Source organism: Amia ocellicauda, chromosome 12 (genome assembly GCF_036373705.1).
Source record: "Amia ocellicauda isolate fAmiCal2 chromosome 12, fAmiCal2.hap1, whole genome shotgun sequence".
In the NCBI taxonomy this organism is placed as follows: domain Eukaryota; kingdom Metazoa; phylum Chordata; class Actinopteri; order Amiiformes; family Amiidae; genus Amia; species Amia ocellicauda.
Window position 1 is genome coordinate 28,562,136 of NC_089861.1, and position 72,089 is coordinate 28,634,224.

Sequence of the window (72,089 nt, forward strand, 5' to 3'; positions counted from 1 at the left end):
AAGAGCAAGTTTTAACTAGTATCTTACTGGAAAGCAATTTTACCCCAACACTGAATATACATGGATTGACTCATAGAGCTTTGTTATGCTCTATTTTACATTTGCTCATTGAATGTACTGTAAGTTCAATGAAGAAAAGTATTGATTAAGTTTTTATGTTTTGCATGTTTAAAACAATTGTCACTAAATCTTTCATTCAAACTGAAGTTACTGTGTACTGGTGTTCACTAATTTTGACTGATTTGCAAGATTGATTTATGTTGATTTAATATCAACTTGATTTAAGCCACAGGTGCCAAGTGTACATGAAGGCGCTCATGAAACATGTTTGGTGTTACAGTATAATAACATCTAATAGTGTGGTGAAATTATAATTTAATGTGCATAGTTCAGTGCAGCAAAGTGTGCATTTTAGATGAGAAGGTTTAGTTTACCAAGGTTGCGAGGTGCTGGAAAAGCTTTGACCGTGCACTTTGAAAGTACTTGAAAAGTGCTTGAATTTGACTTTTGAAAAGCTGTATGAACCCTGAAGATGAATGGCAAATGCTTTTTTAATCACTGTTTCTCTAACTAATCTGTCCACTTTTGAACCTTTTTTCTTTGGAATATGTTGAAGGAACACACACATGCTGGTCCCGGGGAGCAGGTTAGCCAAGTAGTGGGTAGCTACTTGTATAAGCAGCTTGCACAAATTTAGTACATATCCAAAGCAAAATATCACAGTACATAGAAGGATGGTTTGTTTACTTTATAAATAATATAGGAAGGTCACCGAATCAAATCGCGGAACACAGTTTTTGAAGTGCATGTAGGCTAGCCCAGTGTTTCTCAAACCTGTCCTGGAGTACCACCTACCCTGCTGGTTTTTGTTCCAACCAGCTCTTGATAAATTAATTGAAAGCTTAATTAAAGTAATTTGATTAAATTTGACTATTAAAATTGTGTAACTGATAAAAAGTCGGTTCCTTAATATTTCCCTCAAACAATTTTATACTTAACTTAAAACCCCTACTGTTAAAAATAATTAAAAGGCTCTAATTAGGAAATTATTTGTTCACTTAAGGGTTCAATTAAGTCATTGAGAGCATTCATTTAGAATGTTCACCTGAATGACAACAACTGTATGTGTGGTTTGCTTTGTTGCAGATGCACATTGGTCTGGAATATTATGATAAAACTGCTACTCCACTGCACAGTACTCCTTCAAGGTAACCAATATTCAACACTCTAGCTGTCAGATTTACTTTCACTGCTGGTCTAATAATAATTGATTAAATACTTGCTCACTAATCACCCTCCTTAATAATAAACACAATTCATAGGTCATGTGTCCTCTGGCTCCTTTCTCCCACCAGCCAATCAAGATCCCAGTGTTTTAATTAGGCTGATTAGGTGATTAACTGGATTCAGTAAATCATTCTCTCCAGATTATGTTACTAGTAGAGACACTTGTGATGTGTTTTTAATATTGGTGTAGCCACAAACTGTAAAAGACCTTAAAATAATGTGATATGTGTCTAATTGATCAAATAAATTGACTGATTAAGTAATTGAGAGCAACACCCAAAACAACACTGCACCCGTACAGAAACTGAGTCTGAGACCCCTAGCATAGAGAACTAATTTGTCACGCATTTATATCATGACACACTTCAGTTGTCTGATATTCTCATTTAAAAGTGCTTTTGATATTTAGTTCAGTTGTCTGATTCAGTGTTGCCCTGAATTACTCTCTTCTCTCTCCTCTCCTCTTAAAGTGTCTGCTGCAGTAGGGCTGCCCAGCTCCCCCGTGGTGGTGGTTCCAGGCAGTGACGTCACCCTCAGTTGCTCTTTCCACTATAGTGAAGCTGATGACCCTGGCAGAGTGGTGCTGACCTGGCAGCGAGGTCATGAGGTTGTGCACAGTTTCTATTACGGCACAGATCAGCTGAAGGAACAAAGCCCCGCCTACAGGGGGCGCACACAGGTGTTCCCAGAGCAGGTGGCCGTGGGTAACGCCTCTCTGAGGCTGAGAGACGTGCAGGGAAGTGACCAGGGCACCTACACCTGTGCTGTGGCCAATGAACAAGGAAGCAGCCAGAGAGACCTGCAGATCCTAGTGGCAGGTGAGTGTTACCGGCTCATGCCTTTATCCTAGGTGCCTTAAAAAAAAGATTGTTTAATCTGTTGTAATACTGGAGGACAGTAAGGCAGCACAAAGGCAGAATGACAGCATTGTCCTCTGGAGTGCACAAGTCCTCTACGTGCTGTACCAAGACAGATTGAACATGTTTATATACACTGGGTATGTGGGGGTAGCAGAAACAGCATCGTGTGATATCAGCCAAACTTGGGGTGTGTTACATGACTGGGCGGCTCTGAGTGAGTGTGCTCAGAAATGACTCCATTTAAACTCCTGAGCGCTCTGATGCTCCAGTGCCACTGTTAAAATGGGGATTCATAATTCTTTGCTTTGAGATAATTTGTGAGGTTACAGTTGGTGAAATGTGCCAACACTGTATCTTTGATATTGAATTCCTACAATCAGGAATGTTGACCATAGCTTGATAATGTTTTCCCAGCAGGCCTTCCCACATCGAAAACATTCAGTGGCACTCTGAGCAGCTCCCAGAGCAGAAATGAGGACTGCTAAACTGATTGTTTTACTGAGCCACTCTGCGCTGCTCTGTGAGTTAATGCACCCACTGATATCCCCCTACAGCGGAATACGAAGAGCCTTGTTTAGTGATCAGCATGTCTAAGCATCCTGGCCTCCTCATGCTGGAGTACTGTGCTCAGGGATACCCGCAGGCCACTGTGCTCTGGCTGAACCAATCTGGAGGTGACATCACGGAGCGCAGCCACACCAGCCAATGGGAGAGCAGGGGAGGGTTGCTGGAGCTGTGCAGCCGTCTGACAGTGGAACAACTGGCCAATCAGAGCTACACCTTCCAGCTGAGCAACCCTGTGGTCAATCAAACCGTCAGGAGGATTGTGGCCATAGCCAGCGGAGGTGAGAGACGCTCCTACTGCACTGCGGGGGGCATAGGAGAGGGTTAAGGTAGTTTAAATGCAGTACATATTTGTGTCATAGTGATATACCGACAGCACAAAAAACATGACACATGAGCAGGACCAGGTGAAGCACAGTGTTCTAGGGAAGTGGCTCCAAACACCAGATTTTCATCCTGCACCCCACCACATTATTCTCCAATACAAACTGTAAAAGTCCATCAGCATATTAAGAAAATAATACAGAGTGCTTCAGGTCTTCTATATTGATCTGGCCTTTTTATGGGCAATTACATTTCTTCCTTTGTTCGAGGGCATGCAAGTTTGTTTTACATGAGGTAAAATATATGTGGGCTGTGAAAATCGTATACGCGATACTCTGATACCACAAGCAGCCTGGTCTATTTCCAGTTGCAGTTCAGACCATTTTAAGCTTCTGAGTTTGGTTTCGGGTGAAAGATTTCCATATTTTTGATTGCAGTTGCTGTATTGGCCAACATCTCTGAAATAGTTTGACATGTGGAACAGATTGACCTGTAGTCCAGTCCATGACTGACAACATTCAACTCCAGAGTGGATCATAAAGGCCAGTCCATTATTTGTTTTGGTTGTTAGTCATTGTGAAGGTGTTCCTGCAGATGTCTGTCCAGAAGCTGGTGTAGGTGTGGATGGCCAGATCTTTTCCCCATTTCCCCATTAATGAAGTTATTTATTGCTGGTTTATTTCTATTCTTCCTTACCTGCAGCTGTCTGTGCATCTGAAGCAAGATCATATCTGTGTGATCTGCTGCTGCTGCTGCTGCTGCTGCTGCTGGCCGGCCTAATTCAGTGACCCACAGAATGGAGAAGGCAGAGTAATACAGAATAAAATGATAATTGTCTGTTGTTTTCTCCCCATTCACTTCCTCCTTCCTACTTCCTTCTACCCTGCCAATAATATCAATATAAATAAGATTAACTCAAAACACATCAACATAGGATTATTATAGGATGCATTATAACATGTAAAGCATTAGGAATCCAGCATTCATTCACTATTGATTACATTATAATGAATTAAGTTATTTATTTCTGTTTATTTATTTATTTATTCTCTAGAAATTTGTCGTTTGTCTTTTCAAGCACAGCAGCGTGGCATCTATCACACATTCAATTGGGGGGGGGGGGTGCCCTGAGTTACTAACGCTAACCTCCAACCTCAATTTAAATCTCTGTGTTGATGTTTGACATAGCAGAAGAAACTGATGATATCACCCATGATATAGTTATAGTAATAATCTTCATAATAGTAATAATCATCATCATCATCATAATTACAAGAAAATGCACAATCAGAAAGAAGTTCAATATTTGTTCTGGTCACTCAAATACCTTTTTGAAAACAAAAATGAAACAAACACAAAATAATTATGTAATGAAAAAAAAAAAAAAAACATTCAGTAAACATGCAGGTACTCTCCAAGGTAAATTTACCAAAAAAACAACAAAAAACATTCAGTTTATAATGAACCTAACAACTGAAATTAACAATGTATCAGTGGAAAAACCCCTCTGACTATTGCCAATATTGTGGCTTCTTGTACAACTGCCAATCAGCAAGGGGAGATTGGCCCTGGGTGGTGGTTTTATGGATGATTTTCCAATATGGACCTTGGTCAGACAGAAGATAATTAGGAGTTCCCCATGTAGTGAATATTTCCTTTGTTAAAACACGTGCAATAACAGCTGCCATGGCTTTGCGAAGAGGGAAGAACTCGACCCATCTGGATTAATAATCAACACATACAAGTGTACATTGGTTTGTGAATTTCGTGGGAAAGGGCCCATCAAATCCAACCCCATCATCTCACATGGTCTGTTGACAATGGTTTGTTGCAATTTGCCAGCAGGTTTTCTGCTTTCAGATTTGTGTTGTTGACACACTAGACAATCCTTGACATATTCATTCACATCTGACCACATCTTTGGCCAATATGCTACAGCTTGCAGCCGTGACCACTGAGAGGATTGTCGTGGTAAGCGTGAATGACCTGGATACGCAAAGAAAGAGGAATGTAGATCTGAGCTCAGATCTTGTATGAAACACATCCTACTCACACAATCGACACATCATACAAATTTCAACCCATTTGTGACCTCAACCTGGCAATCTACAACCCAGTTGCGCTGTTGAGATCTGCACAGGTAGTAGAGGCAAGTTGAATCAAGCATCACTGGTAAATTTAACAACAGCTGGATGGAAGAATTTAATTTCATATCTTGAAGCCATATCAACAAAGCCCATGCCTTTTGCAAAATGTGGATGGATTTTGATACTCAAATGTTGGCAAAACATTGGTCACTGGACCAAAAAGCATGTGCACTTAAAGTGCAATACAAGATGTGACGACCACTGGACAATATACCGTCGGCTTCTAAGGAATAACTTTAAATAATAATTTTAAAAATCTGGAGGTAAGATTTTTTTTTTAAATGTGTGCAATTGTAATACAATTATGCTTGACGAATTTTTATCACAATTATAATAAATACGATGTAATAATTACATATTTTTATGAAAGCATAATTAAAAAAACAGCAGCACAGAAATAGTAGAACCAAAAATGTCACTGATACGATAATTTATTACTGCAAATACAAACTATCTTAATTTAATATACATCCACGTAAATTACAAATAGTTCCTGTGCTGCCTAGCTGGTTCTGTGACGTTAACACAGATAGAACAAAATAAACTGTAGTCTTTATAAGCATTGAACGTACTTACAATTTGCAGACAAGGTACCTATTTAAGTTTGAATGAAAATAGGTTTCACTATATTATTATTAATTAATTAATTTATTTATTTATTAGCAGATGCCCTTGTCCAAGGTGACTTACACTTTATACATGATTAGCAGGAAACTGAAACCAAGTCCTGCATTAAAATGACTAAACGTGATACACCTTCTTTGACATTAACACATTATTGATATGTCTGATTTATGTCGGTTTGTAAAAAATGTAAGGGTATCAAGATCAGGCCCGACGCCACGAGGGGCAAAAGGGGGAATTTTGTGCCCTCTCATAATATATTTTGATCGCCAGCACCATCCACCTCCCGCTAACCGCACAAAATGCAAAGTATAACTATAAAAGATAATTAAACTCGCAAATTCTAATTACTATTTTAATTGTTTGAACTGTGGATACAAATAAACAATTCCAATCCCTCATCCATATTAGAATGTGTAGTACATTTTGTTTAACTTCTTGAACTCAGCTGCTTTTGTTTTTAATAAAGAAAAAAAAAACATTCCAAAAGTAATCTAAAAATATTCTGATTACGTTACTGGTTTGGAGTAATTTATTGGATTAGGTTCCAGAGTATTTTCAAAACCAGGTAATTAGTATTCTGTAACGGAATACTTTTTAAAAGTAACCCTCCCAACCCTGGCTAGTAGATATGTATTTTAAATTACACAACTTGACTCCCTTGATGTATTACTTACTACAGATTTGTAACTGCAAACAACATTTTTTGCCTTTGTATTTTTAATTTACTTAGCAGACGTCTTTAACCAGGGGAAGTTAAAGTTGAATCAAAATACTTATGGACGCATTTATTAAGCCAGTCCTTAATGTTTTAGGGGGAAACCCAGATCTGCTTAATTAATTAATTAATTAATTTAACTTGTAAATGGGCACACGTTAACTGAATCTTGTTCGCTTTCACACTGTTTTGTCTCTGCCGGGCTGTTATACAACAGACCTGCACACCATTCACAGGACAACAGCCTGAAACACCATCCAGTTTTTCATAGAATATAAAAAAAATCGTTTGCTACCGATACGATTATTATCCTTCAGTTTATTGTTAACTGAACGGCGAACCAGAGTTCCCGTCCCGGTCCCGGCCGCCGCCCAGCCCGAGGTCCCAGTTCCGGTCCCGGTCGCCACCGACAAGCTAGCACTTTTGCCCCCCATGGTCTGCGAACCAGCACCCACGCCAGCCTCGCCTGTCCTACCACGGATCTGCCCTCTGAGCCTTCCGCGGCTTCCACGCATTCCGCGGCTCCGCCCTCTTCAGGTCTTCTCGGCTCCGCCCTCCGAGCCTCCACCACCTCCTCCGCCTGATCCGGACCCTGCCTCTGTCCTGTGGTCGCCTCCCAGACCTCCGTGCTCCTTTGCTCCTTGTGCTCCTTGTGCTCCGTGCACTTTGTATTGCGCTTATATTTTGTAGGTCGCCCTGATTAAGCCCTGACCTGTTGAGGCATGGACTCCACTAGACCTCTGAAGGTGTGCAGTGGTATCTGGCACCAAGACGTTAGCAGCAGATCCTTTAAGTCCTGTAAGTTGCGAGGTGGGGCCTCCATGGATCAGACTTGTTTGTCCAGCACATCCCACAGATGCTCGATTAGATTGAGATCTGGGGAATTTGGTCAACACCTTGAACTCAAGTCAACACCTTGAACTCGTGATTCATCAGACCAGTCCACCTTCTTCCATTGCTCTGTGGTCCAGTTCTGATGCTCACGTGCCCATTGTAGGCACTTTCGGCAGTGGACAGGGGTCAGCATGGGCACCCTGACTGGTCTGCGGCTACGCAGCACATCAACTTTGAGGACAAAATGTTCACTTGCTGCCTAATATATCCCACCCATTGACAGGTGCCATGATATCGAGATTATCAGTGCCATTCATTTCACCTGTCAGTGGTCATAATGTTATGGCTGATCGGTGTATACTGTTTGTAAAGCAAAAATAATAGGACACAACTGACATTGAATTACGTTTCCCTGTTCTGTGTCAGTTGTCAACGACGCACCTTTCTTCAGGACAGATTCACTGGGTCACTTTGCTGTGAAGTTTCACCACACTACTCTCCTCCATCTTGTCTTCATTCATTGTGCATTCATCAATTTTTTTTTTTATGGCAACACGCAATGCACATGGAATTTATTTTCCATATCTTGTATAGGCACATTCATTCCAAAACAAGGGTGTCGCTGAAAAGCACAGCTCTGCACAGACTCAGACATGTGCGTTCTCGGAGTGTTTCTGTGGGACGCCACTAAGCCTTGCTTGCAGACATCTGTGCAGCTGAGAAGCTTCTGCAGGAGGCGAGCTGTGGCTGTGAGATAGAAAATTATGCAGAAATCAAGAGGGACGTGTTAAGCTGAATGAAAACTAATACTGCCCCCTTGTTAGCGGAGGCGAAGGTCAACTTTCATTACACAATGAAGCTGGTAACTTTCCCCACCCCCCGGACAACACTTCGGCGGCTTCCCTCTCCAGGACTGTACCATTTATTGGCTTGAGCACATGCCCCCCCCAAATTGTCTGTGCATGCCACTGATCGCTACGTAGAGTATCTCTACGTTGTACACCAATACCTGAGCTTTATGCACTTCAGCTAGCATGCTCTATATATCCTGTGCTTTAAGCTTTTAATTACACTTAAGCGTTTGGGCACTGAAGACACCAGGCTGTACAGGCCTTCGTTGCCTTATTTTGCGCCTCATAATGCGCCACATATTCTCAATCGGAGACAGGTCAGGACTGCAGGCGGGTTTACTCAATCATGCGCTTGTAATCTGGGCAGAATGTGGTTTGGCGTTGTCATCCTGGAAAATACAGGGACGTCCCTGGAAAAGACGATGTCTGGAGGGCAGCATATGTTGCTCCAAAATGTGTACATATCTTTCTGCATTAATGGTGCCCTCACAGATGTGCAAGTTACCCATGCCATGGGCACTGACACACCCCCATACCATGACGTTGACGCTCTCCACAAAGTAAACCGGCAGAGGAGATCAACAAAGTCTTAATAAAGAAAGTTCACCCTCTGCAATGTGTGGCTTCTTTTTTCTAATTATTCCCTTGTAAAGAATTAGAACTGGGTACTTAACCCTCCGTAGCATGCGCTGTCATCTCCAGCAATCCAATGTCCATCGTTTCCAAAGCTTCCTTTATAATTCATGCTTGGAGAAATCTTCGCCGTTCACTGTTTTCCAGTCTTCCACTCACTCTGCTGGTTGCTTCACTCCAGCTCGGTCGGTCGGTTGGTCGGTCAAATACTAAATAGAGGGACAGGAGCACAGGTAAAAGCGACCAATGAGAAAACGTACAGGTTAGTCCGTGTGGGAATGTGATCCGGCAGCTTGCGCTGGGCAACAAAGCAATTAATCAATTAACCCAAATAACAAATTAATCATAAAAATAGAAACAATAAGGAATTCAAAAGAACATACTTCATAAATAAGACCATCGTGAAAATGAACACAGTGCGCAAACAATAACCAAGTGAAAAAATATTTGTATAGTTGTTTAGAATGTTTGTTGTTTGGCAAGTTTTTGTCATGTTCTGACCATAAAGAATAGTTTAAAACCACAATTAACCATTTGGTTTCTTCAACTTTCACTCAGGAGCAAAAATCAGCCTTGAAAGAAATAATGATTTGACATTTATCGTGATAATTATCGATATCGACTGATATGAAATGTTTTATCGTGATAACATTTTTGGCCATATCGCCCAGCCCTAGTTCCACATGGGGGCAGTATCCTTTCAATCACCCTTTAAGGTGATTTTAAGTTTTACAAATCTTTATGTGACTCTATAGTGTATATGTAACAAACACACCAATCTTCCAGATTGATTCTATCATATAAGTAACTTTTAAACCTTAAATATTTGAACCTTATTAAATGACTGATGTGAAAACCCAGTATGTGTGTCCTTCAGTTTTTCAAGATGGTTCTGTCATAACTTCCTTGATAGCAGAAAAACTGCAAAACGACCAGATTTGTCAACCCCATGGCTACTCGATTAATTATCAAGACAGCTGAGTGTTAGCATTTCATGGTCTTATTCCTTGACCGTAATTATAGTTTCCATAGACCCCATGAAGAGTCAATTCATGTTTGAATGCAGATATTCTGTCAATTTTCTGGTGTATGTGTGTTCCTCTGACTAGCTCCTTAAGGCAAGCCTCGTTTAGAGTTTGGAATAACTGCAGCCTGTAGGCCAATCATCATCACCCTTGTCTCTTCTGAGGGCTTTCCACAGCCCACCCTGGTGTGGGGGAACATGACCGGAAGTGACATCACCAATCAGAGCTGCACCACTATGCTCCTGGACAGCCGGGGGTGCTACAAAGTGCAGAGTGTACTGTCAGTGACTCCGACTCACACACACAATCTCACTGTGCAGCTCATACTCGCCGTTCTCAACCAGAATCTCAGTCGCTCCATCATGCTTCACCCACAGGATGGTAAGTCTGAATGAGTTGAGGGGCTGGAATTAGACAGGGTGACCTGCGTGCTGAAGAGGACCTTCACTAACTGAGCAAGAAAACCGCATGAATAGGATAAACTGGCAGTTCAGCCACCTCCGGCATAAGCAAACAGATTAATAATAGCAGTTCTGAAGCCTAACATCTGGAGGTCATTTCATACTGGCCTATATTTCTATCTTAGGTTTTCAGTCCTATGGCAGCTCTGGGGTAAAGTCTACGCAGTATCTCACCCCTCCTGTCCTTTCTCCACATCTTTCGTCATCTCTGCCAGTCTCTCTCCTCCTTCTATCATGGCCACTGATATATATATATACATATACATATATATATATATATATATATATATACATATATATACATATACATATATATATATATATATATATATATATATATATATATACATATACATATATATATATATATATATATGTACATATATATATATATATATATACATATACATATACATATATATATATATATATATACATATACATATACCTATATATATATATATATATATATATATATATATAGCATCAATACCGTCTTCCTTCAAGCACTTCAATCATCCATCAGCTTCTCAAAATACACAAATCAGATAAGATCATGCAGAGGCCTCTATCTCTCTCACTTTCTCTCTCTCATATTTACTGATGATATACAATTTCTGATATGTTAAAATTAAGTATTGATTACACATGCTAGCCATGAATTGTATGCTCATTTTGCCTTTACCTTTTAAAGTGTACTTTGTAATAACCCTGTCATGGAATATAAAAGTGAAATCTAATTTTACTACCCATTGGATTTTTGTGAACTTTTTACACTGGTGCTCAGACCCAGGGGATTTTGTAGGGGATTTCTATGTCAGGTTATCACAATGTACTGTTTTATGCAATGCATTTGGCATGATGTTTTAGTATTCTGCTGGCTGGTGCTGGTATTTCTAAAAATAGGGGTTGCATGTTATTCAGATGCCTATTGAAAGCATTTCCTTGAGTGACAATCAAGCCACTGAGTGAGCTGTGCTCAATCCCAGAGGCTCCCATTTTGAAGACAGTTACTTCAGAGCTGGAGAGGATAGGAGACATATTACAGATCTCACTTTTTACAATTGTTTCCCTAGCTTATCTAAAAGTATTTTATTTTACAGGACAATATTTATCATTCTCATCCAACTAATATGTGTTCTGTTGCAAACTATTGTGTTGCGAGCCACTGGTGTGTGTGTGGATGGGTGGGGTGTCTCTAAAAAAATCTGTGTGGATCATGTTCAGTTCAAAAATTCAATAGTTTGACAAAAGGAACGCTTGGAATTTGAAATGAGGCAGGTTTTACATTGTATACAGTGCTTTGCAATAGTATTCAGACCCTTCCTATGGTGTCCTGAAAGTATCTGAAAGTATTTAAGTTGAAAAATTAAGCAGATTGTGTGGTAAATTCAGTCATTTAGAAACCATTGGAGAATTCCTCTGAAAACATTCAACCTCTTGAGTAAAAAAAAAAAATCCCTTGGTTGAGTTGCTTAATTGATTAATTACTCCCATGTGTTCCCAGTTTTCCAAAATTGGTGATTTATGGTGACCTATAAAATGAAATGGATTGGAGCGCCCCAGGACCTGGGTGGGTGACCACTGTATTATCTGATAACCTGGCTTGAGCGACATGATGGCGCTTCAACACCACATTACTGCAAAATTAGTCCTTTTGTATCAGGGGCTGTTCAATAAAAAACCTGGTTTGTTTTTATTTTGTTGTTTTATTTTTTATTTTACTTGACCAGGCTATATTATATTTAAATGTATTTTGTATTAGTGAAAAAAAACATGTCTCTGTACATGTATTTATATTTATTCATACCCTGATAAAGTGTAACACAAATATGACAACAGATTAAATGCAAATGCAGAACTGTTACTACTAACAACACTGCACTGCACATACAAAATCATATATTTCTACAAACAGTATGTTTTAAAAAAATCACTTTGATTCAATCAGTATTTTGTGCATCCTAGTGGTGTGATGAGACTAAGACCCCTCCTGTAGTCTTTAAATTCCGGCACTGACAAATGTTCTGAGAGACTGCACACACTTGCCTTTATTTTGTTAAATCATCCTGTTGTTACAATTTCTTAAAGGTATGAATAATTTGGAAGCCAGTTTATATTATACAAATGAAACCACATAATACATTTACATTAAAGCGTTTTAGGACTAGGTCATTAATAGGAGCGGTGAGTCAGGGTCAATGCAACAGGTTTTATTTTCTGGCAAAAAGAAAGTATTCAGCATTTTTTGTAGTATTTTCTGTTTTGTATTTGTAATTATTTTAGAACAATCTGCAGATTATATTTTTCACTTTGACATTATGGACATTTTCTGTGTTGATCAGTGGCAAAAACTCCTAATTAAATCCATTCTGATTTCATGTTGTAGCAGAATGAAATGTGGGGGGTGAATACTTGTGAGAGCCACTGTATCTTTGCTTCCCAACCACACATCACTATGGGACATATCCGGTGAAAAATCACAAATCAACCGACATTATGCAGGCAAACTAGACAAGTTTTTGGTGCTCGTCCATGAAATAGATCTATTTCACTGGAGCTCTGTAATTGAAACAGGTGAGGATTTTAATGATTTTAATCGATTTCGCCTGCTATAAATATGCGTCTTCATTGGAAATAAGCTGTTTCCGCCCCTAATGTAGGAGTTTCTAGGTGAATGTCCTTATTTATGTACAGGTGCAATAGCCTCAAAAGTATTTTTTCTTTCTTAGTGGAGCGCACATATGTTTAGTACAAGAACAAACAACAGCAAGTTTACCAGCTACACACTTTTATTTTAAGCGATCGAGTATATTGTGTCCGTCATACCTTCAAAAATTTGAAAAATACCGTGACACTGTAGTTTGGCCATATCACCCAGCCCTAAGCACCATTCAGCAGGGTCCCAACCACGCAGCCGACAGAGAAACACTGTATGGTATCGGCAGACCTTACTTTAATTAATTAATAAATACTGGCAATAATCAATTAATACGAGCTGTTATAGTTATGTATTATTGTCCTTGTCGTTAATAAATATAATAAATCAAATAAATATAATTTACACACATTCTAAACCATTGATTGTGATGTTATTGTGCTTAGGCTACCTCATATAGCCCATTGTATTAGATACATTATTATTATGTATTTCCTAGCAGATGTCCTTAACCAAAGTACAATAATACAGGACAGTTCAAAGCGTAATGCAATTTACAATTTCCAAAAGATGTGTATTACTAAAAATACAACTAAAACCAAACAGCGATAAGAATAGTCTTCCTCAAAGGACTGACTGAACTCGCAATTCAAAGCACAGCAATCAACGTAAGGTGCTCAGCGGAGGAGTCTGCAGGGAGCACCCGGATCAGTATGATATATTTCGTTGGCTCGCATTTTTTATATATATATATATATATATATATATATATATATATATATATATATTTGTATTTAGGTCTGTGTTGGCGGGGGCTGGGGGCGGGGCTTGAGTTGCGTCACGCACTGACGCTGTCAAGGACATGGACAAAGAAGACGAGGACCACATTTATCAGATTAGATTCGAGCAACATTGGTTGACCATGTTGTAAACCATGGGTTGACATTGAGAGAGGCTGGACAGAGAGTTCAGCCCAACCTCAGCAGATAGGATTGAGGGTCGAGAACGTCAAGGAGGAAGGGCCCCCATATTCCTAGTGGAACAAGAGAGAGCTATCGTAAACATGGATTTGGCCAATAATGTTATACGCCTCAGATAAATTCAAATAAACATCCTCAATGACAGTTTTCAATTAATGTCCATCAGGTCTCTGTATCAACACTGGGGTGAATCCTTAAAAAACATCACATACAAATGAAACAACTCTACCGAGTGCCATTTGAAAGTAATTCTGAGAGAGTAAAAGACCTGCGGCATGAATATGTGGAGGTAAGTAATGTACACTTCAGTATTGTGCACTGCACACAGAATCGTTTTACATGTAAATCTATAGTAGGCCTATACTGAACTACACAATGTTGTATTTTTCAGAGAGTTTTGCTAATGGATGCTGATGCACTCCCGTATGAATTTATATTCATAGATGAGGCTGGGTTTAACCTGAAAAAGTAAGAAGTAGAGGGAGAAACATCATTGGCCACAGAGCTATTTTGAATGTCCTGGGCCAACGTGGTGGTAACATCACAATGTGCGCTGCAATCACGCAGAATGGGGTCCTCCACCACCATGCCAACTGAGGTCCTTACAACATGGCCCACATACTCACATTTTTAGACAGACTACACAACATCATCACAGCAGAAGACCAAATGGATGCAGAGCAGATGAGATACATTGTCATCTAGGACAATGTATCTTTCCACCGATCTGCTCTGGTCCAAAACTGGTTTCATCAGCATCCACAATTTTCACTCCCATACATCACACCATATTCTCCCTTCCTTAACCCCATTGAGGAGATTTTTTCGGCATGGCAGTGGAACATTTACGATCTACAGCAGTATGTCAGAATACCCCTCATTCAAGTCAAGGAGGAGGCCTGGGACCAAATTGATGCAGGGTCTGTGCAAGGATGGATTCGCTATTCAAGAAGATTCTTCCCTTGCTGTCTTGCGAGAGAGTACATAGCCTGTGATGTGGACGCAGTGCTATGGCCAGATCCAGCTACGCGAGGAGATGCTACTTTTTTTAATTCATGCTTTTTTGTCTCCACAAATGTTTTTGCTCTGTTTATGTACTATATTCTATTTAGAATATGTTTTGTTCTGATTTTCAATGTAAAATGCAACCTTTGGAAAAGCATGGATGTATTGACTGATTTTACAATGTGGAGAGAAATACATATTTTTATCAGTGTGCAGTACTGGTCTTGTGTGTTGTGTTTGGTCAATATATTCATGTACTTTACTCTAACAATATCTCTGAAAAACCAAACCCAGAATATACCATTAGAAAAGTAGAAATGTTAAAGGTGTTTTAGATTGAGCACAGCAGTGTGAATCAGATTGTATGAACCTTGTGCCATACGGTGACAACATTGGGTTTTTATACATTATTGTATAGTTTTGAATGAATTGTTTCATTTTGCAAAAGATCCGAGATGTTCTGCTACTTATGTGTGTGATTTTGTGAAATGTGTGTAGTGTTTTGACAAAATGCGTCCTGTTTTCAAAATCGTGCTTAAGCAATCGTTAAAAACTCTAAATGAAAGGAAAAAATAGCGAAGCACTGTATGAGATAGCATAGCAGTTACGATTTACCCAAAATGTTCCTCAAGGAAAAAATATCCATGGATAACGGCGTGGGTGAAATGCTTTCAGAAGCAAAGATGTCCCCCCACACACACTTTCTCACATTTTTGTTTTCTAAAAATAACTACAAAGAGACATTAAACTCCAGCACCAGTCAGAGCAGAGAGAGGGAGAGGGCACCAGTTCAAGCACAATTGTCAGAGCATCAATATTCCTTTTCAGATGCTAAAGATAATATTCTAAAGAAAAGTTCATCATCCTGTGTTGTGTTATATTGTCATCCGGCCATTGGAACTTGTTTTTTAGATGCATCGCCTAAAAATATTATGTTCCATATGTAATGCAGGACTTTGTTTTATTTAATAGCAATTCTGCCCTCCCCTCCAGACTGTAAATCCAGACGCCATCCAGACTAGAACAATGCAAATGAGTATGTAGAAAGCATCCCAACAGCATACAAAATCCACATATATCAGGCACATATCTGTCTTTGAACTGTATCAAAATTGTCTCTTTCTTTTATTTTCCTTTTGCATCTATGCCCTTTCTTAGACAATGTTTGATTGTTCACCTTCCTGACAATGCAAAGCGTCATGCTACAGTAAGAACCACAACCTCTAGCTGCAATGCACCCTACTCTCGTTGAAATGTTGCCCTGCAGGATTTGGTAACCGACAGTTTTAAACTTTACTGAAAATGTTATAATAATGAGACGTGTTGCAGCAATAGTGTCTGCTGGATTCTTAAATGGACTGGTTCCAGGTGTGACAAAGGAGACGCAATGGATTCAGATTTTGAAAATTATAATTATCATCAAAATAGACGAATATTCACAAAAGGCACTTGAGAGTGTAAAGGAGGGTTTGTGTGGCGTTGTTGTCCTGTGTTGACGGTCTCATTATTATTAGGCTACATTTTCTAGTTCAGTACAGTACAGTAGTATTTCAACTGTAATATGAACAGTATAAGAAGGCTTTAGAAAGGCTGGAAGATGATCTCCAAGTTTAACGAGGGTGTTTATGCAGCTTTGTAATACAAAATGTGTTCCCCAACGCCCTATTGACATGGGCTCCCCCCCCCGTGTGTAATATCTAGTGCTGTATGAAGACTGAAATACACAAAACCCCCAGTGTGTGACTGATTATAGCACAGACGGAAATAAAGCCTCCTAGGCTGCACAACCTTATAGATCCGTCTCTTCGCTTCGTGCTTTAAAGCAACAAGGGGAAGACTAGTCCGTTACCCGACCAGCTGATGTGTTTTTATTTTCATTTTGAAAAACAAAGATATGGAAAGAAAAGACCCAAAAGACGAAATAATTGCCAAGTCTGGTACCAGTGTGACAGCGCCTCTGCTTTGTAAGTGTGAGGTGGTTTCAATATTATTGAATACGGTAGTTTCATGCGCCTTTTCTAACTTAATATTTTGTAATTTGTTTCCTATTAATCTCTTGTTGTTTTACATGTAACCTAATTTAGGCTTTAGTTGCATATTTGGATTTGCATTTTGCATGGGTTCATTTGTGTTTTTGTTCAAATTGCTTTGTTCAAATTGCATCCTGAACTGAATCAATCCGACTCGGTGTATTTTTCTAGGCATTCTCCCAGCAGGTACTTTATTTATTCCAATATTTCTGTGTTTAACAGAAGCTTCCATTGTTTCACTGCAACCCCCACCCCGTATTATCTTTATAGTTTAGCATTTAATGTGGAGTAGTCGTTAGGGCACTGGACTCTGCAGTGGAGGGTTGTGGGTTGCCTTGGTAAATGCACCTGCTAAATTAATTAAAAATAATAGGGCAAAACGTGTTGTCTGCAGTTACAAATATGTAGAAAGAGTAATAAGGGAGTACGTTTTGCCGTTAAAAATGTATATCTACTAGCACAAATTATGATAATAATAATACAAAATACCAAATCTGTATTGTTATTGTTGCACATAGAAATGTTTTCTTACGGTAACGTAATGTTTGAATATAATGTTGTCTACACGTTTATTATTATTATTATTATTATTATTATTATTATTATTATTATTATTATTATTATTATTAGTAGTAGTAGTAGTAGTAGTAGTAGTAGTAGTAGTATTTCTTGGCAGACGCCCTTATCCAGGGCGACTTACAACATAAGTGCCAAACAAAGTGGAAAAATACAGTTAAGTACAAGGCATCAAACATTACAAATTCAAATTAACTAAAGCAATTCAAAATAATACATTTTACAAATTCCAATTTACAATTTACACAAGTACAGTAAGTAAGTGGTGTCTAGATGTAGGGTCACAGTCAAGGGCTACGGGAAAGGGAGCAAGGAGGAAAACAAATCAAAAACACAAGGAGCATAATAAAACTGTGAAGTGCTGTCTAGCAGGGATAGAGGACTAATATTACAAGTGCTGTCGGAAGAGATGAGTCTTGATAAGCGCCGGAATGAGGTCAAGGACTCTGCTGTTTTGACTTCGGTGGGCAGGTCGTTCCACCACTTAGGGTTCAGGGAAGAGAAGGAGCGTCTCTGGAGGAAGGAGAGTGGAGAGGAGGCAGAGTTATGCCCCGTTTCCACTGGCGGAGCGTCCGGACGCGTCCGTGTTTATTCTGTGTTAATCTGTGTTTATTCTGTGTTAATCTGTGTTTATTCCGCGTCTCTCTTGCCCCGTTTCCACTGGCGGCCCCGGACGCTTAAACGGCTGTTTCCAGTGGCTGAGCGTCCGGACGCGCCGTGTTTAGAGCCGGTTAACTGGCTGCTGCTGGACGCGCCGTGACGTCCGTCCACTGAGGACAGGAGTCACTGTCAGAGGGAGTGAGTTTGACTGAGACACAGGAGGACATCAGAGACATTGTGTCGGAGGATATAATCTCAAGGGCCTGTGCGATCACGAAGAAATTACAAGTTTATTAGCAGCATGGAGTGCAATCCACGTACAGAGACAATGACTGATACAGTTAATATCCGAGTGCATTAAACACTGATTCACAGACCGGTGCAGCGCCTGACTAGTTACAATAAACTGAAGGATAATAATCGCATCGTAGCAGCCGATGGTATTAATATTGTATGAACAGCTGCCGGTGTTCAGGCTGTGTGTGTGAATGTGTGCAGGGCAATCCAGAGACAGTCAGTGTGAAGACAACACGATTCAGTTAACGTGTCCATTTACAAGATCAATTAATGAATAAAATAATACAGCAGATCTGGGTTTCCTCTAAAACATAAGCACTGGTTTAATAAATGCGTCCATAAACGCCATGACTGAGACGCGCACTTTAGTTCAATTAAACCGGCTATATTGTATCTGGATGATTAATCGTGAAACGTGTGTATTTTGTTTGGTTCAGGACGTCTGATAAGTACATTATAAATAATACGGCAAAAAGTATCGTTTGCAGTTACAAATCTGCAGAAAGACTAATAAGTTAAGGGAGTCACAGTGCCGTTTAAAATACATATATACCAGCACACATGATGACGATAATAATATCAATACATATTCGCTATGTAGTATTATTGTTGCGCATGGAAACGTATTCTTGTGTGAACATGCTTGTCTGAATATAATGTTGTCTACACGTTCAGCTCTTCCTAGTATCTCTAACAGAAACGTGTATTTATTACGCTGTTTCCAATCCTGTAAAGCACAGGGAATAAAACAGACACAAAGTCCTCTCCTGGTCAGGCTGTGAGGCTCTAGTGTTTCTGTCTCTGTTTTTAACACGAACACAAACCAAACCCGCAGTCGCTGCTGCTCCTCAGAGGGACGGATCTCAGCGGCCAGTTTGCAGAAACAGCTTTGGACTCCGGCAGACGGTGGATCCGAGGCATTAGACTCTGAGTGGAACAGTTCAGTCGTTTGGTTAATTATTACTCTTATTATGCAAAGCATTTTGAGAGATCGGTTGCATAAATGTCCCATAATCATGTTCCCAACAAACTTTACAAAATAATAATATATAATGTATGTTTCTCTAATAATTTTAAACATCCCTCTGAACATCAGCAGCTAGGCAGTTTCTGTGATCACGATTTTCGCTCGCAAGTCATCCCGGTTGAAGAGTATTCTCATTGTACACGCCTATGTATAGGAATCTGATATATTCCCGCTCATGATTATTTTATTTTGCCTGGTTTAGTGTTTCTTGTCTGACAAGAAATAGAGCAACACAAATACTTGGCTGAAAAAAAAGGCCGGTAACAGTCATGGTGGTGGGTTTGGAAAATGTAGTCAAAATATATGCAAAACCTTCAGAGGACATTACTTTGCTGCCTCCAGCCATTTGGATAATTCTTAGTCTGAATCATTATGCAAAGCACTTTTAGAGAATCATTCTCTTCCCATTACAGGTTGATAGTATTACCTGCAGGATGAACACTGCCTAATAATGATCTTGACTCACATCGTTGGACTTTTCCTACTTTTGAGAGGTAAGCAGCCATTGGCCATTTCCTCCAACCATATGTTATTCTCGTCTCCAAGTTGTGATGCAGTTAAGGTTCTTATGTGGTCAGGAATGCAAATAGATGTTCTTTCTCAAACTGCATGTCTTATCATAGCTATTGTGGGAGATGCAATGCTATTCTTTTCATTTGGCTAGCAAAAACTCGTGTTTTCCAAATGTAAACGTAATTTGTTTTTGATATACAGTAAAAAAAAACACTATTCTGTACTATTCTAGTTATTTGTGATACTGTAAGTCTGAGCCAGCATCCCTCCCATTGGCTTTGACTGCGCTGCATCTGGTGTTAAAGGGACATTGAAGAGGGAAGAAAGAACACTTGTATCCAGCAGAACAGCTTCTCTACTGAAACCACCCAAACCATATGTTTTCTTTTGAACACTGCCCAAGGGGGAGGGGTTTCAGCGAGCATCTGCTGAAACATATCAAGCACATTTGTTAATCAAAGCTGCCATTGACCCCTGGAGGGGGGGACAGGTTTTATTATCTTCTTAAATGAACTGACGGTGTGAAGCTGGGTGATTTATGCACAGACACAGCATTCAGCCTTGCAGCTGTATTCTTGAAGATGTTTCACCGAGGTAGGAGCAAGCCGAAAATCTAATTAACTGGTAGAAGCAGTGAGAGTCATGAGCTGTATCTTGCGACTGCACCACGTCCAGTTTGAGCCAAGTTCTCAAAGTTACTCGGCTGAATTTCCGAGAGATTGCCTTTTAAGAGAGAAGAGTGGCGAGCTGACAGAAGCTGCCTGTGACGATGGCGAGATCCCGTCTGTGTGGCAGCAGAACTGCAGCAGTCTGTGTAGGCGAGGAGGCGGAGCTCTGTGTGTAACTGGCCTATCACAGAACGATGTGGACAGACACAGCTGGCACTTGGTAGTATTACCCAATGAGGATTTTTCTTCACCAAGAGTACAGATTTTGACACATTTCACTCGGATGATACTCGTGCTCGTAAAAAGTACATTATCCGTACCGGATACTTGTTTCAGCCGAGTACTCACTCAACCCTAGTTACTACACCCTCTTAAGCATTATTTGGCAGTGTTACTGTTACACACAGCTCCTGTGCATGGAAGTTACACTGTATTGCTAAAATGTGCACATCGTTGAAAGCTTATTCTCTTGGCTACCAGCACGTTTAATTCTCAAACACGTCCGATTTACAGTTTCCGTGTTGCAGGCAAACGCACAGTCTGCTCTGTGGGGAGGGGGGTCTCATTCAAACAGTTGCAGATCATTCGATCAGATTTCTCTGCAAATAGGCTTAATCCAGTATATATTATTTGATATTTTCTTTCAAACACAGAGAAGTTCAGATCCAATTATGTAAAATTGTTGTGTATTAATATACTGTAAACAGATTTTGAGCTCTCTATGGGTGTGTGTTGCTTCTACCAAAATGTAGATGGTCTTGTTTTGATCAGTAGATTTTCTGGTTCCAGAATATGTCATAATTGTCAATATTTTCAGAGATTTTGTATTCCTACTCAGGCCGAGTATCCCCCCACCACCCCATTTCTTCGGGGGGGGGGGGGGGGGGGGGGGTAAATGTGGTGGGACAGTATAAAAACAACATTAGAAAGCTGAGAGTCTCAACTTTCATGGTATACCAAACACTTGGCAATATACATGGGATTAAAGGGAAGCACACGGATTTGGTGCCCTTTAAGGGGCTTAAGGGGTTCAATTTTGTTAAACTATCATTTCTTATTTATCTCCAATCGTTTTTGTTCTATGAGTACATTGAGACATTAAACTGTGTACATTTATTATTATTATTATTTTTATTTCTTGGAAGACGCCCTTATCAGGGGCAACTTACAACATAAGTGCAAAACAAAGTGCAAAAATACAGTTAAGTAAAGGCATCAAACATTACAAATTCAATTTACATAAAACATAGCAATTCAAAATATAATTCATTTTACAACTTCCAATTTACACAGGCAAGTACAGTACGTGAGGTCATACATCCTGGATAGTAAAAGCTATGTGCAGTCAAGATGTAGGGTCACAGTCAAGGACTACGGGAAAGGGAGCAAGGAGGAAAACAATCAAAAACGCAAGAAACATAATAAAACTCTGTGAAGTGCTATCTAACGAGGATTAAAAGGACTAATATTACAAGTACTGTTGGAAGAGATGTGTCTTGAGTAAGCGCTGGAAGGAGGTCAAGGACTCTGCTGTTTTGACTTCAGTGGGAAGGTCGTTCCACCATTTAGGGGCCAGGGATGAGAAGGAGTGGTTTTGGGGGAAGGAGAGTGGAGAGGAGGTAGAGTTAGTCTTCTGGCGCTGGAAGAGCGCAGTGGTCTGGAGGGGATGTATGGAGAGACGAGTGTCTGAAGATAGCTTGGTGCAGTGTGGTCGAGACAGCGGTAGGTGAGGGTCAATGTCTTGAACTCAATGCGTGCTGGTATCAGGAGCCAGTGGAGGGAGCGGAGCAGTTGAGTAGCGTGTGTGAATAAGGGCAGAGAGACACCAGACGAGCCGCAGAGTTCTGGATGAGCTGGAGCGGCAGGTAGTAGTTGCAGGCAGGCCGGCCAGGAGGGAGTTGCAGTAGTCCAGGCGGGAGAGGACCAGTGACTGAATGAGTAGCTGAGTCGAGTAGTCAGTGTGGAAGGGACGGATTGGGCATATGTTGCTCAGGAAGAATCTACAGGTGCGTGTCAGCATGGTGATGTGCTGGGTGTAGGAGAGCGCAGGATCGAGGGTGACTCCTAGATTTTTAGCAGAAGAAGAAGAAGAAAGTGTGGTGGATTCCAAGGGGATCGAGATGGGGAGGTCAGCAGAAGGTGAGGAAGAGTGGGGGAAAAACAGAAGATCCAATTTGGAGAGGTTGAGCTTGATGTGGTGCGAGTACATCCAGGCAGAAATAGCAGACAAGCAGGAAGAGATGCGAGAGGGGATGAGAGGGTCGGAAGAGGGTAAAAGACAGGAAGATCTGGGCATCATCAGCATAGAAGTGGTAGGAGAAACCATGGGATGTGATGAGGGGGCCCAGGGAGCAAGTGTAGAGAGAGAATAGGAGGGGGCCCAGGACAGAGCCTTGGGGAACGCCTGTTAGGAGATATATTACACTCTTCCCCTCTGAACTCCTCCTAGCAACTGACAGGCATTAGTCTTGATGATCCGGGTCACGGCACCAATGTAGCTGATGTGGGTCAGAGCTCCCCACCCGGGATTTGAACCACACACCACCGGCGCCCCTCCGCACTACCTTTTTACTGAGGGGTTACGTCACTTTGTAATGGGCTCATTGTGACGCAAATGAGCCCTGTTACACTCAGACCAATTGTTTGTGTCCTACAGAGCGCGGACACAGGGCCAGATGATTTCAAAGCAGCACCTCTCGCACTGGATTGTGGACACCAATACCTCGGGCTACGAGTTGGCTGGAGTCCAGGTGCCTGAACACCTAGTGGCCCACTCGACTCGAGGAGTATCCACATCGTGGGCCCCTTTTCAAGGCGCCCCACTGGCAGATATTTGTGTGGCTGCGAGTTGGATCTTGCCGCACATCTTTGTTCGGTTCTACAGGCTGGACGTGACGGGACTGGTCCCTTCTATTGGGAATCCGGTGTTGGCTGCAGTTGAGCTTCAGTAGCCTATCAGGCACTGGCTTCTGTTTTTTTCTATCCCTGTCTGCCCCTGTTGAGCATGGTTGGAGAAGTGACGCAGAACCGTTTTCCATTCCTATCTGACTATGACTTGTTATAGTTCATTCTATAGGCTGAAATGCATGTGTTTTTACATCCTGTACCCCGCCATTGTACATAGTTCCTTTGCCAGCAGTTCTGCGGCCCCACCCTAGCTATGCTAGGCACTTGAGTTATCTCTTAGTGCCCAAGTGTGTATATAGTTAGTTTATTATTGACATCAATAGAGCCCCTTTTGCCGCTAGCTGCTGATGTCCCATGTGTGGAGCATGAGCTGGCTCCTGTACCCCGTGGTGTATATAGTTTGTTGGAATATACAGTGGAGCTTGTCTGCTCCTTACTTAAGTTGAGTGTTGAGATCTACTCCTGTTTTAAGCGGAGTTACCTTTTGCCCCACTGTGTGTATAGTTACATTATTATTAATGTAATTATCCAACAGTGGCTATCCAGTCTGGTTAGCCTGCTGTGTGTTGAACACAGGGTTTGAGACTGTACACCTGTACTTATATGGTGTTGTCTTGGTATCGGGGGCCCCGGTCCTAGCTTTGCTGGTAGAGCAGGACGCCGGTGTTACCAGGCTTCGCGGAAGGCACACAAATTCTTGTTGCCCCGTGGATAAACCATTCTTTAATTTTCCCAGTACAGCGTGACTGCGGTCTTCGTGTGTGGGCAGCCCAGATGTGGCCCCAAGGGGCCCCTGGGGCCTCTATCTAGAGTTGGCATGGCTCCTAATAGGTATGCCTCAGGGCAGGCTCTCTTACCAGCTTGCTGCCTCCTCCCTTGCAATGGTTTGGTTATACTGTTACCCCTCCCCCTTGGGCAGTGCTTCCGATAGATAGATAACGATAGGTTGCAAATTCAACCACGGTTATCTGAGAAAGGCATTTGAGCATTTGTAACTATGAGTTCATTAATTAACTTATTGTAGAGCCATAGAACACACATATGTGTATATATAGTAGGCAGGCTATATACATATATACACCGATCATCCATAACATTATGACAACTGACAGGTGAAGTGAATAACACTGATAATTTAGTTATCATGGCACCTGTCAGTGGGTGGGATATATTAGGCAGCAAGTGAACATTTTTTCCTCAAAGTTGATGTGTTAGAAACAGGAAAAATGGACAAGCGTAAGGATCTGAGTGACTTTGACAAGGGCCAAATTGTGATGGCTAGAGGACTGGGTCAAAGCATCTCTAAAACTGCAGACCACAGAGCAATGGAAGAAGGTGGCCTGGTCTGATGAATCACGAGTTCAAGGTGTTGACTTGGCCTCCAAATTCCCCAGATCTCAATCCAATCGAGCATCTGTGGGATGTGCTGGACAAACAAGTCCATCCCATGGAGGTCCCACCTCACAACTTACAGGACTAAAAGGATCTGCTGCTAATGTCTTGGTGCCAGATACCACAGCACACCTTCAGAGGTCTAGTGGAGTCCATGCCTCGATGGGTCAGGGCTGTTTTGGCGGCAAAAGGGGGACCTACACAATATGAGGCAGGTGGTCATAATGTTATGGCTGATTGGTGTACACATTTCTATTAATTCTGCTTCTGATGTGTTAAACGTTGTCTTGCGTTGTATTTACACACACACACTGGTGTGTGAGTGTCGGTCTGTGCTATCCAAGAGGGGACTTGTGTCATTGGTTACTATACAACTGAGGACTCTGTGTTGTAAAGTTTACAGTTTCTCCACAGGGAATTAAGGACCCGACAAGTTGTAGCACCAATGATTACATATAATAAACAAACAGACAAAAAAGTATTGAATTATACATTTAATTTAGTAGTTGGCAGTAAAACTACTGACTTACACTCACCTAAAGGATTATTAGGAACACCTGTTCAATTTCTCATTAATGCAATTATCTAACCAACCAATCACATGGCAGTTGCTTCAATGCATTTAGGGGTGTGGTCCTGGTCAAGACAATCTCCTGAACTCCAAACTGAATGTCTGAATGGGAAAGAAAGGTGATTTAAGCAATTTTGAGCGTGGCATGGTTGTTGGTGCCAGACGGGCCGGTCTGAGTATTTCACAATCTGCTCAGTTACTTGGATTTTCACGCACAACCACTTCTAGGGTTTACAGAGAATGGTGTGAAAAGGGAAAAACATCCAGTATGCGGCAGTCCTGTGGGCGAAAATGCCTTGTTGATGCTAGAGGTCAGAGGAGAATGGGCCGACTGATTCAAGCTGATAGAAGAGCAACTTTGACTGAAATAACCACTCGTTACAACCGAGGTATGCAGCAAAGCATTTGTGAAGCCACAACACGTACAACCTTGAGGTGGTTGTGCTACAACAGCAGAAGACCCCACCGGGTACCACTCATCTCCACTACAAATAGGAAAAAGAGGCTACAATTTGCACAAGCTCACCAAAATTGGACAGTTGAAGACTGGAAAAATGTTGCCTGGTCTGATGAGTCTCGATTTCTGTTGAGACATTCAGATGGTAGAGTCAGAATTTGGCGTAAACAGAATGAGAACATGGATCCATCATGCCTTGTTACCACTGTGCAGGCTGGTGGTGGTGGTGTAATGGTGTGGGGGATGTTTTCTTGGCACACTTTAGGCCCCTTAGTGCCAATTGGGCATCGTTTAAATGCCACGGCCTACCTGAGCATTGTTTCTGACCATGTCCATCCCTTTATGACCACCATGTACCCATCCTCTGATGGCTACTTCCAGCAGGATAATGCACCATGTCACAAAGGTCGAATCATTTCAAATTGGTTTCTTGAACATGACAATGAGTTCACTGTACTAAACTGGCCCCCACAGTCACCAGATCTCAACCCAATAGAGCATCTTTGGGATGTGGTGGAACGGGAGCTTCGTGCCCTGGATGTGCATCCCACAAATCTCCATCAACTGCAAGATGCTATCCTATCAATATGGGCCAACATTTCTAAAGAATGCTTTCAGCACCTTGTTGAATCAATGCCACGTAGAATTAAGGCAGTTCTGAAGGCGAAAGGGGGTCAAACACAGTATTAGTATGGTGTTCCTAATAATCCTTTAGGTGAGTGTATATATCAGTCTCATTTATGTTTAGGTGCCGAGAAAGATCCTATCATTACTTGTTACCACAATTTCCCTTAACTGATTATTATTCAATGATTAAGGATAGGCAGGGCCACCTATAATCTGGTGTCTATTAACTTGTGTCAATTTCAGACTAAACAGTTAAACAGGAATGAGAAGATATTTCTCGGCGTTGACAGATTTTATTTCTAAAATTATCAACAAAACAGTTTAATGCAACACACATTTATATTTAAGAAAACTAAATGATATTACACATTCTAGAGTTATGAATCACAGATTAACATTTCTAATTGATTTCTCAAATGTCATGAATCACAAACTCCAAACTGTTAAACTTATCTCAACTTCGTCACAGAGAGGCCTCTCTGTCTTCGGGCTCAGATAACAGCACACGGCACGAGGTCCGTGTGGTTGGAACAAAGGCAGTCCGGTTCGGCTTTGTCCAAGAACTTCCACTCAGTCGATGCACCTGGAAGTTGGGGTTTCACGAAACAGTGTCTTTTCCAAACAGATTTTCCACTGGTTTGAAGGCTCCAAGGTTGTGCACAAAATCTTCTTGGCAAGCAGGGTTTCCACCATAGTTACTTGAAGACAAAGTCTTTGAGGAAAGCAGGGCCCTGTTCGTTCCAAGGGTCAAGTTTCTTAAGACTCAAATAGCTATTTAAATGACTGAACACTTTTGTATTCAGTCGACTTAGTCAATTGTCCAGCTGTAAAACTCCACTGATCAGGTGGGCACAGGCGGGCATGCGCAGTCTGTAAAGTTCTTTATTTAATAAAGTCCTTTAAAAGAATTCTTCGTATGGCTCAATGTCCTTCTCCCAGTTTAACTCTTCTTTTGCCGGCAAAGACTTGGTTGGTTTCTGGTTCCGGTTCTGGCAACAGAGCTACAGGTTGAGCTGTGGCAGCGAGTTACTGGTTCAGGTGAGAGAGCGAGAGAGAGAGAGAGAGAGAGACCGTGCGCTGTTCTTTATAGTCTGTCAGATCAATAGGTGATTGGTTCTTGAGTTTTTTGAGATTGGATTTCGGTTTCAGCCCCCAGTGTCCTATTGGAGGGGGGCTTGATTTATGACTGATGTCAATCCATGCCATCTTTTGGAAATGCCGGTTGGCCCGGGTTCGTAGCTCTATGTCGGGATTTCGGCTCTCGTCCACTTCAAAGAGTTTTTTATTACCTACAGGCCCCTTTCTCCAGACATCTCATAGCAGGATTCCAAACTATTTGGCCTATTCTTGGTGCCATCCTCCCCAAAACTGTCACTTTGATGTAAACCAGTTCCAAGCTGATGAGTTAAGGAAATCTGATAACTTTGGGGGGAGAGGTCTTCTTTAGATCAGTGCTTCAGCTCAGAGCTAAAATGCTCTTATCCAAATACACCCAACATAACGTTACACAGTTGAATTCATTAAGTTAAGTTAATTTGTAAGCAGTTAATCAATTTTAAGAGTCAAATTAAGCAAACTGACAAATAGTTCACTTCAGGTTTCAGTTAAAGGGGAAGAGTCACAGTTCCTAAAATGATGGTTTAATGCATCTCCACGTGTAGCTGTAGTGTATCAGTAAAATGTGTAACACTCTGGTGGTGCCTGAGGAGACCATCAGTCCCTGCAAGAATTTTTATGTTTTGGTTTTAATCTTTTTATTGTCTTTTAATATAAAAAGAGGAAGTCTGCTCTTAGATCAACTGTTGAAGGACTTTTTTCTTCCATACTGAAAAGTTACTCTTTCTCTCTCTCTCTCTCTCCCAGCAGGAACAGGAGCAAAGTCCTCCCTGGCTACTCCTGATCATCACTAATTCCAGAAACAACCCCCACTCTGCACACCATCCCTTAAACAATCAGACATTTATATCCTGTTAATTATTTATTCTCTCATCTGTTTAGTTGAATGAAGGAGGCCTTGAACAAACAAGGCCACCTGTGTAATTCCAGACAGCTGCGTCCTCTGTACCGTTGAGAACAAAGAGAACACCTGCCTCATTGAAGGACAGTTTGCCAGGAAAATATATCCGCTCGGTCGCAGTCTGTCGGTTAGAGCTTTAAATGTCCTGAGAGCCATCAGGTGGCTGATGATTAGACCTGCTGTAACAAACTGTGCCCCTTGGAAAAAATGGTGACCCCTTCCTTATTGAGAGCAAATACACACCAGAGTCACAAAAGTGGGTGTGTATGCAGAGGGGGACACCCTAGCAGTAAAAGTTTGGTCATTTTTGGATTTACAGGGGGGGTCACACATTTTTCCAGTGGCTGTAAGAAATTGTGCCCCTTGGAAAAAATAGTGACTTCTTCCTTAGTGACAGAAAATACACACTAGTCACAAAAGTGGTTGAGTGTGCACACAGATAGCAAATAATTGACCATTATAATTTCCTTTAAAGTTCAAAGTTTCTGTTATTGCTTCACCTGTGTGTGTGATAGTTGTGAAAAGCTGTCAGGAATTAAATTACTTACAAATAAATAAGTAAATAAACATTTAGAAGATTGTACTGCATTTATGTTGCTGAAGTGTATGATGTCTGCATACGTTTACAAGTGGTATTACTTGTGTAGTAAGAAGAAATGAATATAAACAAGAGTCTCAATGCGTTTGTCTGTGAAAAATAAACGTACATCGTACAATACATACATAATTACCTACATGAATCCCTTGTGTTACTTACACAAAATAATATGTTACAGTAAGAGCAGATCAAATACAGAATAACTTCAGTACTAAGAAGTGCAACTTTAACTATGTATATAAAGTTCGATAACCAATAGTAAGAGTACATATACTTACATCCTATAGTAAGTGTAACTAATGGATACACATCTCAAGAAACAATTTGTATAGCTGCTGTTTTTTTTAAACAATCCATTCATCATGTACAATTGCACAAAGACAACCATGCGCCGTGCAGAAGCGCTAATCTCGCTCAGTTTGCAGCAGTGCGCATGTGCTATTGACATTGACGCGATTTGCACCGCGAGTGTGTGATCACGCGCTCCCGTAGGTAGACAGCGGGGATTACTGCCGGCACATGCGCACATCCACCAGGTCACATGAATCCTAGCGGTCACTGAATTTGTCGTAACAGCGGGCAGCCCTATACGCTCATTACGCAAGTTGCATATGGCCCCGCAGATTATGCAAGGGCCCCGTCCAGGACCGGCCCGATGTTCAGGCGAACTAGGCGGTTGCTTAGGGCCCCATAATATGAAAGGGACCCTAAAATATGACATAAATAATATTTTAAACAAATTAAAATCCAACCGAGCGCTTTTCACACAATATGTCAGCCATGAGCGGAGTGACAGAGATGTAGCTTGAGCGCGCCTAAAAACGTGCACTAGTTGGGAGGGGCAGGTGAGGCGCGGACACAGCGCGCTGCTGATGCAAGAGCGCGCAGGTGGAGATTGAGAGATGGCGTCTTTTAAAATTCGTAAACACGCCCATTTTCACAGGAAGCACCCTTACGAAAAAATAAAATATATTTAAAATATATTATTCTGAAATATATGTAATATATTTTAAGATATATTTTATAAATATACTTAATATATTTTATAATATTTGTTCAAAATATACTTTTATATATCAATTATTGCCGCTTTAGTATATTTCATTTTATACTGAAATATATGGTAAAATATACTATATTATATAAGAAAAATATATTTAAACTTATATTGTTATATATTTTGAAATATATTGTCTAATATATCTTAAATATAATATTAAGTATATTATAGTATATTCATAAATATATGTAAACTTATATTTTTCATATATCTTTAATATACTATAATATATTTACACATATATGTATTTTATACTACTGAATATATAAAAAATATATGCATAAATATATGTCCACATATTTCATGGTGTATGTATAGTATACTGTGAATATATTTAATTAGACTGCAAAAATATATCATGTTATATTCTAAATATACTAGTAAAATATATTTGGATAAACTTACAAACACATGTATCCTTTCAATGGAAGTTTAACTTAAAACAATGGGATGCTTAAGTTTCAATACATTAATAGATTTCACTTAGATTAACTAAAGAAAATGCAATGTACAAACCATGTTTTGTTTATTCATGTTTGACTTTAATGATCTAAAACAAACATCACTTTAAGCAGAATACTGTCTCATTTTAAAGTTACACTAAGAACCAATCAGTGCAAAGAAACAACTGTAATAAAAGTCTTCTACACACTTTACGGAGATTTGTATGCAGATCATTTATTGTTCTTTTAAAAGTTCTATACAAGAAATAAGTCCACAACTGTAAAACCTATATTTCTTGAATGGACTTGAATGGAATGGAATGGAATTAATTAATTCAAAAGTGTCTCATTTTAAATGTGAGGAAACACTAATTGCCAGTTACATTTGAGGGGTGTCGTTTACAAATAGGTGGGTTGCTCTGCGAGACTTGTATCACTGGTCATTCATTTCTCATTCAGTGTTCTTCCAATTTCTGACCTTTTAGTTCCAGGGAGCAATGTCTGGGTAGCAGCACAAGACCTCAACTGTGTGCTTATCCAAAGTATCTCTTTTCAGCTCCCTTCTGTACTTTATTTTCTCAAAGTAAGACAGATTCACGAAAAACATGCGCAGGATCTGAGACTTGGTAGTTGCCCATGCATTTTAGAAAACATAGACTTTGTTACCTGTAACAATCTCAAACTGAGAAATACAATAACAAAAGATTTACCTTCAATTGCACTTGAAAGGAAAAAAGCTTGTATATCTAAATTATGGAGACAAGGCTCTACATGGCTAGGGTAGGCAATCTTAAATATACCTTTTGTTCACTTACTATTTATTTCTGAGCAGACAACCTTAACCAGGAGAACTTTCAATAATCACAAAACAAATCTAACAAAATAAGATCACACACAATAAACCATACAAATAGTAATTATACAATCAAGTGTTAACTTAATAATATTACAGTTTTTTACGATCACTATGACAATTTTTTCAATACTTTTAACAATTTTCCTAAACTCTTAACGCACCAACACACCTACAACACACAATTGGTGAAACAGTTAATTTCATGCTCAAAATCACACATTGTAAACTAAACTCCAACACTAATTTTCAAAATACAATAATACACTAACACAATAGACTATGTCTACCGAAACACTGCAAACATGTCTCAAAATCAAATAATTATTTCAAAACACTAACACATGTTCTCTTCCAACAGGAACATTTAGTCAATCATAGCACAATGTCATAACAACACTAACATCAGATGGAATTACAGAAACTGCATTATTTTATGTCAGGTCTGCCCTTATACAATAGACAGTATATTGTTTTGATCTTAGATTGTGTTTTGCACTGCAGTGTCTTTTGAAGCCTCTCTACATTTTTGTTTTGTCGGGTTTAGTAAATGCATGCATTTTGTTTCTTTTGCTGCAGAAATTCAATACAAAAAATGAATGACCCATCACAGAGTAGCTTTATAGAATGCACGGTTTATGAAAAAAAGAAGACAGAATTGCTGCAGTAAAGGCTTTATTTGCAACAGGACACTACTGCAAGATAACAAAAATATGCAATATAGCTGCCATTTATTATGGGAAAATACAAAATATACAAACAGAAAAAGCCACAGAAGAATAAAAAAAAGAAAAAAAAATCTTCTAATCTGCCCGGTCTTCAGCATTTGGCCACATGTTCTCATCCACATCACAACTGATATCTTCTCTGGCAAGGTATCTTGGGAAAAATCTTTTGGCATGTCTTGTCCACCCCTGACAGTGTTCAGCTATGATGTCTTGGCATGCAGCATCCATTGCATCCAGGAGGGACATTTGGTCCTGTGAACGATGGTCAAAAACCTTCCATCTCCAGGCTGAGAAAAACTCCTCAATGGGGTTGAGGAAAGGGGAGTAAGGGGCAAGGAGAAGGGACATCATCCTCAGATGGGTGTCAAACCAGGCTGTGACTGCACGGGAATTGTGGAATGCCACATTGTCCCATGTGATCACATATATTGGCAAGTGGTCTCCCACCTGTCCCCTTTCTACCTCTGGCACCAGTCTTTCGTGTAGGTCTTCTAAAAACAGGAGAAGGTGGTGTTGTAGTGGCCAATCTCACATTTATGCAGGAGTGCACCGTTGTTGGAGATTGCAGCGCACATGGTGTTGTTGGCTCCTCTCTGGCCCGGCACGGTAACTGTGGCCCTTTTGCCAATTATGTTTCTTCTGCGCTGACGCCTTTTCACCAAATTGAAGCCAGCCTCATCAACGTAGATCATTTCATGTGTGAGTTAATTCGCCTCCAAATCCTTGATTCTCTGAAAGTAATCAGACACAGTGTGTGTAAATGCTTTGCTATATACCTACTGTATGTCCTATTGTACTCCAGGTTTATAGAGTAGCACTATGTATAGTACAGTAATGACTATTGCATAACCTTACCTGGATGTATTGGCGACGAAGTTCTTTGATGCGCTCACCGTTCCTTCAAAATGAACTTTGTATAGTTGTTTCATTCGGACTCTGTGTTTAGCTAGAGTCCGAGAAATGGATGGTATGCTGATTGCTGCAATGTTCCCAAAGACAAGGTTGTCCTCTATAACTCTGGATTGAATGTCCTTCAGTTTTATTTAATTGTCAGCAATCACCATGTTGATAATAGCAAGTTCCTGTTCTTCATTTAGGAGCTTTCCTCTGCCCCCCGAGGGAGGTAGACGTTGAATCCTTAGAGAGACAAAATACAGTTACATATTAGAGACCGGAGGCATACAGTCACTGTAATACATGGTACAATTATTTACACTTTGCAGTAGGAGAAGCCCTTATACAATATCCCACTTGTTGGTTTCTCGACAAATCTGGACAATGGATGCCACTTTGTCCCGGCTGAGATTTGGCTGTACTTGTTCACCAGCCTCTCTGTATGATAGCCCGTGGTTTATGACATGGTCTATGATAGTAGCTCTTATTTCATCAGGTACCCTAGCTCTGGCCCTTCTTTGAGCGCCACCATACATTCTAACTCCTCTCCCTGTCCCTTGTCCTTGTCCCACTGCTCTCCCTTGTCCTGGTACTTGTCTTCCTCTCCCTTGTCCTGGTACTCGTCTTCCTCTCCCTCGTGCAGGCATTTTTCTTCTTACTTTCTTTGTGTTGCTCTATATTGTACCTTTTCCACACAAGATCAGCCCAAAGAGGTCCTCTTTTACTGTATACCATATGGTCATGCGATTGAAAGAACCTCAACACCTGAGTGTGTTTCCTAGATGGGAATCAGCTGTGATTTATTTGCATAACTTCAATCAGCTGTTTCTCAGTAGCAATGGAATAAAATACAGGGTATATATTTGTGTTTCAATTCACAATATGAACAGCTGTTCACTTTGACTTTAGCCTATAATGAAACTGGGATCCACTTGATCTCCATCATCACCTTCTTAGTACAGCAGAAGTCTTCTCCTGCAAATGTCTTAACACTTTTTCATTTGTTTCATACATTTTTCACACCCTTTGTCAAAACAGTTACCACAGATCTTATTGAAAGAAACCCACCTCTATTGGATTAACTGTGTTGAACAAATGAAAACATCTATTGAAATCTGATAGAAAGTACTTGCATAGTTATAAATCTCTAATGCACCTGTGTGAAACTCGTTTGCACAACTCTTCAATCAGCAATCAGTCCTCATCCATCTATAAAAGATGCCACCTCTGTGTTGCTATTTGCAAGCATGTATCAAAGAGGCCAAAGGCATGGAAGCAGTGTAAGAGGCCATGGCAGATGGGCCCGAGGAAGAGGAGTTTGCATGTGTGGTGGAGGAGCCGCAGCAAGAGGAGAAAATAGAGCTCAAGTTTCAAATGAAATTTGGGCAACAATTATTGACCATGTCATCAATCATGGCTTCTCCTTTGGAGAGGCTGGACAAAGGGTCCAGACCATTCTGAGTCAGAGCACTGTAGCATCTATTGTCAGGCTTTTCCGGAATGAGAACAGGTAAGTCACAATGTTACTGTGTACCACTGTGTATTTCAGCTTTACTGTATTGCCCTGTTGGCAGAACAAACTGTGTCTACAGTAATACTGATGTTTCATCAATCCCATTTATGTGACTGTCATAATGTCAATTTTGACATGCTTTTTGCTTTTACTCTATAGAATCCACACACTACCACACACGGGTGGCAGAGGAAAGATCTTTAGTGTTGAACAGGAGGCTGCCATTGTAGATATGGTTGTGGCAAACTATTTGGCAACTATTGATAGAGTCCTTAAATGAAACCATGTCCGAATGAAGCGGCTGTACAGAGTTCCATTCCAAAGAAACTGACATCATGAAGGAGGCAAGATTCCAGTATTTGCAGGTATAGATTTGTTATTGTAATGCCTGGTTATACCATACAGTTACATGCAACTGGAATAATTTGCTTTATGAATTAGCTTTTTTTTTCCTGGAGAATAATGGAGCTGGAAATTCATTTATGTGGATGAAGCCGACTTCTACCTCTGTAAAGTGAGGAGACGTGGAAGGAACATCATTGGGCAGAGGGCCACTGTTACAGTGCCAGGTCAGAGGGGCGCCAATATCACCATGTGTGCTGCCAACTCCAATGATGGTGTCCTTTACCACATACCAACTATCGGCCCATACAATACACAATGCCTCATCACATTTCTTGATGCACTGAATGAAAGACTGGTTCCACCCGAAGAGAGAGGGCTGTTGAGGCCCGGCATGACTCTGTATGTCATCATTTGGGACAATGTCTTGTGAATGAATGGTTTGCAGCAAAGTCCTGTATAGCCCTGGGAAAAGGTGCAGAGGACTGCCAGGGATGGATACACCATGCAAGGAGGTATTTCCTTCTGTGCATTGCAAGGGAAAACATTCAATGCAAAGTTGATGAGAACCTGTGGCATCATCATCAGGAACGAATTGACAAAATTTGAAGTTCTGAGTATTTCAACTCTTTATTTAGTTTTTTTACATATTTCCACCCATATGTTTCCTTTGGTTGCTTTTTTGCAGTATTCAGTATTTCTGAGTTTGAAAAGTATCATGTTTCATATTGATAGCTGTATTTTGTTGTCAATTGTGTAATGATTGATTGAAGAATATATTAATTTGACCACAAGTTGTGGTGTTTGATGGAAATATTTGCTTTTGTTGCATGTTTTTAATGTTTCGGGAGTGTTAGAGTATTTTGCAAACAAAATGTAGTCATTTTGGCCAGTGAACTTCAGTTTTAGCCTGTGTGTTAACTGTTTTGAAAATGTGGTGTCAGAGTGGACAAATGTGTTTAAGCAATCGAGAAAAACTGTAACACTTGCATCCGATGTCTGATCTGTTGTCAATTATTGACTCTGCTGATTTAATTGCTGCTGCATTGTTTTTGCTTCATTCATCACTTTCTGTAATTATAGAAATATATATAATTAGCTGATATACTTGTAAAAGGTAAACTTGTAAAATGTGTTTGAATGCTCCCACATCATAATATCCTATCACTCTACATATAATCTTTAATTTAAGGGAATGTTAAGTTTATACAGATATTAACTGTAAAAATATCACTCTTATTGTAGACACAGTTAACACATTGTTTTACTTAAGATTATATACAGTATGTAAAAGTTACCAAAGCAATACAATACACCAACTGAATATCTTCTCATAACTTGTACCTTCATTTCCTTCTTTGATTCGTTTCTGGATCCTCAGAGACGTTTTCTTTGTGATTCGTTAAACCGTTATCTGTTTTTAATTACTTAAGCAGAAATGTGTCGTTATTGACTTGCCTATGAAAAAATATATCTTTGTGGTGTTGCCAGAAAATTCTCATATTGGCGAATATATATTGTAACGATTCAGGCTTTTTGTTTGCCATATCGCTGTTGGACTTCACCATTAATGGCAGGAATAGCGGAGAGGACGCAGGGTTATCCGCGAACAGGACAGAACACACGCTACCCTCCCTCACGCACTCTGACACTGTCCACACTCCACTCCGCTACTTCTGCCCCGGCGGGCGGGCACCCCTATTTATGTCTTGTGGCCCCTTGACTGTCTCCCCCAATCACGGCGCCTCCCGTGTTCCCGCGCACGGCCAACCTTTAACACCGAACCCCCCCCCCCCCCACACACACACACACACACATGGCCCCCAGGATGATGTCATATATATTATCCCTGGTTGTGAAATGCGATATGTTAAAGACTATAGAATTATATACAGCTCTGGAAAAAATTAAGAGACCACTTGAGTTCTGAACTTGTATCTTATTTTTTTCCAGAGCTGTATATATATATTGTGAAATATTTTCACAATTGTGGAAAAAAAAACATATATGGTAATTATGGCAATATATTTTGAAATATATTTATTGTCAAAACACATATTTTAAAATATAGTGCAATCTATTTCATTTTCGTAAGGGGAGTTTATGTGCAAACGCTACTGTTTGAAATATATCCTGAAATTGTCACATTTTAAAATTGCAACATAACTGGTTAGTTTATTGTGGGTTTCAAGTACTGATGGGCGTTTAATGGTTAATTGCAACCCGTAACGCTTTTGCTTCCTATTGTCATTATGCTCCCTATGTTTTGTGGGTCTGTTGTGCACTGTTCATGTATATCGTGTTGTAATTCTAACGTTATCAAACACGTCTATAGCTCCGTCAGTGACGTGAAAAACCACTCGGTAAGATCATTACAAAAGTAATGAAAACAAGTGCAAATATAAACCCACAACACTCCATAATAAAATGAACATAATAAACACACCAATCACTAGGCAACACCAATCACCCCTGCCAGCACCTCTTGTAACATGAGCAGAGTGTCTCCAGCGATATCAGAACACGCGTGTCAGGGATATGTGTGCCAAATGTCATGTACATATGATGGATATAAGTGTATATTGCTGAGGAGTTTATGAAGAGAATGTCACCGGAACTTAACAACCGTTATGTATGTATATATATAAAATGTCATAACTTTGTGAGCAAGAACTATTATATAAATAAATAATCCAGCTCAATCAGATGTTGATGATGTGATCACTTTGATCGATAGATGATGATAACTACTACAGTAGTTTGCCAGCTGTCAGCTAATGATTTTTGATAGTAATTGTATTTTTTTTTTAAATACATTTTGTGTTTTAGTGTGTAATATAGCATTTTCAGTACTGCGTATTTATGGTGTGGGTGTTTGTTTTTTTTACCTAAACTGATTATTAGTTATTGCTGTTATTTCAATGTGCACAGAGCACTATTTAAATGTGTATGTATTACTAAATATATTTCAGTGTATTTTAAAGTGCAGTACATGTTCTGTGATGTGCACTATTTAAATGTTTGTGTCTCTCTTAGTTTTACCTAAAACAATTATTTCCACCATGAAGATGGGCACCACTAAAATGTTTTGTGGCGAGGTGGGGGCCCCAAAATCGAATCTTGTCAATGGCCCCCAAAAGGCTATAGGGCCAGACCTCCTGCTTGTCTCGAACTTCACTAGGGCTGTGCACCTGGATATGCCTTCTCTAAGGAGCCCTTGGCGTTGCAATTATTGTGAAGAGGGCACAGAGCACCGGATGACATCCCAGCCTTGAGGAAAGCCTGGATCCTGCTGTGAACCTGTAGCCCAGAACCGCTGCAGCAACGAGAACATTTCAAGTGGTGGGACCACGATGTATGGAAGTGGTTGGTCTATGTCCAGGTCTTGTTTATCTCTATGTTTCCCTCTCTCACACACACACACACACACACACACACACACACACACACACACACACACACACACACACACACACACACACACACTAACTCAATACATTTGAAACATTTAACTTACTAATTCAAAGGTAAATTCGCTAATTACATTAGAAATAGCCTAAACACTAGGTGTCGCTATAAACACTAGATGTCGCCCTGGATAAGGGCATCTGCCAATACAAACATTATGATGATATTATTAATAATAATCCCCCCTCTTTCTGCCTGTCTTGATAATTGAGAAATCTAAATGCATTTAATTATAATTGTCATTTTCATATGCAACGTGAACTCAAACTAAGACCATTAGGCCTATAGGAATTAAAAAAAAAAAAAAAAAAAAAAAAAAAATTAAACATAATTGTATTGCTTCAAGCCTAGAGAAACGTAAATGTTAAGGACAAAAGATACCAACATTACTCCAGGTTACAGTGTTGACACATCTGCAATGCATGAGCATTATTAAGTCATGGCCATTTGTAGTAATTTCTGAACGACATTTTTCTGTATCTTTTTATCTGTCTATATTTGTATGGATATTTCCATCTAAACACTATGAAAGTAGCATTATAGAATATACAGTCTCACATAAAGTAAACCTATATACACAAGAGAGGATCACAGTCATGAGCGCAGATAGCTTTTATTTAAAAAATATGCATAGAGAAGGTTAGTTGCCCAGTCTGGGTTTGTTGCCCGTCCGCTTCTTAGTACCAAAACCTAATGGGCGCGGTGGATTGTCCACTGTACCACTGAGGCGGAGACAGTACCTGCTAAAGGCCACACAATTGCCGGAGATTATGAACATCATTTGAAGGAACAGAGTGACACCGGTGTAAAGTCGACTTTCCTCTGACTTATTTGCCTTCAGACACACATTCCCTTGCTTTCCAGTTTCAGTTCTGTCACGACTCGCACACAAGTCGCATAAAAATAAACAGGCAATTATCCATAGCAGGTGGGCAGGTATATAGCGGTGTGTAGGATGTGAACGGAGCGAAAGTCACGGAGAAAGCTGTCCGCTGCTGGTTAGAAGAGTGTGCTGGGCAGGTCGCTGTTCCCCGGTCACTCGGCGCTGTTGCACAGTTGCCCCTCGCAGCATTTTATTGTCCCGCCCAACATTTGCTCCAAGATCACCCTGCCCTCCTCAGTACAGACATACGGACTCCCGCACCCCTTCACAGGGACTTCATGACCAGTAGACTTGTCTAAAAATAACAATAAAAAACATAATAAGAGGGATCCTTACAGATAATCATAGTAAAATGTCCAGAATGTTAACACAGGGACACAGTACTTAAGTTGCACCTCTCAAATGGTTGCTAGTTTGCCAAACACAATACGATTAATAATGATATGATGCAAGTAATAAACGAGAATGCAATGTTCTCTTCATTTATATTTTCTTAATATACGTTTTCATCCGACTTGTGAATTACATTTAGGTGAAAAATAAAATAATAATAATAATAATAATAATAATAATAATAATAATAATAATAATAATAATAAAAGTGCATAATATATCAGGCGAGATGGATAGTTTAATACGCTATAGTGACCAGTGACCAGTTCCATAATTCCAGGCCTTCTGTTTTCCTTTCCTCGAGTTTACAAGTATTAATTACACTGAGTATATCAACTCTCTGAATGCTTTAAAGTGAAAAACTGACGCGTTTAATACTTTGCTCAATCCTTTATGGTGTGTCATGCAAGGTGAGGAGGGTTAAGCCAGTCTCTCACCTGTGACACTGAAACAGCGCTTCTCCACACCCAGGCATTTCAGCGGCTTCGAGCAGTCCTCTCCCTCGCAGCTGTAACACTGCAGGCCGTTGGGGGTGGTGTCTCCATAGGCTGCAACGGAACAGAAGCAGATGCATCACCCATAAGAAAGCCTGGATATAGAGACGAATTCTCGGATAGAACAATGTCCGTGGGCTTTCCATGAGATAAATGAAATAACTGCCATCGTCAAGATAACAGGCCCACAACCATAAGTGTCATGTGGGCGATCGTTTATTTCCTATTTCCGCCGTCTTTACCGGGCACGTCTTCCGAGTTGCAGAGATCCGAGGTGCAGCATTTGGAGGCGACGGTCGTCCTGGTGTTCCCCAGGTTTACGGACACCGGTTCTCCACAGCCTCCTGATTTCACGCATGTCTTCACTGGTATATCCGTTGTAACGCCCCCTGAAATGCATAATATTGAGAGAGAGAGAGAGAGAGAGAGAGAGAGAGAGAGAGAGAGAGAGAGATAATAAATATACTGGGGAGACATCTAATAGTATTTACTCCGGGATTTAAGCATCAGATTCACAGTGTGCTTCTTTAAACTGGCCGCTCAGCCGCTGTCTGGGACTGTATTTCTCTTACCCAGAGTGGTTCTCGTTGTCGCCGAGAAACAGGTTGTTTCTGATGGGGAGCACGTCTTCGGTATCTTAGTGCAAGGTTGCATGGGCTGGGGAAAACATTCATAGCACCTGAGAGAGGAAACTGTCGAAATACATAGCGTTAATAATAATAATAATAATAATAATAATAATAATAATAATAATAATAACCTACATGCATGCATACACAGTTGTGAATTTCTTTTTTGTTGGTATCGTTTCATTTATTAATGTATTTAATTAGGAGCTAACACGCTGACATGGAACAAAGTGGACATTCTCAACAAAACGCAAACAATAACGTCGGAGTATAATACATTCTTACATTTGAACCTCGAAGCGTTCAGTTAAGTTGCTATTATACTTCAGTTTTTGAATGAACTAAAACGATATAAATAGACAGTGACGCGCCGGTGACTTGGGTAGATCGCCTGAATTGCGCTCCGTTTTAAACGTCCTCCAGCACTGGCGGAAGGGAGATGGCTGATGATAGGTCAGGCAATTTTCTCAACGGGCCAGACAGCGGTTAAATAACGGATACTATGTATGTATTATTAATTCCAAATGCTCTGCTGTTGATATTTTCCCTGTAAAAATGACAGGCCAGAGTTAATCTGCCACAGCTAATAACGAGTTAACCAATTCAACAAAACCCAGCATTTTTTCTTGGTATTAAATAATGTCTTTATTATTTTGCGCCTCTAGGCCACTTGGTTATCGGAGCACAATCTTCCTGGCATGTATGGCTGCAGGAGCCTCAGTAAGCAAGCAAACACAACCTGACACAACACAGCTATCTGACTATCCCAACTATCACAGCATCCGAGTTTGGAAAAATGCTCGATCTACCCACCCGCGGAGACGAGCCCGCAGAAAAGACCGAGTGTCACCGGCAGCTGCATGGTAGGACGCTGTATAAGTGCGGTCCAGATTATACTTATACTTAAACAGACAGGAGTGCATTGCAAAACGCGTTCGTTTTCACTAATGGTCATGTGTACACAGAGTTGAGAAATCTAGTGTGTGTGTGTGTGTGTGTGTGTGTGTGTGTGTGTGTGTGTGTCATTAAGATTTACTGGAACATCTGGGTCACTTATATATATGCTCCAGTAAAACTGGCTATATAAACTGGTTGGGAAGTTGTAAAACAATGTGATTATACTGTAAAAGTTCGCACTATAAAGTCGCACTATAAACTTACTATAGTATGTAAAACACTGATTTAGATTTAATGTATCAGTTTGTTACAGTTATTACATGGCGACAATTTTGGGAGGGGAACCTAAGTGAAAAAAGGTCAACCAATATCCAAGACGTCTTACCAAGACCTATTGGGAAACAACGCAGTATCTCCCGACAACTGGCAGACATTGTGACGAAATTACGTTCTATAGGTTTACCGCACATGTAACGAAAATAACGAACTGACAAGCTAACACTGTTAAGTCATTTCCTTGTCGTTGTTGCACAGAGCAACGCAGTTAAAGTCTGAAGTCAGTTTGGCATGTCCAGGGCCGCCAAATATTATTGTTATAATAATAATAATAATAATAATAATAATAATAATAATAATAATAATAATAATAATAATAATAATAATCCTATGTGTATCTGTCCTGTCTCCTGATTAAAGTTCCAATTATTCTTCCCTGCATGCCTTTATTATATTCCAATCATGATCCTCTTTCTCATTGCACTTGCACTTTTTTACATTGATTTGTACAACAAATTTGTAATTTAGACAAGCAAGATCCTTTTTGTTTTTTTATTGTAGCCCTGGAATTTCAGGATGTTGTTTTTTGTTTCAACTTTTTATTTTCAGAAGTAAATTACTATATGCGAAGATATAGAAAGAATAAAGGATATTGAAGCAAATTGCTGCATTTCTGATTCATTCTTGTTACATATACTGTAGTACAGTCAATAAAGTGTTATTCTTATTCTATAATGAAACACTGAATTATGTTAAAAATCATTAAAACTTCAAAGATAAAAGTTCATAATTTATGTAATGTTCCCTGTTGTTAGTGTTTTTTAGGTCAGTGTATTATGTGTGACAATGTATGCTTTCTGAGTGAGAATTGTTGCCAGGGTTATGGTCGAATGAGCTTATTTTGAGACATGTTTCAAGTGTTTTGGTGGTTTGAGTGAGTTTTGGAGGTGAGATTAACTGTTTGGCCAAGATGCATGTTGGTAATGCAGACTGTATGAAGAGTTTTGAAAAAGTGTCTTCAGTATTGACCGATGCTTGTTAGCAATAAAAAAATCTAATCTCTCATACAATCATTAAGTAAATGAGAAGTTAATTGATTAGCTGTACATTACGTATATAAAGTACTATTTTTGGTGATTAATTACTTTGTTTTCTGTTTATCGTGCCCTTCAGATTTATTCATACCCCTGAATAAATAGGGCCAATAAAGATGATATAAAATAATGTTGTAAGTCTCTCTGGATAAGGGTGTCTGCCAAGAAAAAAAATAAAAATAATAATAATAATGATTTAAATGTGTTACACTGTCATTGCATTAGCATTGCACAGAACAAAGTCATAATTGTCATGAATAATACATTAAATTCCAGAATTCAGGGGGGTCACATTTATTCACACTGTTGTAATTAGTGCTGTGTAAATCCTCCTCTACCATGGATTACAGTGAAAAGATGGCTTCTGCTGTCTTGTATGAGGTTCTGGCACTTCTGAGGGGGGATTGTTAACGATTCTTTATTATTCACAATATTACATATATAATATAAAACATAAGCACAAAAATACACTTTTTAAATAAAGCATCATTAATGAGAAATCCTTTAAAAGGAAAAACTGAACAAAGTATTCTCAATGCTCTCCTTAACAGTATAACAGTTTACAATTAAAATGGTTAATTTACTAGTATGCTAATGGTGTCAATTTAAATAATAGTTCATAATAATAGAAATATATATTTTGGCTTTCACAATAAAGCAATAAGATTTACTGTACTTTGTTCTGTAGTTCTGACTCAAAATCACATGCAGTTTATATGAGGATTTTATATACGGTAACGCATTTCCACAGTTTATCTCTCAAGCTTTCTGTTTGTTCTATGAGGACAGATTGGTTAATTGTTTATGAGACTTTCGAGAATAAAAATTAAACTGTTCTTTACAGTCATCACTTACTGTAACTTAAAAACATCTATTAATATACACTAAAGTTATTCCTCAAACTTCCACCCATGTGTCTGTATATACAGTGAGGGAAAAAAGTATTTGATCCCCTGCTGATTTTGTACGTTTGTCCACTGACACAGAAATGATCAGTCTATAATTTTAATGGTAGGTGTATTTTAACAGTGAGAGACAGAATAACAACAAAAAAATCCAGAACAATGCATTTCAAAAAAGTTATACATTGATTTGCATGTTAATGACTGAAATAAGTATTTGACCCCTTCGACTTAGTACTTGGTGCCAAAACCCTTGTTGGCAATCACAGAGGTCAGACGTTTCTTGTAGTTGGCCACCAGGTTTCCACACATCTCAGGAGGGATTTTGTCCCACTCCTCTTTACAGATCCTCTCCAAGTCAATAAGGTTTCGAGGCTGACGTTTGGCAACTCGAACCTTCAGCTCCCTCCACAGATTTTCTATGGGATTAAGGTCTGGAGACTGGCTAGGTCACTCCAGGACCTTAATGTGCTTCTTCTTGAGCCACTTCTTTGTTGCCTTGGCTGTGTGTTTTGGGTCATTGTCATGCTGGAATACCCATCCATGACCCATTTTCAATGCCCTGTCTGAGGGAAGGAGGTTCTCACACAAGATTTGACGGTACATGGCCCCGTCCATCGTCCCTTTGATGCGGTGCAGTTGTCCTGTCCCCTTAGCAGAAAACCATCCCCAAACCATAATGTTTCCACCTCCATGTTTGACGGTGGGGATGGTGTTCTTGGGGTCATTCCTCCTCCTCCAAACATGGCGAGTTGAGTTGATGCCAAAGAGCTGGATTTTGGTCTCATCTGAGACCACTTTCACCCAGATCTCCTCTGAATCATTCAGATGTTCATTGGCAAACTTCAGACAGGCCTGTACATGTGCTTTCTTGAGCAGGGGGACCTTGCGGGCGCTGCAGGATTCCAGTCCTTCACGGCGTAGTGTGTTACCAATTGTTTTCTTGGTGACTATGGTCCCAGCTGCCTTGAGATCATTAACAAGATCCTCCCGTGTAGTTCTGGGCTGATTCCTCACCGTTCTCATGATCATTGAAACTCCACGAGGTGAGATCTTGCATGGAGCCCCAGACCGAGGGAGACTGACAGTTATTTTGTGTTTCTTCAATTTGTGAATAATCGCACCAACTGTTGTCACCTTCTCACCAAGCTGCTTGGCGATGGTCTTGTAGCCCATTCCAGCCTTGTGTAGGTCTACAATCTTGTCCCTGACATCCTTGGACAGCTCTTTGGTCTTGGCCATGGTGGAGAGTTTGGAATCTGATTGATTGATTGCTTCTGTGGACAGGTGTCTTTTATACAGGTTACGAGCTGAGATTAGGAGCACTCCCTTTAAGAGAGTGCTCCTAATCTCAGCTCGTTACCTGTATAAAAGACACCTGGGAGCCAGAAATCTTGCTGATTGATAGGGGATCAAATACTTATTTCCCTCATTAACATGCAAATCAATTTATAACTTTTTGAAATGCGTTTTTCTGGATTCTTATGATGTTATTCTGTCTCTCACTGTTAAAATACACCTACCATTAAAATTATAGACTGATCATTTCTTTGTCAGTGGGCAAATATACAAAATCAACAGGGGATCAAATACATTTTTCCCTCACTGTATGTCGACCCCAAGAGAACGGTACAGGCCTGACTGCTTGACCCCTACAGTGAGGGGGTCCAGAGGCTCTGTGATGCTGTGGGGGGCATTTTCCTGGCAAGGTTTGGGTTCACTTGTCCCCTTAGAGGGAAGGGTCACTGCAAATCATGACAAAGTTATTCTGAGTGATCACCTTTATCTTATGGTGAAACATTTCTATCCTGATGGGAGTGGTCTCTTCCAGGATGACAATGCCCCCGCCCACAGGGCACAAGGGCTCACTGAATGGTTTGATGAGTATGAAAATGATGTGAATCATATGCTATGGCCTTTGCAGTCACCAGATCTCAACCCAGTTGAAGACCTATGGGAGATTTTGAACCGACATGTTGGACCACCACCATCATCAAAACACCAAATGAGGAAATATCTTTTGGAAAAATGGTGTTCCATCCCTCCAGTAGAGTTCCAGAGACTCGTCGAATCTATGCCAAAGTGCATTGAAGCCTCTTCTGGCAGCTTGTGGTGGCCCAACACCTTCCTTTAATTTGTCACCCGTCTATATATATATATATATATAAATTTACACAAATACATGTAGACCCTCTTTTTTCACCTTTTGTTGCCTTAACATGCATACATTATTTATTTATTTATTTATTTATCTACACATCCTACCCCACAACTTCCAAGTGAAAAAGTATTCCATGACATTTGTAGAACAAATATTAAAGATAAGAACAGCTTAGAAATAGCTGTAAAAATAATGGAGCAAAGTATTGAAAGGTTCTTGGGAAAAACCTGCTGCCCTCTGCAAGATTGCTGACATGTCAGCATTCACCTTTCAGCATTAGAATGATCTGAAGCACACAGCTAAGGAACAAAAATGTAAATGTCCTTGAGTGGCCCAGTCAGAGCCTTGACCTAAATCCCATTGAAACTTTGACTTGAAGATTGCTGTCTATCATCACTCCCCCAGGAACTTGCCAAAGCTTCAACAGTTTTGTTAAGAAGAATGATCAAATGTAGCTAAATATAAGTGTGCAAAGTTGGTACAGTTGTTGTTCCCCCCCCCAATTTTACCATTTTGTTTTGAAACACTGTATTGCACTGTTGCATTATGTACAGTACATATTATGGATACAAAAGATTAACAGATAAGTTACTTGTTACTTGTCGTGCAGATGAATTGACACCGGGGGCGAATTGACGGGGATGAATTGTCACAGGACAAATTGTCGGGGACGAATTTACATGGTCCCAATTTATGTACATAGTTTCATTCTCCAGCTGTGCATTCATGGGGTTTAGAGCAGTTACTCACATGAGGTTTTTATACATCGATTTGCTGAGACATCACATTTTAATAATTTATTGCAGTAGATTTTCCGAGCAGGAATAACACTGCAGTCCAGATGCTGCTAAAGAACACAGAAAACAAATGAAAGTCATCCACGAAAGACACACCCTTTAACAGCAATTATATTATTTCATGTATAGGGCTCCCTTTTTGTTGTTTATGTTGTTTAACATAAGCCCATTGCATGGACAATTCAATTGCATTGCTTTACTACAGTAAATGTATAATGATTGACATCAAGGAAGTAATTATAGAAACACAAAGGGACAAACACATAGAGTGGAAACATTAAAACACTTAATTAGAACAGTTTAATTTCACAGTACTTTGTATGTTTAAATATCTATATGGGAACATGGCAAATTTGTCCCTGTGGCAATTTGCCCCATCATACGTTCATCACATTAGCATTTGTAACCATGAGTGCATTAACTTATTATAGAGCCATATAACATATATATACACTCACCTAAAGGATTATTAGGAACACCTATTCAATTTCTCATTAATGCAATTATCTAACCAACCAATCACATGGCAGTTGCTTCAATGCATTTAGGGGTGTGGTCCTGGTCAAGACAATCTCCTGAACTCCAAACTGAATGTCTGAATGGGAAAGAAAGGTGATTTAAGCAATTTTGAGCGTGGCATGGTTGTTGGTGCCAGACGGGCCGGTCTGAGTATTTCACAATCTGCTCAGTTACTGGGATTTTCACGCACAATCATTTCTAGGGTTTACAAAGAATGGTGTGAAAAGGGAAAAACATCCAGCATGCGTCAGTCCTGTGGGCGAAAATGCCTTGTTGATTCTAGAGGTCAGAGGAGAATGGGCCGACTGATTCAAGCTGATAGAAGAGCAACTTTGACTGAAATAACCACTCGTTACAACCGAGGTATGCAGCAAAGCATTTGTGAAGCCACAACACGTACAACCTTGAGGCGGTTGTGCTACAACAGCAGAAGACCCCTCCTGGTACCACTCATCTCCACTACAAATAGGAAAAAGAGGCTACAATTTGCACAAGCTCACCAAAATTGGACAGTTGAAGACTGGAAAAATGTTGCCTGGTCTGATGAGTCTCGATTTCTGTTGAGACATTCAGATGGTAGAGTCAGAATTTGGCGTAAACAGAATGAGAACATGGATCCATCATGCCTTGTTACCACTGTGCAGGCTGGTGGTGGTGGTGTAATGGTGTGGGGGATGTTTTCTTGGCACACTTTAGGCCCCTTAGTGCCAATTGGGCATCGTTTAAATGCCACGGCCTACCTGAGCATTGTTTCTGACCATGTCCATCCCTTTATGACCACCATGTACCCATCCTCTGATGGCTACTTCCAGCTGGATAATGCACCATGTCACAAAGGTCGAATCATTTCAAATTGGTTTCTTGAACATGACAATGAGTTCACTGTACTAAACTGGCCCCCACAGTCACCAGATCTCAACCCAATAGAGCATCTTTGGGATGTGGTGGAACGGGAGCTTCGTGCCCTGGATGTGCATCCCACAAATCTCCATCAACTGCAAGATGCTATCCTATCAATATGGGCCAACATTTCTAAAGAATGCTTTCAGCACCTTGTTGAATCAATGCCACGTAGAATTAAGGCAGTTCTGAAGGCGAAAGGGGGTCAAACACAGTATTAGTATGGTGTTCCTAATAATCCTTTAGGTGAGTGTATATATATATATATATATATATATATATATATATATATACACAGTGCATCTGGAAAGTATTCACAGCGCTTCACTTTTTCCATATTTTGTTATGTTATAGCCTTATTCCAAAATTGATTAAATTCATTATTTTCCTCAAAATTCTACAAACAATAACCCATAATGACAACGTGAAAGAAGTTTGTTTGAAATCTTGTTTGTAAATTTATTATAAATAAAAACCAAAAAAAGCACATGTACATAAGTATTCACAGCCTTTGCTCAATGCTTTATTGAAGCACCTTTCGCACAATTACATTCACTGAGTTGTCTTGTAGCCACTCCTTTGTTATCTTGGCTGTGTGCTTATGGTCGTTGTCCTGTTGGAAGATGAACCTTCGCCCCAGTCTGAGGTCCAGAGCGCTCTACCATACAGGCCTGATTGGTGGAGTGCTGCAGAGATGGTTTTTCTTCTGGAAGGTTCTCCTTTCTCCACAGAGACACGCTCGAGCCCTGTCAGAGTGACCATCGGGTTCTTGGTCACCTCCCTGACTAAGGCCCTTCTCCCCCAATTGCTCAGTTTGGCCAGGCGGACAGCTCTAGGAAGAGTCCTGGTGGTTCCAAACTTCTTCCATTTACAGATGATGGAGGCCACTGTGCTCAGTGGGACCTTCAATGCTGCAGACATTTTTCTGTACCCTTCCCCAGATCTGTGCCTCGATAAAATCCTGTCTCGGAGGTCTACAGACAATTCCTTGGACTTCATGGCTTGGTTTGTGCTCTGACATGCACTGTTAACTGTGGGACCTTATATAGACAGGTGTGTGCTTTTCCAAATCATGTCCAATCAACTGAATATACCACAGATGGACTCCAATCCAAGTTGTAGAAACATCTCAAGGATGATCAGTGGAAACAGGATGCACCTGAGCTCAATTTTGAGTGTCATGGCAAAGGCTGTGAATACTTATGTACATGTGCTTTTTTTGTTTTTTATTTTTAATACATTTGCTAAGATTTCAAAAAAACTTCTTTCATGTTGTCATTATGGGGTATTGTTTGTATAATTTTTAATAAAATAATTAATTTAATCCATTTTGGAATAAGGCTGTAACATAACAAAATGTGGAAAAAGTGAAGCGCTGTGAATACTTTCCGGATGCACTGTACGTCTTATTTAGGTGCTCTGCACTAGCTAGTTAGACGCAACTGCCAAGCGCTCTCACCACAGCTGTGCCTCATCCACTTTAATCTCCCTGTCATTTTTCAGGGAGTTCACAGATCACTTGAGCCTATGTTGAGCCTTGGTGTACCTGAGGAATCTTTTGGTGTCTGTTTGCCTTTCTTTTTCTTTTCTACTCCTCCCAGTTCAAAGGCTCCTCTCTGAGGATGATATAGTTATTTATTTTTCAACAATTACAAACAAATTGAAAAAAATGCCTGTTTGCATGTTATAGAAGTTATCGTGTGTACAGACAGAAGAAAAAGACTAATAATGGAACTCACATTGTATTTATAACAAGCACAATATAATCTGTCATGTCTTTCACAGATGGAAATACCAAAAGAAAATCAGACAATTATTTATTATAAAAATGCATTATTCACTAAGAGCGCCCCTTCTAATAAACCAAAACATATCTAAATTTAGATAAAAACTGGAAAGTTCAAAGATCAAAGTTACACATTAATAAATTGACACCCCTGTCCTGGAGAGGAGGGGCATTGCACGTGTTGTTGGCAATTTCAGATCGGCACAAGGGGCCGTTTAATCTGGCTCTTCCTATATGTGCTTTGGCCTAATCATCGGAGAGACACACTGACAACACTGAGGCTCTCCAACATGGGTTGTGTGGCACACCACTGCAGTGGTCTTGTCAGATGCTCTCCAGCACCCTGTCCCCAGTGTGCCTCTGTGCTCAGCAGTAGAGCAGGAGGGAGAGCACAAGGAGCAGCGGGAACCCCCACAGCCCACTCTCCCCAGGATGCCTGGCACTGTTGCAGAGCTTCCCCATGCAGCAGGAGAGGGAACTGTTGAGCTCCAAGCCAAATATGAGAAAACCGCTGGCCTCGCAAGCCCTGCTCGACATGCAGCCCCTGTAGATCTCAGTCATGTTTTGGCCGGCAGCTGAAAAGGAAGTAAAAGAAGATGTTATAGTGTGTAGAGGCAACCCCAGGGGCAGTGGCAGTGCCGGATGTTCGATGCTGGGTGGAGGGGCACGAGGGAGTGTTGGGGTAAAATTGCTTTCCAGTAAGATACTAGTTAAAACTTGCTCTTATAAGGGTTTCCTTGTTCTTATTATGATTTCTCTGCTCAGACTTATCTGTGTGACAGATAGAGATAATTTCTACTGACGTGGACATTCCTTAGGTAACAAACTGAAAATATATATATCACGTTCTTATCAGTATAGTGTGTGCTGTGTCCTTGGTACCAGTGCTTCCATGTCTGGATGAAATATTGTTTCCCCAATTAGAAAGAATACCTTATCAATTATTGCTTCCCGTGTCTCGGAACTGCCCCGGGACATATGCCAAGAAAATATCATGCAGGTTCGGGACTGCCCCGAACCTCCTTTGAAATATTGCTTGTAGATGTATAAAAGGCTGTGTGAAATGTTCAATAAACGAAGATAAACGAACAGACATTGTGTCAGTGACTTTACTTCCCGGGCCTGTCTCCTGCTGAGAGTCTACACTGTTACTGGAAGCGCCAACTGGGGTGTCTGATTCACTGGGACCCGAAGGGTTTCTTCAACTGAAGCGTTGTACCTTAACAGGGAGGCAGGTACATTTCACAGGGGGCAAATGCTTGCTGAAAACACTGTAACTGTAGGCCACATGTGACATGCTGCCTGAATAATGTTGACCATCACCAATCAACTCATTAAACTCTTCAACAACAGTAACACACTTAGGTCTGTGTTAATTATTATGTATGTGGTAAATCTATTTTGTACAACTGTAGTTTAATGAGATCACTGAGTAATCACTTCTGATAGATAAGACTGTAACCTATTGTCTATCTGAAGATACAAAAAGGCTTCTGCAAACTCACATCCTTAGTTATTTTCCTCACTCACTCTCACATGTGAGGGCTCCGGGTTAACCTGTGTTTATGTTTTCTGTAATAAACTTGTTACTTCTTAATTGGTGTATCCTGGGATTTAATAAAACCACTTCACACTCATGAGCACAGATGTTCTGTCAGCTTAATCCATGTTTACTTTCTGAGCTCCTGCAAGGTATGGCTATATGACATTTAGGGGCTGATCAGAGATGAAGAAAATTAAGAAATAGCATCATATTCTGAATAGTTTTCTTTCATTTGAAACCTTCCTTATTCCCCATGTGTTTATAAATCAACTCAGAAGCATTAACGTTGGCTTTATTTCAAGACAGACAAACAAACAATACTGCCTTGCTAAATTTCCTTGGGGTGCAGTATGAATGACCAAGCAGTGAATAGTCAGTTGGAAACACTCACATGTCAATTTAAAACAACGGTCTTCACTGCCAAGGCACTTCACTGTCTCACTGGCACAGTGACTGGACCCCAGGCATCCAAAGCACTCCAGTCCATTGGGGTTCATGGTCCCAGGCTCCGCTATTGGAACCAGACAGCAGAGGTAGACAATGAAGGTAGACATGGACATATTGCATGAATCTACACTTTGAAGGGATCAATATGTTGAATTAACTCTATGTCTATACCTTTCTTAACACATGTACTTGTATTATTTTATATATCATGGTATGTTTAACCTTCTTATGCTTCCCCCACATGGGGACAAATCTATTGCTGCACCAAAGTAATGTTAAGAAGCATATTAGGGCAGTTTTTTTTTTTTTCTTTCTCAATGAAGTATGTAACCCCCCCATGCACACCCTACAATATGGTTCTGTACAAGACAGACTAGCAGACTGAACATTGACAACAGGAATGGTGCCATGCTCAGGGGTCATGGAAATGTCAAAGAAACGTTGAAACCAAACTACATCCTCTTAAGCACATAATGTGGTTAAACCGCCTCGTTCCAGAGAAGTGAGGTGAAAGAAGGGGGTTTAATTTAAACTTCACTTTATAAAGAAGTGCTTTTGTTTTTTCTTTGGATTGATGTATTTGGTTAACTGAAAATATATGGATTTCCCATACAGAGAGAAGCTACATATTTTCAGTACATGGTAGAAATGTGTGATCCTGAATTATTTAAATTATTAAAGTATATCCCATATATTTTAAATAAACAAAAAAATGACCCATTTTGCCATAGGAAATATATAAGGATCACTGTATATTACATATATATTGTTATTGTTCTTGTTTCAGCATTTGCCTCCCTTACAGAAGTCAGTTTAAGTTGGTTGGCAGTCCTCTCCCCTCCCTATACCTTCCCCCTGTATTGAGATGCTTACAGTTTTCTGTCTGGATATAAAGCATAAAGCTTCCACATAAAAAAAATCTGAAATTGCTGCACTTTTTTACAGTTGCTTGTTTAAGTGGAACTTAAAGAGTCATTTTGTATAGGTTTTTGGTAGAGGGTTTTTCATTCATTTTTGTGTGTGTTTTGGTGGTATTACCTGACAGAGTTGCGTTGTTGCACATGTCTGTGGAGCAGCAACTGGAATTGACACTGATTCGCTTTGCTCCAAAGTTAACAGATACTGGCCCAGTGCAGTCCCTCTGAGGCACACACAGGTGATACTCTGAAGTGTTCTTACCTTCTTCTGAAAACAACCAGTAACACATTGCATACAATTAGTGTATAACAAATATTTGGCTTGCCTGCTGGGGAGAGATTTAGTTGGGACCAATTATCTGCATTCAATCCTAGTCTGGTATGGACAGCTGTGGGTGGGATCCGATATTTTCATATTACATTAGGCATTGTACTGACTGTGCACCCAGTCACAATGTAGAATACTAAATCAAACAGCATAATTTAAACTTTAAATATTGTTCACCAAACTACACCGACATAACAATGGTAACTTTTCAGGGTGTGTTATACAGTGAGAAAACATCCCAGAAAAAATTTGCCTCTCTGTTGATATGTATGGGCAATGTTTATTAAACTCAATGATTTACCAAATAAAATGGTTCCAAGGAAATAATATGAATACTTTGAATATAACCATATATAATATACTGTTGTGTTGAAAGGTCTCAAAAAGGTCTCTGGTTTCCACTGCCATCTGTTTTGGACAATGAGTGGTCTTGTCTGGTGGCTTTGCAATACACCATGGCAAGTTCCTGTTATTGCCCTTACCTGAGGTAATAAATGTTCCTCCAGAGAAACACTGCATGTTGGAAGATGTGCATTTCAAAGATTGGCATGATGATATATCCTCGTGGTCCATGCAGTCGTAACACATCAGGGCCCAAACTGCTAACGCAAAACGCAGTTAGAAAGAGTGTCCTTATTTTAGCGCATTCATGTCTGTCCCTACCCTGCATGAGGTTGGTATCTCTTTTATGTGTAAAACATCCTGGGCTCCTGCCAGGTTAAAAGCAGGAGGGAATGGCCAGAGTTGTGCCATCTGAGCCCAAACAATCACTATTATCATGGTACACCCTTTACGTTCAACAAAGCAAATATTTGCCTCTTATTCAATCTTTTGTTTGTCTCTCTAATGGCTTTTAGAGGTAAAGCAAGGTGGTTAGGATTTGGGCACCACATCAGAAACTTGTCTCTGGAAAGACATCACAAGAAATCTCTGGAACCACAAAAACAATTGATCAGGAATTTTTGACATTTGATATGTATTAATTTATCTTGGCTAGGCTATGCTTATACCCAGCACCACATACCAAACTTGAATATTCCCCCCACACACAAACACACATCATCTCAATTTGCTGTTTGTATGTTACTCTGCTGTCCCTTCTCCTGCCTCATTATCGACAGGTGTTTTTATACCTTGATCAGCTCTCCCTCTCCCTTAATCACTAGGTTAAATTGGACACAGCATGTACCCAGTTTGTAATAAGAGTGATTTAACAACAGTCCATCACAAAGCCTAGACCAAATGAAAACTGGGACCTATATAAGAACCGTAAATCAAACCCTCGTTGATGTTTAAACTTAAGTCATACAAACTGGTTCTCTGCCAATAAAATAAAGTGGTCAGTGTATTGATATGGATTGATTTGGTTAAGAAATCGCTATGTAAAAGCCCATTATTCTGTAGTTTATGGTTTACTTGCTTTTCATATTTTAATTTCTGTGAAAGCTTTTCCTGTCTGTTGATGTGTCAGCTGCTTATCTGCACTGGCGTTTCTGAGGGGGGGCCAGGAAAGCCAGTGCCCCTGTGACAAGAACCTTGGCCTCCTTTGTGGCCCGCCTAAATGCAGAGTCTTAAAGAAAGCACTGTCAGCACCCCCTCCCCCTCCACCCACCACCCGCTAGCACAGCGGAGAAAACGGCAACCCCCCTAAATTGAGCCTGTGCCCCCACATGGCCACCCCGTTGCCAGTGTTCTGGAACCACCAGTGCTTACCTGGAGAGAGAAGCCCGAAGAGAAGACTGAGCTCCAGTAAGCACTGCATTCTGAGGTTCTGTTACAGCTACAGAGAGAGCCAGTATATATATATATATCAGCTGGAAATCTTGGAGGAGCTTTACTTAGTTAATCTTATGATACGTCAAAAGCAATTTTTTGATTTGCATGAAGTCTGGTAAAAGATAAGGACAAGGTCGGGCATTGTGCGTGAGAACAGAAAAAGTCCCAAAACAAATCTGAATTAAGCAGCATAATCACTGACAAACCCATTGTATAATTAAGGTTTAAATACAGTTAAATGTAATTACTATGAACTAGAGGTTTTGATGTAATCTGGCTCTTGGTTTGGGCATATAGATTTAGAGGAATACACAGACAATTTTCCAGATATTAGCCACTAATGCTAAACAATGTTTTGTTTGCTTGTTTCATTTTACACCTACCAAATTAGACAATACATCAAACAACGATAATAAAATTAATCCTGATGTTAATCCTCTGCAAATAAGCAGTGTTTTTGTACAGCTTTATACAAGGAAGCAAAATGAAAAACAAAACACACAAAAACCTTCCCAATCTTGAATAACTACAAATTATAAACTTCTGATAAGCTACAAGGGCATTACTATGTCACAAACACATTAGAAGATAACAGTTTTAGGGTGGTGAAAATTATGTCCCGCAGAAAAATTCTGCCTCAATTCATTAAGAAGAAATATTAGCTTAAACGCTTGAGTGCCGAAATAGCAACTGTAGAAAATACATCTATCTAGCTGTTGCTGGGCTGTCATCTATTCATGAGGGCCCTGGGAATGAGGCAACTGGCTGCTGCAGCTGCTATTGCTGCGCTAAGGCAATACTGTTTGCCCTGGTGAGGCCATGGGGTGGGGCCCCTGGGTGTGGAGGAGGGAAAGGGAGAAGACATTGACAATGATAATTACATCCCTTACTCTCCCCTTAAGGGGTTGGGGTTGAGGCCCAGACTCCCCTCCTGGTCCTATCAGAGCAAAAGTGTCACTGTGGAAGTGGGAGTAGCAGCTTCTTAGTGTGTTGGAGGCCCTTGTAGTTGGGGGTACAGGGAGGGGGAGGAAGATGATGACGGAGTACACTAACATTAGCCTAATACAGCCCCCCAAATGCGACAGCAAATCGAGGCTCAAAATGCAGCTTTCCTTTATGGCTGCCAGCCAGACACAATGCTTTAATGTTTGTGATCCTACTTACAAGTAATTTCTTTTTACCCTTGATACAGAATATCAGTTGCCATGAGCCCAAATCTCTCCCTGGCTCCCCCTTCTCATATCATCCAGTCTCTCCCTCATTTTATATGTGCACTCGCCCACGCTGAAGTGACACTGGAATGCAGCTGCCAGTACCTCAGATTCTCACTACTCCAAGCCAAAGTGATTTGTCCCACCTTCTCCTGCAGCATCCAGTAGTTAGCCCATGCCGCCAGTTGAAGCTGGGCCTTGTACATCTCCCTTACAGCAAACTGCCCACAATAACTGGAGATTAAATATTTCAATCAGCTCTTCACCTTCTCTGCTCAGTGCCATTTAGCAGGGTTGGCCATGCTCATCCAGTGTTTTTTTATTGTATTACTGTATACACTCACACACGTCTATATTACTAATTGGGGACTATCATTTTTCCAAGTGGGGACCTCACTTTCCCAACACTTTTATAAAACAAAAGATACATCAAAAAATATGTTTTGAGCTCAGTATTGATAATATTTAAAACATATATTTAAAAAAGAAAAAGTCAAGTGGGGACCTACGACGTTTACCCTACAAAGTGGGGACTTGCATAGAGAACCTGTATCCTGGGCTCCTCAGAGCTGCTCTGCTCTCTGCACTGAGAATGCAGCTGTTTGCTCCATTAACTGTACTCTTATCATACATTTAAACATTAAAAAACATTGTGAAAGACAATTAATCCTCAGTATGTGTTACAGTAGTGTACCGGGGGTACAGCACGGATAAGGATTCAAGTGCAGACAAAACCAGTGGATGAGACAATAATTGTTGTAGAGGTCACGAGCAGGAGGTCAATCAATCAGGTGTACAGGCTAGACTAGGAAAATCTGAAAGGCAGGTAACAAGAGATAAGCAAGGGTCAAAACATGAGCAGGCAGGACAAAAAAACTAAGGCTTGGTAGTACAGCTAACAGGCAGACAATACTTCACAAGGAGGTAATAGAACAAAGGGCTATATATACTGTGGTGAGTAAACTAGGGCAATAAGGTACAGGTGGAGATGGTTACGCAATGGAGACAGGAGTGAACGATGAGGAGCAGAGATCTGGACATGGCTTCTGAAGGGTAAGGGAGACATTTGGTGGCAGAAATGGGAAGTGTTTATGAGGGGAATGTCACACTATGTAAAAGTAAGCAAATTAATACATATAAACACATTAAAATTTTAACTCTGAGACTAAACATGTATTTTATTACCTCATATATAATAGTGTGTGTGTATATGTGTATATATATATATATATATATATATACACCGATCAGCCATACCATTATGACCACTGACAGGTGAAGTGAATAACACTGATAATGTCCACCAGTGAGTGGGATATATTAGGCAGTGTAGCGTAAGGTACACTTATAAATTTCAATTAAAGAAGTGAATTTATAGTATCACCTTATCACGAATCCTGGAATCTTGTAGAACTCAATTTCTGTAATAATTGGACGCAGACACCAATTCCAAAGATATAAATTGTCAAATTTATTCAAAACAAAGACTAAATGTAGCACTACACCAATTATACAAAAGGGAAAAACTAATTAAAATTCAACTCTAGATCAACAAATCAAAGACAAATCACTTCCGTCACCAAATCAAAGACCATGGGATCGCATATGATAACACAAATCGTTAAACAAAAAAGGTTATAAACACATTGACTACAATACCGGTTAGTAAGACGAAGGTAAGCCTCTCGTTAGTATTATTAGTCAGACATTAAATAACTACGCAGGTTAGTATTTATGTCAGGTAACTTCTCGTTATATATATATCAGTCTCATTCACGTTTAGGTGCCGAGAAAGATCCTATCATTACTTGTTACCACAATTTCCCTTAACTGATTATTATTCAATGATTAGGGATAGGCAGGGCCACCAATAATCTAATGTCTATTAACTTGTGTCAATTTCAGACTAAACAGTTAAACAGGAATGAGAAGATATTTCTCGGCGTTGACAGATTTTATTTCTAAAATTATCAACAAAACAGTTTAATGCAACACACATTTATATTTAAGAAAACTAAATAATATTACACATTCTAGAGTTATGAATCACAGATTAACATTTCTAATTGATTTCTCAAATGTCATGAATCATGAACTCCAAACTGTTAAACTTATCTGAACTTCGTCGCAGAGAGGCCTCTCTGTCTTCGGGCTCAGATAACAGCACACGGCACGAGGTCCGTGTGGTTTGGAACAAAGGCAGTCCGGTTCGGCTTTGTCCAAGAACTTCCACTCAGTCGATGCACCTGGAAGTTGGGGTTTCGCGAAAGTAGAGTCGTTTCCAAACAGATTTTCCACTGGTTTGAAGGCTCCAAGGTTGTGCACAAAATCTTCTTGGCAAGCAGGGTCTCTCACCGTACTTATTTGAAGACAAAGTCTTTGAGGAAAGCAGGGCCCTGTTCGTTCCAAGGGTCAAGTTTCTTAAGACTCAAATAGCTATTTAAATGACTGAACACTTTTGTATACAGTCGACTTAGTCAATTGTCCAGCTGTAAAACTCCACTGATCAGGTGGGCACAGGCGGGCAGCGCAGTCTGTAAAGTTCTTTATTTAATAAAGTCATTTAAAAGCATTCCTCGTACGGCTCAATCTCCTTCTCCCAGTTTAACTCTTCTGTTGCCGGCAAAGACTTGGTTGGTTTCTGGTTCCGGTTCTGGCAACAGAGCTACAGGTTGAGCTGTGGCAGCGAGTTACTGGTTCAGGTGAGAGAGAGAGAGAGAAACACTGTCCGCTGTTCCTTATAGTCTGTCAGATCAATAGGTGATTGGTCCCTGAGTTCTTGAGATTGGAGTTCGGTTTCAGCCCCCAGTGTCCTATTGGAGGGGGGCTTGATTTATGACTGATGTCAATCCATGCCATCTTTTGGAAATGCCGGTTGGCCTGGGTTCGTAGCTCTATGTCGGGATTTCGGCTCTCATCCACTTCAAAGAGTTTTTATCACCTACAGGCCCCTTTCTCCAGACATCTCATAGCAGAATTCCAAATTATTTGGCCTCTTCTCGGTGCCATCCTCCCCAAAACTGTCACTTTGATGCAAACCAGTTCCAAGCTGATGAGCTAAGGAAATCTGATAACTTTGGGGGGGAGAGGTCTTCTTTAGATCAGTGCTTCAGCTCAGAGCCCAAATGCTCTTATCCAAATACACCCAACATAACGCTACAGCAGCAAGTGAAAATTTTATCCTCAAATTTGATGTGTTAGAAGCAGTAAAGATGGGCAAACGTAAGGATCTGAATGACTTTGACAAGGGTTAGATGCTAGATGACTGGGTCAGAACATCTCCAAAACTGCAGCTCTTGTGGGGTGTTCCCGGTCTGCAGTGGTCAGTACCTATCAAAAGTGTTCCAAGGAAGGAAAAGCGGTGAACAGGTCATGGGTGGCCAAGGCTCATTGATGTTCGTTGGGAACGAAGGCTGGCCTGTGTGGTCCAATCCAACAGACGAGCTACTGTAGCGTTATGTTGGGTGTATTTTGATAAGAGCATTTGGGCTCTGAGCTGAAGCACTGATCTAAAGAAGACCTCTCCCCCCCCAAAGTTATCAGATTTCCTTAGCTCATCAGCTTGGAACTGGTTTGCATCAAAGTGACAGTTTTGGGAAGGATGGCACTGAGAAGAGGCCAAATAGGTTGGAATCCTGCTATGAGATGTCTGGAGAAAGGGGCCTGTAGGTGATAAAAACTCTTTGAAGTGGACGAGAGCCGAAATCCCGACATAGAGCTACGAACCCAGGCCAACCGGCATTTCCAAAAGATGGCATGGATTGACATCAGTCATAAATCAAGCCCCCCTCCAATAGGACACTGGGGGCTGAAACCGAAATCCAATCTCAAAAACTCAAGAACCAATCACCTATTGATCTGACAGACTATAAGGAACAGCGCACGGCATTTTTCTCTCTCTCTCTCTCACCTGAACCAGAAACTTGCTGCCACAGCTCAACCTGTAGCTCTGTTGCCAGAACCGGAACCAGAAACCAACCAAGTCTTTGCCGGCAACAGAAGAGTTAAACTGGGAGAAGGAGATTGAGCCGTACGAAGAATTCTTTTAAAGGACTTTATTAAATAAAAAACTTTACAGACTGCGCTGCCCGCCTGTGCCCCAAAAGTGTTCAGTCATTTAAATAGCTATTGAGTCTTAAGAAACTTGACCCTTGGAACAAACAGGGCCCTGCTTTCCTCAAAGACTTTGTCTTCAAGTAACTACGGTGGAACCCCTGCTTACAAAGAAGATTTTGTGCACAACCTTGGAGCCTTCAAACCAGTGGAAAATCTGTTTGGAAAAGACTCTACATTCGCGAAACCCCAACTTCCAGGTGTATCGACTGAGTGGAAGTTCTTGGACAAAGCCGAACCGGACTGCCTTTGTTCCAAACCACACGGACCTCGTGCCGTGTGCTGTTATCTGAGCCCGAAGGCAGAGAGGCCTCTCTGCGACAAAGTTCAGATAAGTTTAACAGTTTGGAGTTCATGGTTCATGACATTTGAGAAATCAATTAGAAATGTTAATCTGTGATTCATAACTCTAGAATGTGTAATATCATTTAGTTTTCTTAAATATAAATGTGTGTTGCATTAAACTGTTTTGTTGATAATTTTAGAAATAAAATCTGTCAACGCTGAGAAATATCTTCTCATTCCTGTTTAACTGTTTAGTCTGAAATTGACACAAGTTAATAGACATTAGATTATTGGTGGCCCTGCCTATCCTTAATCAATGAATAATAATCAGTTAAGGGAAATTGTGGTAACAAGTAATGATAGGATCTTTCTCGGCACCTAAACGTAAATGAGACTGATATATATATAACGAGAAGTTACCTGACATTAAATACTAACCTGCGTAGTTATTTAATGTCTGACTAACAATACTAATGAGAGACTCACCTTCGTCTTACTAACCGGTATTGTAGTCAATGTGTTTATAACCTTTTTTGTTGAACGATTTGTGTGATATCATATGCGATCCCATGGTCTTTGATTTGGTCACGAAAGTGATTTGTCTTTGATTTGTTGATCTAGAGTGAATTTTAATTAGTTTTTCCCTTTTGTATAATTAGTGTAGTGCTACATTTAGTCTTGTTTTTGAATAAATTTGACAATTTATATCTTTGGAATTGGTGTCTGCGTCCAATTATTACAGAAATTGAGTTCTACAAGATTCCAGGATTCGTGATAAGGTGATACTATAAATTCACTTCTTTAATTGAAATTTATAAAGTGTACCTTACGCTACACTACTGTAGCTCAAATTGCTGTAAAAGTTAATGCTGGTTCTGATAGAAAGGTGTCAGAACACACAGTGCATCGCAGTTTGTTGCGTATGGGGCTGCGTAGCCACAGACCAGTCAGGGTGCCCATGCTGACCCCTGTCCACTGCCGAAAGCACTACAAAGGGCACGTGAGCATCAGAACTGGACCAATGGAAGAAGGTGGCCTGGTCTGATGAATCACGAGTTCAAGGTGTTGACTTTGGCCTCCAAATTCCCCAGATCTCAATCCAATCAAGCATCTGTGGGATGTGCTGGACAAACAAGTTCGATCCATGGAGGCCGCACCTCGCAACTTACAGGTTAAAGGATCTGCTGCTAACGTCTTGGTGCCAGATACCACAGCACACCTTCAGAGGTCTAGTGGAGTCCATGCCTCAACGGGTCAGGGCTGTTTTGGTGGCAAAAGGGGGACCTACACAATTTTAGGCAGGTGGTCATAATGTTATGGCTGATTGGTGTACACATTTCTATTAATTCTGCTTCTGATTTGTTAAACGTTGTCTTGCGTTGTATTTACACACACACACTGGTGTGTGAGTGTCGGTCTGTGCTATCCAAGAGGGGACTTGTGTCATTGGTTACTATACAACTGGGGACTCTGTGTTGTAAAGTTTACAGTTTCTCCACAGGGAATTAAGGACCCGACAAGTTGTAGCACCAATGATTACATATAATAAACAAACAGACAAAAAAGTATTGAATTATACATTTAATTTAGAAGTTGGCAGTAAAACTACTGACTTACACTCACCTAAAGGATTATTAGGAACACCTGTTCAATTTCTCATTAATGCAATTATCTAACCAACCAATCACATGGCAGTTGCTTCAATGCATTTAGGGGTGTGGTCCTGGTCAAGACAATCTCCTGAACTCCAAACTGAATGTCTGAATGGGAAAGAAAGGTGATTTAAGCAATTTAAGTTGGGCTACAACAGCAGAAGACCCCTCCGGGTACCACTCATCTCCACTACAAATAGGAAAAAGAGGCTACAATTTGCACAAGCTCACCAAAATTGGACAGTTGAAGACTGGAAAAATGTTGCCTGGTCTGATGAGTCTCGATTTCTGTTGAGACATTCAGATGGTAGATTCAGAATTTGGCGTAAACAGAATGAGAACATGGATCCATCATGCCTTGTTACCACTGTGCAGGCTGCTGGTGGTGGTGTAATGGTGTGGGGGATGTTTTCTTGGCACACTTTAGGCCCCTTAGTGCCAATTGGGCATCGTTTAAATGCCACGGCCTACCTGAGCATTGTTTCTGACCATGTCCATCCCTTTATGACCACCATGTACCCATCCTATGATGGCTACTTCCAGCAGGATAATGCACCATGTCACAAAGGTCGAATCATTTCAAAATGGTTTCTTGAACATGACAATGAGTTCACTGTACTAAACTGGCCCCCACAGTCACCAGATCTCAACCCAATAGAACATCTTTGGGATGTGGTGGAACGGGAGCTTCGTGCCCTGGATGTGCATCCCACAAATCTCCATCAACTGCAAGATGCTATCCTATCAATATGGGCCAACATTTCTAAAGAATGCTTTCAGCACCTTGTTGAATCAATGCCATGTAGAATTAAGGCAGTTCTGAAGGCGAAAGGGGGTCAAACACAGTATTAGTATGGTGTTCCTAATAATCCTTTTAATGACATGATGGATGGATAAGCTGATGACACTGCTGGATGTCTTCCGATTGCGAAGGGAAGTAAGCATGATGTGTCTTTCATCTGCTGCATTAAGTTTTCTTGGCCGAAAAAAACTTTGTCTATGGTCCTCAAGGTTGCCCGCTTCCTTGTGCTTCTTCAAAAGAGCTTACACAGCACATCTGGAAACCTCTGTCTGTCTTGAAATGTCTGCCTGGGAGAGACCTTGCTAATGCAGTATAACTACCTTGTGTCTTGTTGCTGTGCTCAGTATTGCCATGGTGTATGACTTTAGACAGTAAATGGTCTTCAGCAACCTCAAATTGTTAGCTGAGTTTGGCTGTTCCTCACCCAGTTTTATTCCTCCTACACAGCTGTGTCTGTTTCAGTTAATGATTGTGTTTCAACCTACATATTGAACTGAGGATCATTAGCACCTGTTTGGTATAATTGTTTATTTGTACACCTGCAATATGCCTACAAAATCCCTGACTTTGTGCAAGTGTACCTAGAAGAATTGATGCTGTTTCAAAGACAAAGGGTGGTCACACCAAATATGGATTTGATGAAGATTTTTCTTCTGTTCATTCACATTGCATGTAGTTAATTATATATATAATCTATGACAACATCTATTTTTAAAGGTGTTCTTACTTTACAGCATTTTTTCACACCTGCCTAAAACTTTTGCACATCATGCAAAAGCCAATCAGCACCAACACATCAGAAGCTTTAATCTCTGAAGATAAATCATTGAAGCATTGCTAAATTAAACACCCAATAGCAAATAATGCTGTCAAACATAAAATAGTTCAAATCAAAACAAAGTCTCTAAGTATAATTTTCTTGTATTCAATGATCAACATTACAATTAGCAAAATTACAGCAAAAAAAAAAAAAAAAAAGATCCTAATGATGTACAGTACACATTCAGTGATATTCTACACAGTTGTATCAAATATTATGTAGCGGTCTGACTCCAAAGATTAACAAAATACAAACTACTGATCAAAATAATGTATACATTGTAAAATTAGTGCAATGGAGTCAACCATGCAGCAATATAGACACCATTTTATTTTTGATTTTTGAAGCACAATAACATAAATGGGTCTTATGGTATCATTCATGTGACATTTTGTTTAACAAATGATTACATATAATCAACATTACATCTACATCTACTGCATTGAATAGGCAAACATTCTACTGTTCATTCCTACTCATCTCTTGTCCCTCATGCATGAAATCTTGTCTTATTAAGTAATTTATTCAGTACACCAGTACCATTACAATCACAGACAATTTATGTAAGACAGTACAGTATATAAAACATGCAATCATTTGAATTAATTGTACTTATTTACCCTAAAGAATATTTTATGAAAATTAGTTATATCATGTCAAATAATGGATAATAAAAATATTATAAAGTTATATACACCATATTGTAAATTAAACATCTGTGGAATAATATATTTTTTAAATTAAATTAACATCTGTTAAATGTCTAAATCTGCATATTTTAAGTATGTAAATAACATGAATGAATAAATACGTAATACATTAAAAAACACAAAATATGTTATACATTCAGTGTTGGAAAATATAACAGCCCCATATACAGACTCCAGTGCAGTGATATCTTGTTGTTGCTGGTGCTGATGCAGCTGCTGGGCCCTGCCGCTCAATGCACTTCACAGGCGTCTCTGTAGTTTATGTGTGGAGGGGAGACATCTAGTACCACAGCAGGCCTATGGACAGGTCAAAAGTGAAGTAACATGATAATGTATCCATTTCAATGTTTTATTAAATGATTAAGTATTATTTAAACCTCATTATATAAATTACAGTCCCCTGAGACACAATACCAGAACACATGGTAACTTTCTGGGGGTTCCCGGGCCGAGGCAAGGACTCAAACCCCGTTCTCCTGCGCCACTGCAGCGATCCTACCGCATCACTGAAAGGACTGGCTTCAGAATCGCTAAAATATTATATTATCGACATATTGTACTTTAATTATAATTTTTAATACTGTGTATACAACTTTTACTATACTACTACTCCTATAAGCTGTCCTTCTAAAAAATTTCGCATCGCCCATGTGACACTACCCTACAAAAAATTATCATCTTCTACACGTTATATCTAATATACGGAAGAGCCCTGGAGCCATGTCAAAGAGAAAACAAAACAAGAATTACTCATGTTAAACCCTACACAAAATGTGTCAGTACTATGTGTATTTCAACTCATTACTTCTAAGAGTGTAATCTTAACTTCTTCCTCACCAATACCTTAACAATTTAATGTGGTTCTGTTTCCTGTAGTGAACATTTATTTTGATAAGGGTTGCTACTTTGTGCCGTGATGAAACCAAACTTTGACTCATCTGCTATTACAGTAGCAAACTATAAACCTTTCCTGTGGTCTAGAAAGTCATCTGAAAAGAAAAAAAAGTTTCTAGTTTGCTATGAGAGACTCGGTCTAAGTTTGTTTCAAAACGATAGTTTGTTTAACCTTGTGCGTAACCTTCCGTATTTTGGGCATGAGTTAAATTAATAAAATAATAACCAAATAAGGTGAAAAGTCATGTCAGTTTGTGCTTCCTTTTTCAGATAACCAGGGTTGCATTCGCAACCTATCGTTTGCATTAGGTCCCAAGCAGAAAGTCCAAGCAGAGACCTTTACCAGATTACGCAGGCAGCTAACGCAGGGTAACATTACCTCTACTGTGCTGACAAATTAAGTATGTACAAAGCGGAACACGAGAGCCCGCTCAAGCAGGACAGCAGCAGCGGTCTCTTGCTCTATGGCACACAGCCCGAGCGGGCCACAGACCTGCTGACCAAGGAACTATATACACAGTGAGGCAGCGAGAACAACTTGAGTGCCATCAGCTTGGAACAGCGGCAGTGAGCTCCAGTCTACACAAGGTAGAATGGAGCCACAGTCCTGCTGTTTACACATGTTATATATAGTGGGGTACAAGCCAGATGCATGCACCACCACAACACAATGCAATAATGAACAAACTATATACAGGGTGGCCTCATAAGGCAACGTACCTGTAGGCCACTTGACAGACCCTGGGAACACATCAACAGGCTGTCTGCAAGTCCAGGAGCAGCTTGTGTGGGTGCTTAACTGGAAGTCATAGTCCGGCGGAAAGGAAAGACATGGTTCAAATAGCTCCATCAGGATGTGCTTAACAGGGGCAGACTTGGTAGAGGAAATAAGGAGCCAGATCCTGTGGGCTACTGGGGCTCAACTGCAGCCAACACCGGATTCCCAATGGAAGGGACCGGTCCTGTTACATCCAACCTGTAGAACAAGAAAAATGTCTGCCAAGGGGGGAGCATGAAAAGCCATCAACTCAATAGGCCTGTTGACATGGAATGGGGACAGCACTTTTGGGAGGAACACAGGGTTAGGCCACAGCGTGACCCTAGAACCATCTCCTGCAAAACGGACACACAATGGGTGTACAGACAGGGCGTGTAACTCACTCAAGCATTCTGCAGAGGTGATTTCCAGTCTTAAGTGACACTAGCTTCAGCTGAGTTCAGTGGCTCAAATGCAATCATTTGAATTAATTGTACTTATTTACCCTAAAGAATATTTTATGAAAATTAGTTATATCATGTCAAATAATGGATAATAAAAATGTTATAAAGTTATATACACCATATTGTAAATTAAACATCTGTGGAATAATATATTTTTTAAATTAAATTAACATCTGTTAAATGTCTAAATCTGCATATTTTAAATATGTAAATAACATGAATGAATAAATAAGTAATACATTAAAAAACACAAAATATGTTATACATTCAGTGTTGGAAAGTATAACAGCCCCATATACAGACTCCAGTGCAGTGATATCTTGTTGTTGCTGGTGCTGATGCAGCTGCTGGGCCCTGCCGCTCAATGCACTTCACAGGCGTCTCTGTAGTTTATGTGTGGAGGGGAGACATTCTAGTACCACAGCAGGCCTATGGACAGGTCAAAAGTGAAGTAACATGATAATGTATCCATTTCAATGTTTTATTAAATGATTAAGTATTATTTAAACCTCATTATATAAATTACAGTCCCCTGAGACACAATACCAGAACACATGGTAACTTTCTGGGGGTTCCCGGGCCGAGGCAAGGACTCAAACCCCGTTCTCCTGCGCCACTGCAGCGATCCTACCGCATCACTGAAAGGACTGGCTTCAGAATCGCTAAAATATTATATTATCGACATATTGTACTTTAATTATAATTTTTAATACTGTGTATACAACTTTTACTATACTACTACTCCTATAAGCTGTCCTTCTAAAAAATTTCGCATCGCCCATGTGACACTACCCTACAAAAAATTATCATCTTCTACACGTTATATCTAATATACGGAAGAGCCCTGGAGCCATGTCAAAGAGAAAACAAAACAAGAATTACTCATGTTAAACCCTACACAAAATGTGTCAGTACTATGTGTATTTCAACTCATTACTTCTAAGAGTGTAATCTTAACTTCTTCCTCACCAATACCTTAACAATTTAATGTGGTTCTGTTTCCTGTAGTGAACATTTATTTTGATAAGGGTTGCTACTTTGTGCCGTGATGAAACCAAACTTTGACTCATCTGCTATTACAGTAGCAAACTATAAACCTTTCCTGTGGTCTAGAAAGTCATCTGAAAAGAAAAAAAGTTTCTAGTTTGCTATGAGAGACTCGGTCGAAGTTTGTTTCAAAACGATAGTTTGTTTAACCTTGTGCGTAACCTTCCGTATTTTGGGCATGAGTTAAATTAATAAAATAATAACCAAATAAGGTGAAAAGTCATGTCAGTTTGTGCTTCCTTTTTCAGATAACCAGGGTTGCATTCGCAACCTATCGTTTGCATTAGGTCCCAAGCAGAAAGTCCAAGCAGAGACCTTTACCAGATTACGCAGGCAGCTAACGCAGGGTAACATTACCTCTACTGTGCTGACAAATTAAGTATGTACAAAGCGGAACACGAGAGCCCGCTCAAGCAGGACAGCAGCAGCGGTCTCTTGCTCTATGGCACACAGCCCGAGCGGGCCACAGACCTGCTGACCAAGGAACTATATACACAGTGAGGCAGCGAGAACAACTTGAGTGCCATCAGCTTGGAACAGCGGCAGTGAGCTCCAGTCTACACAAGGTAGAATGGAGCCACAGTCCTGCTGTTTACACATGTTATATGTAGTGGGGTACAAGCCAGATGCATGCACCACCACAACACAATGCAATAATGAACAAACTATATACAGGGTGGCCTCATAAGGCAACGTACCTGTAGGCCACTTGACAGACCCTGGGAACACATCAACAGGCTGTCTGCAAGTCCAGGAGCAGCTTGTGTGGGTGCTTAACTGGAAGTCATAGTCCGGCGGAAAGGAAAGACATGGTTCAAATAGCTCCATCAGGATGTGCTTAACAGGGGCAGACTTGGTAGAGGAAATCAGGAGCCAGATCCTGTGGGCTACTGGGGCTCAACTGCAGCTAACACCGGATTCCCAATGGAAGGGACCGGTCCTGTTACATCCAACCTGTAGAACCAGAAAAATGTCTGCCAAGGGGGGAGCATGAAAAGCCATCAACTCAATAGGCCTGTTGACATGGAATGGGGACAGCACTTTTGGGAGGAACACAGGGTTAGGCCACAGCGTGACCCTAGAACCATCTCCCGCAAAACGGACACACAATGGGTGTACAGACAGGGCGTGTAACTCACTCAAGCATTCTGCAGAGGTGATTGCCAGTCTTAAGTGACACTAGCTTCAGCTCAGCTGAGTTCAGTGGCTCAAATGAAGCTCGGGAAAGTGCGTCCAGCACTACATCAAGGCACCATGTGGGCAGTGAAGGGGTGTGAGGAGACCATAGTCGTCGAGTTCCCTTCAGAAACTGCACAGCCAAAAAATGAGACCATGTGGGCTCACCATCAATCCGGACATGACATATGAAGATGGCGCCAGATGCACCTTGAGCGTGGACAGGGACTTGCCCTGGTTCAACGGCTCTTGTAAAATTTGTAATATGACCCCAATGGGACAATTTATTGCGTCTTGACCTCCGTCTTGGTACTCGTGCTAAACATCCACCAGCGGTAGGAATACTGCAAATATAATATAATAATAAGAAGTAATATAATATAATATAATAAATGAAGCAAGAGTGATATTCAAAATAATCGTAATTCTAGGAGCCGTGTGATTTACGGGTCTGAATCAATACGTATACAATAAATTGAGCGTTTCTCTTGTGCAGAGAGCACAGTCCTGTGTAGCTTTTGCCCATAACAGCGGTAGGGGATGAACAGGCAGGACCAGGGCTGGTGCTACCTATAGGCAGAGTAGGCAATAGCCTAGGGCCTCAGGCTTGGAGGCAGGGCCTCCATAACTGTAACATCCCTATACCCGAGTGTAACGTGACTCATTCGTGTCATAATGAGATTGTTACAAAGTGACGTAACCCCTCTGTAAAAGTAGTATAGTGTTAATCCTCCTGTGGTAGGAGAGCCCCGACCCGCATCGTCTACACCAGTCCACCAATCAAGAGGGGGGCCTCCAAAATAAACTTTGCCTAGGGCCTCCAAATTTCTAGAACCAGCCCTGGGCAGGACACACTTTATATTGGTAGGACTCTAGATGACGCAATTCGGTAATAAAACAAATATTTTTGTTTTTGTGTTTCTCGTTTTGTTTTTGTGTTTTTCTTTTTGCATTTCTGTTCTTCCTTTTGCTTTTGCGTTCTAGGTCTATGTACTTTTGTGTCCGTTCCTTTTTCATTTATTAACCCATAAATGAAAAACTAAAAATGTGCTTTCTTCTTTATTTGTTTTTAGACTGGTGAAGAGAGATAATAAGGTTGTATCTGATTAATCTATTTTCCTTCTATAAAATTATTATTTAATCGAAAATCAATAATTGATATACAACTATTTTGTGTTTTATACAATTGCGAAATTTGATTTCTTAAATTTATTTGCATTTACCCGGAACATTTAGTTGACCTTATCGGCATCACTTCGAAGAAAGCCCCTTAATGAAAGGTGCATTGTCACCTGTGGAAGGGTAATTCAGCAGAAAGATGGATCCGTTTATTCCTTTTAAAGGGAGCAAAAGGGTAACATTGAAGGACGATGATATGAGCATGGAGAAAATAGGTCAAATTTTTCAGGTGAGTACAAACCTGGTCAGTGTTATTAGGTTACAGAAACAATCAGCCAGTAATTATCGGAAAGCTAGACGTAGTTAGCCTTTTGGTAACCGCTAGCGTGGTCACAGGTGTGAGTTTACAGGGAGGGGGGTGTAACAGCTAATTAACCTTAACCTTGCTGTTGTTTTTAAGGTTTCGTTGCAGACTCTGTACTTAACGGATAATTCGAACATAGCCATTTTCCCGACACAGTCGGGTTACTTCAGCATCCTAGACCTCACTGCCTGTCGACATTATGAGTTCCATGGGGATGAAGTGGATAGAGGGTTTCTCTCCTCAGGAACACCCCCAGCAGCAGCAGCAACCGCTAAACATTTCTCCTTCACCCGCACCACTACACCTTCTGCTGCTGCTGGTTCACCTGCCGTGGCTCTCTCAGCACCTTGCTCAGGCCTATATCATTATTTTTATTAACTTAGAAGGATTCTGAGTATAATAATGAACCACAGTTATGTTCCTTTTTATAATAATATTTTACACCATTAAAAGTGGTAACCTATATTTCCTCAGGAACTATACTCACTGGTCACTGGATATTCAATGTTTTACTTAAACTTGTGAAAGTTTATACAGATTAATTGATCATTTTTTGTTTATCACTGTCCTTTTCTTATACACCTGGACATTTGTTCCACTGCTGATGTATATAATAATGTAATCTGCTTGAATAGTTTGCCGTTAGGTACTTAGGTACTTTTCTATTTTTATCCTTTTCTTAATACTGGACACCTAATCTCTCAGAGCCAGACAAATCTCAAAAGTCTAAGTAGCCTAATTTTTTAACAAGAACTACTGGAAATGATTGTGTGACTGACATGTACACTCACCTAAAGGATTATTAGGAACACCATACTAATACTGTGTTTGACCCCCTTTCGCCTTCAGAACTGCCTTAATTCTACGTGGCATTGATTCAACAAGGTGCTGAAAGCATTCTTTAGAAATGTTGGCCCATATTGATAGGATAGCATCTTGCAGTTGATGGACATTTGTGGGATGCACATCCAGGGCACGAAGCTCCCGTTCCACCACATCCCAAAGATGCTCTATTGGGTTGAGATCTGGTGACTGTGGGGGCCAGTTTAGTACAGTGAACTCATTGTCATGTTCAAGAAACCAATTTGAAATGATTCGACCTTTGTGACATGGTGCATTATCCTGCTGGAAGTAGCCATCAGAGGATGGGTACATGGTGGTCATAAAGGGATGGACATGGTCAGAAACAATGCTCAGGTAGGCCGTGGCATTTAAACGATGCCCAATTGGCACTAAGGGGCCTAAAGTGTGCCAAGAAAACATCCCCCACACCATTACACCACCACCACCAGCCTGCACAATGGTAACAAGGCATGATGGATCCATGTTCTCATTCTGTTTACGCCAAATTCTGACTCTACCATCTGAATGTCTCAACAG

General features: G+C 40.3%; 3 protein-coding genes and 2 long non-coding RNA genes across 7 annotated transcripts in view; 2 read left to right on the forward strand and 3 right to left on the reverse strand.

Annotated features, from left to right (window-relative positions):
* LOC136764853 (CD276 antigen) overlaps positions 1–3,870 on the forward strand; it is a 6,494-nt gene extending 2,624 nt beyond the window's left edge. The window contains exons 2-6 of one of the 2 annotated variants that reach the window (XR_010821249.1): positions 1,147–1,208; positions 1,758–2,105; positions 2,702–2,992; positions 3,473–3,577; positions 3,738–3,870. Coding sequence is in view for 1 of the 2 variants with exons in the window: in XM_066719200.1 (XP_066575297.1) it covers positions 1,169–1,208; positions 1,758–2,105; positions 2,702–2,992; positions 3,738–3,823 (765 nt within the window). In the remaining variant the exon portion in view is untranslated. The remainder of the gene's footprint in view (positions 1–1,146; positions 1,209–1,757; positions 2,106–2,701; positions 2,993–3,472; positions 3,578–3,737) is intronic. The other variant, XM_066719200.1, reaches the window with a different exon arrangement.
* Positions 3,871–16,726: 12,856 nt separating this feature from the next.
* Positions 16,727–30,332, forward strand: LOC136764130 (uncharacterized). Its single transcript, XR_010821145.1, has 3 exons — positions 16,727–16,936; positions 19,916–19,996; positions 28,501–30,332. It is a non-coding gene; the product is annotated as an uncharacterized LOC136764130 (long non-coding RNA).
* A 1,990-nt stretch (positions 30,333–32,322) lies between these two features.
* LOC136764854 (uncharacterized) lies at positions 32,323–36,839 on the reverse strand. The gene is made up of 3 exons (XR_010821250.1): positions 36,430–36,839; positions 33,192–33,473; positions 32,323–33,067 (listed from the first exon to the last, which is right to left on the reverse strand). It is a non-coding gene; the product is annotated as an uncharacterized LOC136764854 (long non-coding RNA).
* A 2,311-nt stretch (positions 36,840–39,150) lies between these two features.
* On the reverse strand, positions 39,151–41,873 carry LOC136764855 (urokinase plasminogen activator surface receptor). The gene is made up of 5 exons (XM_066719202.1): positions 41,766–41,873; positions 40,896–41,015; positions 40,566–40,712; positions 40,267–40,377; positions 39,151–39,731 (listed from the first exon to the last, which is right to left on the reverse strand). Exons 1-5 carry the CDS (start codon positions 41,812–41,814, stop codon positions 39,589–39,591), a joined length of 570 nt encoding a protein of 189 aa, XP_066575299.1. The 5' UTR covers positions 41,815–41,873; the 3' UTR covers positions 39,151–39,588.
* Positions 41,874–50,227: 8,354 nt separating this feature from the next.
* LOC136764131 (phospholipase A2 inhibitor and Ly6/PLAUR domain-containing protein-like) lies at positions 50,228–55,293 on the reverse strand. 2 transcript variants are annotated; one of them, XM_066717949.1, is made up of 5 exons: positions 55,233–55,293; positions 54,002–54,118; positions 53,313–53,459; positions 52,219–52,338; positions 50,228–50,859 (listed from the first exon to the last, which is right to left on the reverse strand). In XM_066717949.1, the coding sequence occupies exons 1-5, from the start codon at positions 55,279–55,281 to the stop codon at positions 50,651–50,653; spliced, it is 642 nt and encodes a 213-aa protein (XP_066574046.1). In that variant the 5' UTR covers positions 55,282–55,293; the 3' UTR covers positions 50,228–50,650. The 2 variants fall into 2 exon arrangements, with proteins under 2 accessions (XP_066574046.1, XP_066574045.1); XM_066717948.1 differs by having other exon boundaries at positions 54,002–54,121; positions 55,233–55,282.
* Between the last annotated feature and the right edge of the window lie 16,796 nt (positions 55,294–72,089).

What these genes read in the sequence shown, in the direction of transcription:
- LOC136764855 (XM_066719202.1), bottom strand. Translation starts at nt 41,814, where the DNA reads ATGCAGCTGCCGGTGACACTCGGTCTTTTCTGCGGGCTCGTCTCCGCG. An exon ending in CTGCGGGCTCGTCTCCGCGG is followed by an intron (nt 41,016 to 41,765) that starts GTGGGTAGATCG and finishes GTATTTCGACAG; the next exon opens with TTTCCTCTCTCAGGTGCTAT. An exon ending in GACAACGAGAACCACTCTGG is followed by an intron (nt 40,713 to 40,895) that starts GTAAGAGAAATA and finishes TATGCATTTCAG; the next exon opens with GGGGCGTTACAACGGATATA.
- LOC136764131 (XM_066717948.1), bottom strand. Translation starts at nt 55,281, where the DNA reads ATGCAGTGCTTACTGGAGCTCAGTCTTCTCTTCGGGCTTCTCTCTCCA. An exon ending in CTTCGGGCTTCTCTCTCCAG is followed by an intron (nt 54,122 to 55,232) that starts GTAAGCACTGGT and finishes GTTTTGCGTTAG; the next exon opens with CAGTTTGGGCCCTGATGTGT. An exon ending in AGGAACATTTATTACCTCAG is followed by an intron (nt 53,460 to 54,001) that starts GTAAGGGCAATA and finishes GGTTGTTTTCAG; the next exon opens with AAGAAGGTAAGAACACTTCA.